Source organism: Tachypleus tridentatus, chromosome 12 (genome assembly GCF_004210375.1).
Source record: "Tachypleus tridentatus isolate NWPU-2018 chromosome 12, ASM421037v1, whole genome shotgun sequence".
Lineage (NCBI taxonomy): Eukaryota > Metazoa > Arthropoda > Merostomata > Xiphosura > Limulidae > Tachypleus > Tachypleus tridentatus.
In genome coordinates, this window is record NC_134836.1 from 54445287 (window position 1) to 54509888 (window position 64602).

Sequence of the window (64602 nt, forward strand, 5' to 3'; positions counted from 1 at the left end):
ATGAGAGTCACGGGTTCGAATCCTAGTTCTCTTAAATATGTTCGCCCTTCAACCTTGGATAGGTAGGTTATAATGTCCGTTCAGACCCACAATTCGTTGGTAGAATAGTTTGGTTTGATTTGAATTTCGCACAAAGCTACATGACGGCTATCTGCGCTAGCCGTCCCTACTTTAGTAATATAAGACTAGAGGGACGGTATCTAGTCATCATCACCCACCATCAACTCTTGGTCTACTCTTTTACCAACGAATTGTGGAATTGACCGTCACATTATGACGCCCTCATGGCTGAACGAGTGAACGTATTTGGTGTGATGGCGATTTGAGTCCGTGCCCGTCAGATTACGAGTCGGACGTCTTGACCTACCTGGCTATGCCGGGCCATGTCAATGTGTTTAATTTGCAGTGTGATATAAACATAAACATATCAAAAGTTGATTTTCAGTATATTTAAGCTCTCTATGGTAACCCATATGAGTCAAACTGAATATGCTCGGCTTGGACAGATGGTTAAGGCACTCGATTCGTAATCCACCGTACCAAAGATGCTTGCCATTTCAGCCGTGAGGTCATTATAATGTTACGGTCAATCTCACTAGCTGCCTTTTCTCTAGTCTTACACTGCTAAATTAGGGACGGCTAGTGCAGGTAGCCCTCGAGTTGCTTTACGTTAAAAAACAAAACAAAACACATTGATTAGTGTCTCGAGAACTAAACCAAAAATCACAGGAATATAAAACCATTATATTCCTGAAAAACCAGATTTAACAGAACTGCGTATCGCTGCAATATTGCAGTTGTAACCAATAGTCGTGTTTCTCATGATAAAAATGACAGCTCGTTACCCAATCAAATGTTGGTGTATTAATTATTTTAAGAAATTCACCTATGGAATCGGAACGTTTCAGAATTACTGTAGTTTAGAATTATAACTAAACTACATACGTTCATACTTATTAATGTCACAATTAATATCAAACAGCTAACTGACATGATAAATTTAGAACACTGTGAATCGTTTAACTTCAGCGGATTCTCATCGGACATTAACATAACAAGAATATTTCGTAACTTCATCGGTGGGAAAAAACGTGTTACAGATGAAGAAAGAATACAGAGCTAGCTAGCTACCTGTTAACTACATTGTATCTACGCAAACTCAAAAATAGTTCGCTCTTTGTGAACCATTGATAAGATATCAAGAAAACTCCGGACCAGATAGAAGAATCAACATTGTTTGCAAGTTTGTAACACGTTTGTTGATGGATCATTATTTGTAAGAACAGTTATTTTGAATTGCGTTATTGTTTGTATGTCGAAGTATATTTGTATTTAAAAGAAAACTGCGTCTATAAAGCTTGTTGACAAGTGTCATAAATTAGATAAATATCAAAGATTTTTTTTAAAATTCTGAATCTAAATTACGATTTTCCTCAGTTTTTGGCTATTTCAAATTGCAATATGTAATATATGCAACTACATTGCACAAGCAATACACAATGATCATTTGTAATGTATGGAGGAAAGTGACCAAATTTTGTAGTGTAACCAATACATCTAAAGTCAATGTTTAAAGACTAGGCTGAGAATCTAAGCAGGTTAAGCATATAAAACAGAAGACGTTTCTGTAAGAAGCTACTGATGAACAGATTATTGATCCAGAAGAGTAAGCGTCACCCAGAATAACACAAGTAGCAGAGATGTGTTTCCTAAAAATCAACTGCTTTACAGATTACTTTAGAAAAACCAGAGGTATTGTCAACACTGAGATAAATCAAACTGTTAAAGGCAGAATCGTTCACCTTTTCAAAGATATAAAGATATAAAGTCCAAAGATATAAACTTTAATGAGTAATACCAACTAGACCTGCAGCATGGAAAGGAATATGGATTTCTTGAGAACAGTTGAGAGTCTGTTCATTTGTAGAATGGTCAGGTTCTAAGAATAATGCTGCGGTGAAACTTGCTTTCTATACTATGAGGGCAAATTATGGAAATATCCACGATTTGCTGATGGGTAGGTACCAAATACAACGAAGGACAAACAGTGAAAACGTATTGATAAAACATCCATATTCAGCAAGGCGAATCATTACTATCACAGGTTGGTGAACAAAGTATGATAATACACAACATCTGGCTCTCTTGTTATCAATTATAGGTATAGAAAGGAGTCTTACAGCATTGCAACAACCTTTGCATACACACTCCCTAATCCTACAGTAGTTAATGGCCTCTAAAATTCAAAAAACGCTTCCAACATTAAATAAGTCACATATTTGGAAACAACAGTAAGCATCTCACACTACACTTAACCTGAAGAGATGCTTTTACTCATGGGTATCTCAGCAAAGAAACAGAGCAGTGGCATAATTACCGCTCCTCTTGTGTAATTTAGTAGCCAAGAGAAATAATTGTGTGTTCTGGAGACATCTCTGGAGAAACAGAGCAGTGGCATAATTACCGCTCCTCTTGTGTAATTTAGTAGCTTAGAGAAATAATTGTGTGTACTAGAGACATCTCTGGAGAAACAGAGCAATGGCATAATTACCGCTCCTCTTGTGTAATTTAGTAGCTTAGAGAAATAATTGTGTGTTCTGGAGACATCTCTGGCAACAGGTTGTAAGGCTCTGATCCAGATACCACTTCTGGACACTGATGGACTCCCTTTCTTAAACTCACCACATTAATCGTTACATTCTTGTGATATTCAATAACTTAATGAAGTCTGCTGAAGCATGTTCACGTTGTATAAAACAATATGTGATAAAATAGATGAACAGTGACCAGCTTGCTTCAGAGGATTAAACAACTCAATCTGAGAGAGAAAAAATTTTCCAAATTGTAAAAGGTATACTTAGTGCACTGAAGATTCATCCTTCGCTTAATCATGCTCAGTCCACTGGTACAACTGAGCAAGAGAAATGAATATACATTAACCATGCATTCTTGAATTTATATCAGAGCAAGCTAACCACTGGGCTATACCCAATGTGCTACTAAAATATGTGTATGTTTACAACATGCACATATATGTGCATATTTGAGTACGGTAAACATTCATAGAAGCTCATAAGTACTAAATACTCAAATAGATTAAAGCTCGTAAACACGAACTTACAGAAAGAAAATGCTACTGAGATATGGTTACATTATTTCAAGTGAACAAATGGAAACTTTTATAATTAAGAAGGTATCTTTTCTGTGCAATAAAGACGTCTTAAAAAATCTGAATATTATGTTATTATTGTGCGCTTCTCAAAACACAAGAACATAATAACTTGTAGTATTTTCTCGTCAGTGTAAGTTTGAAAGTATTTGGATATTTGGCGCTAACTCATTTTACATTCTATCTCTGAGATGTACACACAAGGACCACACTGTTTCTTCTGGTTATTTAGGTAGGTGACTCATCTTTTGAGCCAAAAGAGCCAAGAACATTAAGAGAAGCTGTTTCTATCTATTGACAGCTGGAGATAAAGAAAGAAATTCCTATGCCTTCAGAGATCTGATGATGTGCTGTTTGTTCTTTGGAGGGGTGCCAAAATTGAAGTTACCATAAAAATGAATGTTTGGTCCACCTTTGAAGGACACGTGGCTTAATAAAGAATCTTTAGGCCAAGCTGCCAAGTGAGAAAACCTATAGATAAGGTTTTATTGTGGTTCAGAAAAAAAATTCTCCTCCTCAAAGAAAAACAAATCAACGAATAAAACTATGATTACTAGGTGGAAGTGTGTCCTTACTAATGTAAAGGAAACACAAATCAACGAACAAAACTATGATTACTAGGTGGAAGTATGTCCTTACTAATGTAAAGGAAACACAAATCAACGAACAAAACTATGATTACTAGGTGGAAGTGTGTCCTTACTAATGTAAAGGAAACACAAATCAACGAACAAAACTATGATTACTAGGTGGAAGTATGTCCTTACTAATGTAAAGGAAACACAAATCAACGAACAAAACTATGATTACTATGTGGAAGTGTGTCCTTACTAATGTAAAGGAAACACAAATCAACGAATAAAACTATGATTACTAGGTGAAAGTATCTCCTTACTAATGTAAAGGAAACACAAATCAACGAATAAAACTATGATTACTAGGTGGAAGTATGTCCTTACTAATGTAAAGGAAACACAAATCAACGAATAAAACTATGATTACTAGGTGAAAGTATGTCCTTACTAATGTAAAGGAAACACAAATCAACGAACAAAACTATGATTACTAGGTGGAAGTATCTCCTTACTAATGTAAAGGAAACACAAATCAACGAACAAAACTATGATTACTAGGTGGAAGTGTGTCCTTACTAATGTAAAGGAAACACAAATCAACGAACAAAACTATGATTACTAGGTGGAAGAGTGTCCTTACTAATGTAAAGGAAACACAAATCAACGAATAAAACTATGATTACTAGGTGGAAGTGTGTCCTTACTAATGTAAAGGAAACACAAATCAACGAATAAAACTATGATTACTAGGTGGAAGTGTGTCCTTACTAATGTAAAGGAAACACAAATCAACGAACAAAACTATGATTACTAGGTGGAAGTGTGTCCTTACTAATGTAAAGGAAACACAAATCAACGAACAAAACTATGATTACTAGGTGGAAGTGTGTCCTTACTAATGTAAAGGAAACACAAATCAACGAATAAAACTATGATTACTAGGTGGAAGTGTGTCCTTACTAATGTAAAGGAAACACAAATCAACGAACAAAACTATGATTACTAGGTGGAAGTGTGTCCTTACTAATGTAAAGGAAACACAAATCAACGAACAAAACTATGATTACTAGGTGGAAGTGTGTCCTTACTAATGTAAAGGAAACACAAATCAACGAACAAAACTATGATTACTAGGTGAAAGTATGTCCTTACTAATGTAAAGGAAACACAAATCAACGAACAAAACTATGATTACTAGGTGGAAGTATGTCCTTACTAATGTAAAGGAAACACAAATCAACGAATAAAACTATGATTACTAGGTGGAAGTATGTCCTTACTAATGTAAAGGAAACACAAATCAACGAACAAAACTATGATTACTAGGTGGAAGTGTGTCCTTACTAATGTAAAGGAAACACAAATCAACGAATAAAACTATGATTACTAGGTGGAAGTGTGTCCTTACTAATGTAAAGGAAACACAAATCAACGAATAAAACTATGATTACTAGGTGGAAGTGTGTCCTTACTAATGTAAAGGAAACACAAATCAACGAACAAAACTATGATTACTAGGTGGAAGTGTGTCCTTACTAATGTAAAGGAAACACAAATCAACGAACAAAACTATGATTACTAGGTGGAAGTGTGTCCTTACTAATGTAAAGGAAACACAAATCAACGAACAAAACTATGATTACTAGGTGGAAGTGTGTCCTTACTAATGTAAAGGAAACACAAATCAACGAATAAAACTATGATTACTAGGTGGAAGTGTGTCCTTACTAATGTAAAGGAAACACAAATCAACGAACAAAACTATGATTACTAGGTGGAAGTGTGTCCTTACTAATGTAAAGGAAACACAAATCAACGAATAAAACTATGATTACTAGGTGAAAGTATCTCCTTACTAATGTAAAGGAAACACAAATCAACGAATAAAACTATGATTACTAGGTGGAAGTATGTCCTTACTAATGTAAAGGAAACACAAATCAACGAATAAAACTATGATTACTAGGTGAAAGTATCTCCTTACTAATGTAAAGGAAACACAAATCAACGAATAAAACTATGATTACTAGGTGGAAGTAAGTCCTTACTAATGTAAAGGAAACACAAATCAACGAATAAAACTATGATTACTAGGTGGAAGTGTGTCCTTACTAATGTAATGGAAACACAAATCAACGAACAAAACTATGATTACTAGGTGGAAGTATGTCCTTACTAATGTAAAGGAAACACAAATCAACGAATAAAACTATGATTACTAGGTGAAAGTATCTCCTTACTAATGTAAAGGAAACACAAATCAACGAATAAAACTATGATTACTAGGTGGAAGTATGTCCTTACTAATGTAAAGGAAACACAAATCAACGAATAAAACTATGATTACTAGGTGGAAGTATGTCCTTACTAATGTAAAGGAAACACAAATCAACGAATAAAACTATGATTACTAGGTGGAAGTGTGTCCTTATAATGTAAAGGAAACACAAATCAACGAATAAAACTATGATTACTAGGTGGAAGTGTGTCCTTACTAATGTAATGGAAACACAAATCAACGAACAAAACTATGATTACTAGGTGGAAGTCTGTCCTTACTAATGTAAAGGAAACACAAATCAACGAATAAAACTATGATTACTAGGTGGAAGTGTGTCCTTACTAATGTAAAGGAAACACAAATCAACGAATAAAACTATGATTACTAGGTGGAAGTGTGTCCTTACTAATGTAATGGAAACACAAATCAACGAACAAAACTATGATTACTAGGTGGAAGTATGTCCTTACTAATGTAAAGGAAACACAAATCAACGAATAAAACTATGATTACTAGGTGAAAGTATCTCCTTACTAATGTAAAGGAAACACAAATCAACGAATAAAACTATGATTACTAGGTGGAAGTATGTCCTTACTAATGTAAAGGAAACACAAGTCAACGAATAAAACTATGATTACTAGGTGGAAGTATGTCCTTACTAATGTAAAGGAAACACAAATCAACGAATAAAACTATGATTACTAGGTGGAAGTATGTCCTTACTAATGTAAAGGAAACACAAATCAACGAATAAAACTATGATTACTAGGTGGAAGTGTGTCCTTACTAATGTAATGGAAACACAAATCAACGAACAAAACTATGATTACTAGGTGGAAGTATGTCCTTACTAATGTAAAGGAAACACAAATCAACGAATAAAACTATGATTACTAGGTGAAAGTATGTCCTTACTAATGTAAAGGAAACACAAATCAACGAATAAAACTATGATTACTAGGTGGAAGTATGTCCTTACTAATGTAAAGGAAACACAAATCAACGAATAAAACTATGATTACTAGGTGGAAGTATGTCCTTACTAATGTAAAGGAAACACAAATCAACGAATAAAACTATGATTACTAGGTGGAAGTGTGTCCTTACTAATGTAAAGGAAACACAAATCAACGAATAAAACTATGATTACTAGGTGGAAGTGTGTCCTTACTAATGTAATGGAAACACAAATCAACGAACAAAACTATGATTACTAGGTGGAAGTCTGTCCTTACTAATGTAAAGGAAACACAAATCAACGAATAAAACTATGATTACTAGGTGGAAGTGTGTCCTTACTAATGTAAAGGAAACACAAATCAACGAACAAAACTATGATTACTAGGTGGAAGTATGTCCTTACTAATGTAAAGGAAACACAAATCAACGAACAAAACTATGATTACTAGGTGGAAGTGTGTCCTTACTAATGTAAAGGAAACACAAATCAACGAATAAAACTATGATTACTAGGTGAAAGTATCTCCTTACTAATGTAAAGGAAACACAAATCAACGAATAAAACTATGATTACTAGGTGGAAGTGTGTCCTTACTAATGTAAAGGAAACACAAATCAACGAATAAAACTATGATTACTAGGTGAAAGTATGTCCTTACTAATGTAAAGGAAACACAAATCAACGAACAAAACTATGATTACTAGGTGGAAGTATGTCCTTACTAATGTAAAGGAAACACAAATCAACGAACAAAACTATGATTACTAGGTGGAAGTATCTCCTTACTAATGTAAAGGAAACACAAATCAACGAACAAAACTATGATTACTAGGTGGAAGTGTGTCCTTACTAATGTAAAGGAAACACAAATCAACGAACAAAACTATGATTACTAGGTGGAAGTGTGTCCTTACTAATGTAAAGGAAACACAAATCAACGAATAAAACTATGATTACTAGGTGGAAGTGTGTCCTTACTAATGTAAAGGAAACACAAATCAACGAATAAAACTATGATTACTAGGTGGAAGTGTGTCCTTACTAATGTAAAGGAAACACAAATCAACGAATAAAACTATGATTACTAGGTGGAAGTGTGTCCTTACTAATGTAAAGGAAACACAAATCAACGAACAAAACTATGATTACTAGGTGGAAGTGTGTCCTTACTAATGTAAAGGAAACACAAATCAACGAACAAAACTATGATTACTAGGTGGAAGTGTGTCCTTACTAATGTAAAGGAAACACAAATCAACGAATAAAACTATGATTACTAGGTGGAAGTGTGTCCTTACTAATGTAAAGGAAACACAAATCAACGAACAAAACTATGATTACTAGGTGGAAGTGTGTCCTTACTAATGTAAAGGAAACACAAATCAACGAACAAAACTATGATTACTAGGTGGAAGTGTGTCCTTACTAATGTAAAGGAAACACAAATCAACGAACAAAACTATGATTACTAGGTGAAAGTATCTCCTTACTAATGTAAAGGAAACACAAGTCAACGAACAAAACTATGATTACTAGGTGGAAGTATGTCCTTACTAATGTAAAGGAAACACAAATCAACGAATAAAACTATGATTACTAGGTGGAAGTATGTCCTTACTAATGTAAAGGAAACACAAATCAACGAACAAAATTATGATTACTAGGTGGAAGTGTGTCCTTACTAATGTAAAGGAAACACAAATCAACGAATAAAACTATGATTACTAGGTGGAAGTGTGTCCTTACTAATGTAAAGGAAACACAAATCAACGAATAAAACTATGATTACTAGGTGGAAGTGTGTCCTTACTAATGTAAAGGAAACACAAATCAACGAACAAAACTATGATTACTAGGTGGAAGTGTGTCCTTACTAATGTAAAGGAAACACAAATCAACGAACAAAACTATGATTACTAGGTGGAAGTGTGTCCTTACTAATGTAAAGGAAACACAAATCAACGAACAAAACTATGATTACTAGGTGGAAGTATGTCCTTACTAATGTAAAGGAAACACAAATCAACGAATAAAACTATGATTACTAGGTGGAAGTGTGTCCTTACTAATGTAAAGGAAACACAAATCAACGAACAAAACTATGATTACTAGGTGGAAGTGTGTCCTTACTAATGTAAAGGAAACACAAATCAACGAATAAAACTATGATTACTAGGTGAAAGTATCTCCTTACTAATGTAAAGGAAACACAAGTCAACGAATAAAACTATGATTACTAGGTGAAAGTGTGTCCTTACTAATGTAATGGAAACACAAATCAACGAACAAAACTATGATTACTAGGTGGAAGTCTGTCCTTACTAATGTAAAGGAAACACAAATCAACGAACAAAACTATGATTACTAGGTGGAAGTGTGTCCTTACTAATGTAAAGGAAACACAAATCAACGAATAAAACTATGATTACTAGGTGGAAGTATCTCCTTACTAATGTAAAGGAAACACAAATCAACGAATAAAACTATGATTACTAGGTGGAAGTATGTCCTTACTAATGTAAAGGAAACACAAGTCAACGAATAAAACTATGATTACTAGGTGAAAGTATCTCCTTACTAATGTAAAGGAAACACAAATCAACGAATAAAACTATGATTACTAGGTGGAAGTATGTTTTTACTAATGTAAAGGAAACACAAATCAACGAATAAAACTATGATTACTAGGTGGAAGTGTGTCCTTACTAATGTAATGGAAACACAAATCAACGAACAAAACTATGATTACTAGGTGGAAGTATGTCCTTACTAATGTAAAGGAAACACAAATCAACGAATAAAACTATGATTACTAGGTGAAAGTATCTCCTTACTAATGTAAAGGAAACACAAATCAACGAATAAAACTATGATTACTAGGTGGAAGTGTGTCCTTACTAATGTAAAGGAAACACAAATCAACGAATAAAACTATGATTACTAGGTGGAAGTGTGTCCTTACTAATGTAATGGAAACACAAATCAACGAACAAAACTATGATTACTAGGTGGAAGTCTGTCCTTACTAATGTAAAGGAAACACAAATCAACGAATAAAACTATGATTACTAGGTGGAAGTGTGTCCTTACTAATGTAAAGGAAACACAAATCAACGAATAAAACTATGATTACTAGGTGGAAGTGTGTCCTTACTAATGTAATGGAAACACAAATCAACGAACAAAACTATGATTATTAGGTGGAAGTCTGTCCTTACTAATGTAAAGGAAACACAAATCAACGAATAAAACTATGATTACTAGGTGGAAGTATGTCCTTACTAATGTAAAGGAAACACAAGTCAACGAACAAAACTATGATTACTAGGTGGAAGTATGTCCTTACTAATGTAAAGGAAACACAAGTCAACGAATAAAACTATGATTACTAGGTGGAAGTATGTCCTTACTAATGTAAAGGAAACACAAATCAACGAATAAAACTATGATTACTAGGTGGAAGTATCTCCTTACTAATGTAAAGGAAACACAAATCAACGAACAAAACTATGATTACTAGGTGGAAGTCTGTCCTTACTAATGTAAAGGAAACACAAATCAACGAATAAAACTATGATTACTAGGTGGAAGTGTGTCCTTACTAATGTAAAGGAAACACAAAACAAAGAATAAAACTATGATTACTAGGTGGAAGTGTGTCCTTACTAATGTAAAGGAAACACAAATCAACGAACAAAACTATGATTACTTGGTGGAAGTGTGTCCTTACTAATGTAAAGGAAACACAAATCAACGAACAAAACTATGATTACTAGGTGAAAGTATGTCCTTACTAATGTAAAGGAAACACAAATCAACGAACAAAACTATGATTACTAGGTGGAAGTCTGTCCTTACTAATGTAAAGGAAACACAAATCAACGAATAAAACTATGATTACTAGGTGAAAGTATGTCCTTACTAATGTAAAGGAAACACAAATCAACGAATAAAACTATGATTACTAGGTGAAAGTATGTCCTTACTAATGTAAAGGAAACACAAATCAACGAATAAAACTATGATTACTAGGTGGAAGTGTGTCCTTACTAATGTAAAGGAAACACAAATCAACGAATAAAACTATGATTACTAGGTGGAAGTATGTCCTTACTAGTGTAAAGGAAACACAAATCAACGAATAAAACTATGATTACTAGGTGGAAGTATGTCCTTACTAATGTAAAGGAAACACAAATCAACGAATAAAACTATGATTACTAGGTGGAAGTATGTCCTTACTAATGTAAAGGAAACACAAATCAACGAACAAAACTATGATTACTAGGTGGAAGTGTGTCCTTACTAATGTAAAGGAAACACAAATCAACGAATAAAACTATGATTACTAGGTGGAAGTGTGTCCTTACTAATGTAAAGGAAACACAAATCAACGAATAAAACTATGATTACTAGGTGGAAGTGTGTCCTTACTAATGTAATGGAAACACAAATCAACGAACAAAACTATGATTACTAGGTGGAAGTCTGTCCTTACTAATGTAAAGGAAACACAAATCAACGAATAAAACTATGATTACTAGGTGGAAGTGTGTCCTTACTAATGTAAAGGAAACACAAATCAACGAATAAAACTATGATTACTAGGTGGAAGTGTGTCCTTACTAATGTAATGGAAACACAAATCAACGAACAAAACTATGATTATTAGGTGGAAGTCTGTCCTTACTAATGTAAAGGAAACACAAATCAACGAATAAAACTATGATTACTAGGTGGAAGTATGTCCTTACTAATGTAAAGGAAACACAAGTCAACGAACAAAACTATGATTACTAGGTGGAAGTATGTCCTTACTAATGTAAAGGAAACACAAGTCAACGAATAAAACTATGATTACTAGGTGGAAGTATGTCCTTACTAATGTAAAGGAAACACAAATCAACGAATAAAACTATGATTACTAGGTGGAAGTATCTCCTTACTAATGTAAAGGAAACACAAATCAACGAACAAAACTATGATTACTAGGTGGAAGTCTGTCCTTACTAATGTAAAGGAAACACAAATCAACGAATAAAACTATGATTACTAGGTGGAAGTGTGTCCTTACTAATGTAAAGGAAACACAAAACAAAGAATAAAACTATGATTACTAGGTGGAAGTCTGTCCTTACTAATGTAAAGGAAACACAAATCAACGAATAAAACTATGATTACTAGGTGGAAGTGTGTCCTTACTAATGTAAAGGAAACACAAAACAAAGAATAAAACTATGATTACTAGGTGGAAGTGTGTCCTTACTAATGTAAAGGAAACACAAATCAACGAACAAAACTATGATTACTTGGTGGAAGTGTGTCCTTACTAATGTAAAGGAAACACAAATCAACGAACAAAACTATGATTACTAGGTGAAAGTATGTCCTTACTAATGTAAAGGAAACACAAATCAACGAACAAAACTATGATTACTAGGTGGAAGTCTGTCCTTACTAATGTAAAGGAAACACAAATCAACGAATAAAACTATGATTACTAGGTGAAAGTATGTCCTTACTAATGTAAAGGAAACACAAATCAACGAATAAAACTATGATTACTAGGTGAAAGTATGTCCTTACTAATGTAAAGGAAACACAAATCAACGAACAAAACTATGATTACTAGGTGGAAGTGTGTGATATTAACATGTGACTGTGCTTAAAATTTCTCCAACAGCTTCCACTACTCATCACCTTTGGCTGACCCAATAGCTTCAAACAGAACCCTGACCACAATCATTTTTTTTTAATTATTGTGTTGATTTTGGTTTTTACCTATTCAGCCTTAAATGTTCATAATGTATTTTTTCTTTAATTAAGACTTTACCTTTAATTTATTGTCATTTTTTATTTCTTCTAGTCAATATATTTTCAATTTTATTTCTTTCTAAAATTAACACCTTAGTATCTACCTTACTTTCATATGTTTTCTGTGTATATGATTCCTATATTTCTCACACATCTACTCCCAGCTAGTACAGCGGTAAGTTTACGGATTTACAATGCTAAAATGAGGAGTTCGATTCCCCTCGGTGGGCTCAGCAGATAGTCCGGTGTGGCTTTGCTATAAGAAAACACACACACATCTTTCCTGAGTATGTTCATCTGTTTAAATTCGTATTTAATATCTAATCTAATAAGGACTTTATCTGGCATCATCAACAAGTATTTTATTTCATTGAATATCTTGTGCTATCCACTGAAAGGAACTAATGTAAACTCTATATTGCTGGGTTCGTTTTAATAATTTTGTTTGTATAACTTACTTTCTACGTTTGACGTAACGGATTTCTATTCTCTGAGTTGCACGTTAATGGATTTTTCTTGTATTACTAAATATTGCTTATTTAGTTAGTGACTTATATTGTCGCTAGGCTTTTGTGGTATTCGTGAGTCATATGTATGCAAAGTTCATTCAGTGCTTTATGATTTGTGTTGCCCCCCGCTAGTACAGCGGTATGTCTCCGGATTTACAACGCTAAAATCAGGGGTTCGATTCCCCTCGGTGGGCTGAGCAGATAGCCCTTTGTGGCTTTGCTATATGAAAAACACACACACACACACACATCATTTGTGTTTCCTTTAGAGTGTTTATGTGTTGACGTCCGGTCCAACGGAATGTTGCCATTTTTCTTGGATTGAATTGTAAGTTTTAAATTGGGGGTTTTAAAGATAAGACTAAGATAAGATGATACGATATATAAATTACACACATTTCTAAATCTCCTATAATACATATTTCACATTTATAAAACTCTTATTTTTCTATGTTTTGATTTAAAGGACATCCAGTCCAGTCGATGCTAAGTGCTAACTTCAGTCCTAAGCGTTAATTATCCATAATTTTATGGACTATTTCTGTCGTGTCCTTATATTAATGTCACGCAAACGGACATATTTTGTGATTGATCAGCTACAGATGAAAGGTAATTTATGGATGCAATTTTGGAGTTCCCCTGTGGCAGAGCGATATGTCTGCGGACTCACACCGCTAAATCCCGAGCTTCGATACCAATAGTGGGCAAAGCACCAATAGCCCATTGTGTAGCTTTGGGCTTAATTCTAAACAAACGAACAAGCAGTTTTTACCTACATTTCGTTAAGTGAAGCTACCCTTTAATTACCTTATTCTTTTAAATACGTTTCATTATTTCATGGCCCGGCATGGCCAGGTGGACAAGGCACTCGACTCGTAATCTGAAAAGATTTGAAAAGTCACGGATTGGAATCCCCGTCACATCAAACATGCTCGCCCTTTCAGCCGTGGGGGCGTTATAAAGTAATGGTCAATCCCACTATTCATTGGTAAAAGAGTAGACCAAGAGTTGGCGATGGGTGGTGATAACTAGCTGCCTTCCCTCTAGTCTTACACTGCAAAATTAGGGACGGTTAGCGCAAATAGTTCTCGTGTAGCTTTGCGCAAAATTCAGAACAACCCAAACCATTATTTTTACATAATGTTGTTATCACCAACTGATCAGCTATTTACTCGTTTCGGCCCGGGATGGTCAGGTGGTTAGGGCGCTGGAATCTCCGTCACACCAAACATGCAAGCCTTTAAAGCCGTGGAGTGTAATAATGTGAGAGTCAGTCGCACTAATCGTTGGTAAAAGAGTAGCGCAAGAGTTGGCGGTGGGTGGTGACGACTAGTTGCTTTCCGTTCAGTCTTACACTAATCAATTAGAGATGGTTAGCGAAGATAGCTCTCGTGTAGTGACATTCAAGACCAAACAAATTATCCTGTTTTCTTATCATCAACAAAGTATAGTTTTTATTTAAATGTCACACACCCGTTTTTCCTCTTGTATTTTAGTTACAAAACAAATCTGCGCATGCTTTACCATATAGAAAGTCCTTGAATATCTTGGTGTATTGAGAATTAGGTAAGAACATGCTAGGTTTATTCTTCAATACAGCTGTGGTTTGTAATTTTGCAGATTGCTCTCCTACGAAGATATAATGACAGCTTTAGAACAGTTTCTTATATTTCTCACTTGGATCTTGTAAAAAACAAAATATTTAGTGTTTTCCTCTAAAATTCGACATATTTTATCTTTCTAAACATATTGATACTAATACTTTTACTGGAATCAGGGCAGTCTTTTTACCATATGAAACTAAGGGTACACACGGTAACGATCTTATTGTGAAAAATCTAATTTCCTAAATAGATGTTTGACATTTTTTAATCTAAAAAGCACCTTATGCAAAACATGGACCAAACGATGTTGTCAGAGGTCCTAATGTTTAGCCCCTCGAGGTGTATTCCTATACGTGATGAGGGTACCTTCCAGAGACGGTACAGTAATTTCAAATTACCTCCTCTGGGATCTGAACATCCACCCACATGTTCGCTATGCGTGAAGGAGAGGGTAGAATACTTCTGGTTGAGGGATCCTACCTTAACACACAACACTGACCTTGAATTCCTGTAGATGGACTGCCTTGTAGTGGTACACCTAAGGTCATTCGGTTGTTTCACTTTGGCTAGGATCAACAGTCTGGTGTTGGACGTTCTCAGTAGATGTTGCAAATATTGTGACTGATACTGATGTTTGGGTACAGTGGTCAAAAAACACTGGCATTGCTACTATGCCCTTGTTTGGCATTGCAGTGGTCCCCTCATAGAGATCAATGGTGAGAGGGGACAGTGATCATTGAAATGTATTACCTTTATTATGGATATCACCATCAATTAACAAAAAGTAAAACTGGAAAAATAAAAGAAAATAGATTATATGAAAACGACTGCTCATGGACGACTCTGTTCTAGAGGCACCATTACAATCCGACTCGACATCTCTATTTCTCATTCTGTATTCATTGTAAAATAAATTCTAAGGGAAGATGTTCCCTTTTATCATTCAAAAGGGATTAGACAGGCTTGCTGGCTCACCCAAGCTGGTAAAGAAGCTGTGATAAGGGTACATTTTAGTAAAAACATCTTTACCACTGGGGATATACCCATCGAGGTTACTCTCGATCCAACTTTGAATTCTTACAGAGGAATTACAGTTGAGAGTGATTTAAAGAACATTCCTGATTCGAAGATTTTCGTTGGATTCTCCAGGGAAGGAATTTCTGGGATGTACGTTATCTCCACTGGAAATGCTACATACAAAGGTACTTATTTTGGAGCTTACATCGCCATTTATCAAGTCAATATACATAAATTTGAACGTAAGGCCATATATTTCCAACTCTTTCCGATGTCACCAGTGCAAGCAGTTCGAGTGTGAACTTCACTGTGATAACTGTTGTGGTCCACAGCCCTCGTATCTTGTATCTTGCCCTAAATGGGTGGAAGGAAGAGCTGCAATCTTTAAAAATCTGTAAACAATATTTCGTATCTGGACGTTACTCTTTTCACTCCATTCCGAACATACGCTACTGCACTCTGTTCCACAGTGGAAGTACACACAGATCGTTTTTTTCGTGCCTCCAACAAAGTAGTTCTGTAGGCGTGTCAAGAGCCTTTGTCCGCCATAGTTGACGAGTCAAAGTCTACTCCAATCTCTGAACCCACAAATTCTTCCAGTGACTGTTCGGATCCACTTCGTTCGGTCTCGTGACTGTTCGGATCCACTTCGTTCGGTCTCAGCTTCTGGTGAATACCCGGGCTCATCTTTGGCTCCGAGATGTTAAACGATGATTTGTTAACGACTTCAGTCACTGAACTCTACATTAACTGACAGAAACCTGCCCATTCGATCCATGGTAGAATCCATGAAGGTCAAAAGACCTCCTTTTGATAAAGGAAAACGACGTGGTGGTAAACTGAAAAGTTCTCCACCTAAATAAAAATGGCCACATTCTTGGAGCTAATATTTGACTGTAAACTGAATTTCATTCTTCATGTCAAGCAGCTATGTGTCAAGTGTACAAGGGCAATGAACATCCTTCGTGTCCTTTGTTCCACCTCTTGAGAAGGGGATCAATATTCTGTGCTAGAGATCTATAATGCTCTCATTCGACCAAAACTGAATCGTGGTTCTGCCACGACCAACTGGTCGCATTGGTCACAGTTTTATCTAGGATTGATGCACTAATGCATGGCCTTTGCGATACTCAAGTCATAACAGCTCACGTTTTACTGTTTTACGAATATGAGTGACGACATCACTTTAGATACATTTTTACCACGGATTCACCCTTGACGCTGGACAGTGTCATTGGCGATGGCGACACTGTCCACTTTACGAATGTTTTTAAGTTTTTTAATGGACACTGACCTGTTTAACTATATTTTCGTTTTTTACCAGCTGTTTGAAGGTCGATTAGTTTTACTTTGTTTCATTTTTATATTTCATAACAATTTTACTTCTTTTTTACAGGTTGTTTGGTGCAGATAGCCTAGTTTCTTTGAGCTAACAAACGCCAACAAACCAACCAACCAACCTGTATAAACTTATTCACTTTATAATGATTGCACCAGTAATGTAAATGTCGTACGTATCCTACAAACTAACATGCATTAATGCAACAACTAAAAATTGTAATAAAATAGTTTAAGTAATTTATAATGTAATATAATACACGTTATTGTGACTTTAAAAGACATTATCTTGCTCCCCGCTAGTACAGCGGCATGTCTCCGAATTACAACGCTAAAATCAGGGGTTCGATTCCCCGCGGTGGGCTGAGCAGATAGCCCGATGTGGCTTTGCTATAAGAAAAATACACAAACACAGACTTTAAAAGTGTTTCTAACTGCAGGACGTATTATTCTTTATATCTTAATAATCAAGATAAAAATGAATGAAATTAAAACAAAGGAATTCTCATTCTGTTTTTGAACAAAGCTGCAATCGTTTAAATGTTTCACATAAATAAAAACAGCTCGGCATGGTGCTTCACTCGTAACCTGTGGACCGCGGGGTTCAAATCGTCCTCCCACCAGATATGATCACACTTTCACCGTGGTGCTGTAATAACCTACGATCAATTAGTGGGTAAAAAGGGTATCTCAATGATTCACCGTGACTATTAGCTGCTTTACCTCTACTTTTACACTGCTAAATTAGGGAGGGCTAGCGTAGATAACCCTCTTGTAGCTTTGCGCGAAATTTAAAATACAACAAGCAAACATTAAATAAAACATCTTACTACGTAGTAATTATATGCCCCCGACTGGCTCAGCGGTATGTCTGCGGATTTACAATGCTAGAAACCGGGTTTCGATACCCGTGGTGAGCAGAGTACAGATAGTCCATTGCTTAGCTTTGTACTTAATTCAAAACAACAACAAGTAATTATTCAGACAGACAAACAACAGTAAAGTATTGGGTCCTACAACTTGTCAAGCTGTTGAGAAGGTTAAACTGTCTTTCTGTGAGACCTTTTTCAAGTGAAATGTAACGAACTTACCATTGTACAGAGTGGCCCGTAAGTTCCTACCCACCCATATGTTACATTCAATTACGCATGTATTATAAATTTGTTTCTTTTTTCAGAGAAATATGGCCGATGTAAGCCAATTTACACTTGAAGATCGTATTGTGACAAGTACGTGGGTACATGAACGCAAGAATACTGGTGACTTCACACAGATACAGGGATACATAAGATATATGGATGGGTAGGGACTTACGGGCCACCCTGTATAATTATTTTAATTCCTGTACTTATTTTCATATTGTTTCCTTTCTTGCACGTGACGTGTATTCATGACTGTGTTTTCACAAGTCTCGTCTGCTCTCGAAACTTGTAGAGAATTCTCGAATGTGAGAAGCAACAATATTTGTTTACGGAATCGCGCGAGGCCATTGTTGCCAAGCGAACTTTGATGAAGGGTCTAGAGACTCGCGTGATTTGTACAGGGTGTTCGGAAAGTCACAGTGCACTTTTGTGATCATATGTCTGTTCAGTCTATTTCAAGCCAGCAACTGATAGCGGTGTTTAGAAACAAAATAAGAAGGATCCAGGCCTCTATTAATGCCAACGGGGGTCACTTTCTAACATTATTTATAATTGTCATTCGTATTTACCTCCTGTATTCTATATTGAAACATGTCTGTTAATAAATATATAAGTGCACAGTGACTTTCCGAACACCTTGTATAAATCTAGCGAGCCAAGAAGAGACTATCAGTGGACAGCTACAATCAGTAGGCTTAGTCGCAAAAATTGTGGTTAACGACTGTTCGCCGAAAATTACAGAATTTTACCGGGAACGATAAGAGATTTTAAACATTACCAACTGTTCAACCTCGGACGTTATTATTTCTACGAATACATTAAATATCTTTGCTGGAGGAAGACACCTTGTACCTAATGTGAGGCCAATCAAGAAACGGCGGCTATCTAGCTAAAGTATAGTGCAACATCATCTCAAAATTAATGTACTTTTTGTGGATTTTGATAGTCAGTAAAATATTCAGTTCTAGACCAGATACAAACTTACAGACAATATTGAGTTTTATAAAACTGTTGGTTATAACAACCATCATTTGTGATAACTATTAGTACTAACCGTTATTATAAATTGTATTGTTTTTATGTTTGTATATTAAAATATATTTTTGTTCAAGAAGGAATTTGTGTGTTTCAATACTCTTGGCGAATATAATAAATGTAACATTTAGTTAACTACTAAGCCTAAATTCAAATATCCGGTTATTTGAAATAGTAATACAAAACGTACGTAACATAATAAGACGGAGACTCGTTTGAAATAAAATTGTAATATAACATGAACATACTTCCTGTTTTGTCCCCAAAACAAAGCAAATGCAGGGTACTTCTATATATCGACATTTTACAACGACGTCAAGAAATCACGTGTTCTATGGCTCCTCATATTAGCCTTGAATGTTTAAATCCACTTCAGATAAAAATGTCACATCTGTCTTCTGATGTCGTATTAACCGACACTGTAAATCATCTCAGCAGTGTCTTTTTGTCTGGCCTGAAAAGGTGTATCACGATTAAAAACACACAACAATCAAATGAAGTTTGCTCTGGTTAAGCCTAATATACTTTCTATAATACTTTCTGCGTTATGTTGTTCCGTTGTAAACTTAATTCGATGTCTCTAGTTAGTAAACATGAAGCCGTTTGTATTCGCAAAATTTGTGTAAGATGGGTTAACTTTTTTTTTTTTCTGTTCTCAATTTTCATGGTTCAAATCGTTGACATGACCTCTATCGAAGGTCACCATGTTACACAGAATGTATTCCTATAGGCGGCTGGTATGAGTATTAAACCTTTAATTGAAATAAAGTACAGAAAATTAGGAGATAAAAATGTTTACTTTATTGTATCATTATAAGAATCCCCTCCGCTAGTACAGTGGTAAGTCTGCGAATTTACAACGCTAAAATCTATGGTTCGATTCACCTTTAATGGGCTCAGCAGATAGCCCCATGTGACTTTGCTATAAGAAAAAAACACATTCGAACAAATGCTAGCATTTTGTGAAAAGTATATAAAACCAAGCTCTTCTCTCAAAAGTAAACAATCCAACAAAAGCATGCGATGTTTAAATATTATTTTGAAGCTTCCGTATGGGTCTAGTCTGTTTGAATGAGTTTGTTGGGCCCGGCATCGCCAAGCGTGTTAAGGCGTGCGACTCGTAATCTGAGTGTCGCGGGTTCGAATCCCGGTCGCGCCAAACATGCTCGCTCTTTCAGCCGTGGGGGCGTTATAATGTGACGGTCAATCCCATTATTCGTTGGTAAAAGAGTAGCCCAAGACTTGGCGGTGGGTTGTGATGACTAGCTGCCTTCCATCTAGTCTTGCACTGCTAAATTGGGGACAGCTAGCACAGATAGCCCTCGAGTAGCTTTGTGCGAAATTCCAAAAACGAACATCTCTCAAAAGTAAACAATCCAACAAAAGCATGCGATGTTTTAATATTATTTTGAAGCTTCCGCATGGGTCTAGTCTGTTTGAATGACGTTGTTGCTCCGGATAAAATGGGTTTATCTAGAAGTGACGCCTTGTAAACATATTATACGAATCCGTTGTTTTGTTAACTTTGAAATTACAGGTTAATGTCAATAAAAACTGTATGTGTGTGCGTGTATTTTTATAGCAAAGTCACATCAGGCTATCTGCGGGTCCATCGAGAAGAATCGAACCCTTGATTGTAGCGTTTTAAATACGGAGACATACCGCTGTACTAGCGGGCGGAAGCGTGTAAGAGCTCCACATGTTGAAAATGATCAAAAGCCATTGTTAATAGAATATGTCCATTTATTCTCCAGCAGTTTTGCTAATAACCAAGTGTCATGCTCTATTACACTCGTATTAACAGAGAATGTTTTGGCTTTACGATATGATTACAGAAAGATTTCTTTGTTAATGGGTTATGCAAGACGTCACACCACATGAGTGAGGATTAAGTGTATAATTGTTAATTGGTTCCAACTATGGCTGTTTAGTAAAAAGCACGGACTGTTTTCTTCTTGTTGTTTTTTTATCATGCAGCTGCGTTTCTCCGAGATTGTTTTACAATCATTGGATATTTCAAATTACAAAGAACAATGTAGTTGTACATTAAACAATTATTATATATTATAAATCATTAAAAAATGAAACGAATTCACGACTGACTGTTTCAGACAAGTTTGTTTTTGTCTGTAACTTTAAAAATATGGAATAAATTAAGACTAAAAGAAATTATGGAACTGATTTGGAAGACAATAATTTAATTGGTAAGCGTGGGATTCTGTATGAAAATATTGTTGAAAATTAAATACCACGTTTACAGATTGTATGATGCTCTCAAAATATACAAATAATAATTGTATAGATAGATAGACGTGCCGAAAAAATGATATGAGCCAGCCATACTGGAACCGTGTGTTCATTGTCTCCTAGTGGAGCATCGGAGTATTATGTATATTTTCTTATACGAAAGCTACATCGGGCTATCTGCTGAGCCCATCGAGGGGAAATCGAACCCTTAATTTTAACGTTGTAAATCTGTAGACTTACCGCTGTACTAGCGGGAGGAAGGAGTATAGAGTTTCGATACCGATGGTGGGTAGAGCACAGATAGCTCATTATGTAGCTTTGTGTTTAATTACAAACTAACAAACAAAAGAAATAATTCACACATAGTAGCATATAAAGATTCAGAGCAATTTCTTAACGCCATGTAAAACATTGTATCAATACTATGACAAACAGACAAAACATGCCAAGATGGGTACATATTTTGTACCTGTTTCTCTGATTCTACTACACAGAGTGATTGTGAATCACAATCCTTATTACAGGTAGTATATTGTATGTATATGTATGTATTATGGAATAACAAATAAACCTATTTTACCTTAATATTCTTACATGGGGTTCAAAGGACAGAAATACAGCTTCAATGTTTGTTTATTTGAATTTGGCGCAAAGCTACTCGAGGGCTATCTGCGCTAGCCGTCCCTAATTTAGCAGCGTAAGACTAGAAGGTAGGCAGCTAGTCATCACCACCTCACGCCAACTCTTGGGCTACTCTTTTACCAGCGAATAGTGGGATTGACCGTCACATATATCGCCCGTACGGCTGAAAGGGCGAGCATGCTTGGTGCGACCGGGATTCGACCCGCGACTCTCAGATTATGAGTCGAACGCCTTAACCCACCTAGCCATGCCGGGGCCTCACCTTTACTGTCGCTGAAATTTAGTATTTTTATGAGATGACAATCACACTATATTTATAGAAAGAACAATGAGGAGAAAAGAGTGGGATTTTTTTCTGTTTCGTGTAAATCGTTTTAATAGAGCGTGTGTGTTTTTACTCATAACAAAGTCACATGGGGCTATCTGCTGAGTCCATCGAGAAGAATCGAACTCCTGATTTTAGCTGTACCAGCGAGGGATGTATAAACATAAAACAATATATGTATATACTTTTAATGTAGTATTTACTGCTGATTTTAGAAATATAAATTAAGATATGGAGAAATAGAAAAATATATATATTTTATACATTTTTGTTTTGTGAGAGATTATATCAGATTAAAAAATTAGTAAATTACTAAATATTTTTTAAATAAAATATATTTAAAATGCCTTTTAAAATATAATATTCTTCCCATTTCTTCTCCCTTAAAAAATCACTTCTCCAAATTTTAAGTTCTATTTCTGAAATCTCCAGCAAAATAAAAGTACTTGGAATGTGGTTAAGAGACGTAACAAGCGACATTGTGGAGCCAGCCGTGAACGTAATTGATTCGTATCTTTGTGGGTTCGTTTGGTGTCGTAAGCATGAACATGATTATTTCTTCAAGCAAATATTTAAGACTATTCCCGAATGTTCACATTGTATTTGTTACATAGACACAAGATATGCTTTGCATTGTCCTGATGTCTTGTATTTATTTAAATTCAGGGGTATATATGTAACGCTAGCAGTACATCCTTCGTTTCGTAAGCAAAATTTAAAAAACAGTCACCTCTTCAAATTTTAATTTATATTTCTGAAATTAGCATTAAAATGCAAATACATTTTTTTTGTCTATTTGAATGCCTTGCATGAAACGAAAAAGATACCGCGAATGTTCTTAATAGTTTTGTATGTTATCATAGCTAGTATCAAATTCACAGAACGCTGTTTAGCTTCGTGCTAGTGATTCTATTAAATTAGTTGCCACACGTAAGTACCATATAAACGGAGCTTACACAACCGTGCATAATTAAATGTAAAAGACACAAACAGAGAAGTCCAGTAGGTCATAGTTTCGTTAGGACTATTTTTTTGTACACCCACACATAGTACACAAAGTGGGAGCTCATTCTCAGTGCTGTATAAATAGTACGTATAACGAAAAAAACACCACGAAAAAAAATAACAACCGCAGGTATATGTGGTACACATCTTATCAACTAAAACCGTGTCTTACTTTGTTCGAACAACTACATTTCAACCATAGTTTTATTTAGATTTTAGCAGACTCACTGGACTTGACGTCATATCTGTGCAAGTGGCTTCAACTCCTCCTGATAAGTCGACAGCCTACTGACGTTTACAATGACGTCATACCGTGTTTACCGGCACATGCCAAGATCAGACCAAGGCAGAGAGAAATTAGGTATGAATGTGAAGGGATCACTTGGTTTATGTTTCCTAGTGGTTTTAACGGTTGTAAACAGGTTAAGTTTAGCTTAGACGATACAGTAGAACACGATGGGTAGTGATGAGAAACCGAAAGGTCCAATCCGCGTTGGATTTTATGAAATAGAACGCACCATTGGGAAAGGAAACTTCGCTGTTGTGAAGTTAGCGAAACATCGAATAACGAAGTCTGAAGTAAGCCTAGTGTTTAAGTTAGATATAAGCGACTGTCGCCTAAACAGCGTGGATTCACATGCATAACGTGTTTTAATAAGTAACTCTACAATTTCTCATTTACGTTTTGAATCTTAACTTTCAATAACAATAACAACAAAAGGAACTGATGTGATAGTCCTGTCGTATTGTTGTTGATGATTGTGCGAGTGTGTTTGGAAACAATAACTACAAAAGAAGGCATATATTTTATAATCCATTAATTATATTCCAGTTAACTAAGGTTGCAGTTTGGAATGATACGTAACTTGGCACAAACTTGGTTTAAACATACGGTTTTCGCATGTTAGTTGTTACCCAACATATGTCAAGTTTAATGTAGAGCAAACAAATGAAACTTTAACGTAGCTTCTATCTTATTTGATGTATTAATAAACAAGTGAATCTTCTATACTTAGTTAATAATAGCATAACATTGTTCGTTTGAGAAATGTATGTATATATTTATTTATTTAACTTTGAAAAACAACAACACAGCGACCATACAAAAGCTACAAGGATTATTTTAGAAGATTATAACGAGTGACACAGCCGTACACTTCCGTCTTTAGGGTTATGAAACAAGGTTAACTATAAGAATACCCTTTTGAGTCAGTTCTAACTGCTTCCCGCTAGTACAGCGGTAAGTTTACGGACTTACATCCCTAAAATCAGGGGGGTTCGGTTCCCCTGGATGGGCTCAGCAGATAACCCGATGTGACTTTGCTGTAAGAAAAAACACGCACGCAAACACACACAGTCCTAATGAAAGCGCATTTAAGTATGTTTACTTCGTAATAGTTACGACTGTGACAACCAAGTTAAGGCCTGAGCCTCAGTGCTAAAATTGTATGTGAAATCCACTTTTTGTTGTTTTTTAGAGAGAAAACTTAATTTTCCTTATATTTAGCTTGAAAGGTACAAGTATATTTAAGACACTGTATCATATAGTTTTGTAATTTGGTTTTCAGTATACCAACAACAATGTTATTGAATAATATAACATAATTTGCACGTGTATTCATATAAATAAAATCTGTCATATGAGTGTATGAGCTGATAGTGGAGTTAGTTTATATTCATTAAGTATATCCAGTTCATTGATACCGTCTGTGTCGGGGATATTTTGATTCACAGCTTAGCCTTAGCCGTACTTGTAGTATTGTGACCCTGTATATGTATTGCATACTGTTTCGAAATAAATGCTGAGACCATATGCACGAAGTACAAGTTCTCTTAGAAAACGTAGACCACGCTTAAATCGTTGTGAGAACTCTATGTATTCCTAATTTACATACTATTGCGTTTTAGCTTATATGCAGCGTACGAGTTAAACAGAAATGTTGTGACGGGTTAAAACGAATAAAAATTGTTGATGTGACCTGGTAAAACTACAGCTTCTCTGTGTGTGTGTTTCATATGTATTTCCTTGGTGTATTTTACTCTTAAATTTGTGTTACATAGTGTATTTTTGTTCCTGGATAGTGTGTGTTATTTCTTAATTGCTTATGTTGTAAAAGTACAGAAAATGACCATTATTCCCTTCAAACTTTGCTTTTATAACCTGGCTAATGAAATTTAGAAATTAACATATTTTCTATGTAAAAAATGGGCAAATTTGCACATTTTAATTTGCATAAGGTCTGAATAAAACAATATATGAATCAAGATTTACATGTATTTATACTAAAGCCATACAAAAATGTTTAGAAGTGAGTAGTTTTTCCAGATTTGTGACTGTAATGTAAATCACTTTCACGTATCAGCCCCCCAAATATAGTCTCCCATCATGTGTTCATTATACGCTCCTTGGTAGCGGCGTTCAAAGTCCAGTATATTTTGGTGGAAGCACTCGCCTTGCTTCTCTGAGTATGCTCCCATATTCTCCTTGAATTTATCAAGATGAGCGTCAAGGATATGGATTTTCAGGGACATCCTGCGGCCTACTTTGCGGTAGTTTTGCACCAAAGCCTCAACCACTTCCACATAATTTTCGGTCTTGTGATTGCCCAAGAAGTCCTGAACCACTGCGACAAAGCTGTCCCAAGCTTTATTTTTCCTTTTCTACTGAGCTTCTTGGGGAATTCTGTGAACTCCAGGATCTTCTTTATTTGTAGTCAAACTAAGACACCAGTTTTGACCTTTGCCTCAGACAGCTTAGACGCCTTAGAGAAAAAAATCTCGTAAGTACTTGAAGGTTGCAGACTCCTTATCAAAAGCTGTGACAAATTGTTTCATAACACCCAATTTTATGTGCAGTGGTGGGAAAAACACCTTCTGGAGGTACATTAGTGGCTTACACTTGACATTGTGCAACCCCACAGATGATTTTGCCCGTTGTGGTCAGTGCTTCCTGTTGTAGTGCGCTACGGTGTCCCTGCTGTCCCAAAGATAAAGATAACAGGGAAACTTGGTAAAGTCTTCTTGGAGACCCATCAGGAATGCCACCATTTTGAAGTCTCTGATAACCTCCCAGCCATAGTCATCATACTTCAAGGCTTCTGGCAAGGTCTTGACGTTGTTGTATTCCTCTTTGAGGTGCACCGAATGAGCCAGGGAAAGAGACAGATACTTATTCTAGTTATGGAGAAGCACAGCTTTGAGGCTTCTAGATGAGCTATTAATGAATAGGCGCCACTCGTTTGGGTTACAAGCAATTCCAGTTGCCTCGCACTGACCGGATACATTGTAGCAGAAGCAGAGCCCTTCTTGACGAGTGAAGAAGCTTGAAAATGTCGATGACGTTTCCTCTGACTTGTGACTTGCACACCTTCATCTAACAAATCCCACTCCTTGAGACTAGATGTCAAAAGCTCGGCATTTGACTTTGTAACACCAAGATCTCTAACCAAGACACTGAGGTCTCTGTGGTTGGCGTAGTATGGTTTTCTCTCACCAGGTGCACCTCTGAAACTAATCTGGATCTTCAACGTCTAACTCCTCTTCTGTTTTGTTGTTCTCTTCTGTGGATGGCTACTTTCTCTCTGGAGTTGATACAGAGAGCTCAGAGCAGTGTGGCACTGGGGTGATGGATGATGGTAGGTCCGGATACATCATAGTAGATGCATTTTTTAAATTCTCAAACAGCCTTTTATTAATATTTGTCTTTAAAAGTTAGGAAAACGTATGAAAAATATTAGTTTGTTCTGCGCAAAGCAACTAGGCTGTCTGCGCTAACATAATCATTGGGCTGAAAGTATTTGCAACTGTTTACAAACGAGGAAGATTGTACAGTCAGGTTGCTAAAGGTGTAGAAAGACAAAACAATTATATGACGGTAGCCCTCAACAGAAGTAGAAGGACTGGTACAACACAGAGTTCAGGATAGAAATACAACTTTGAAGCTACGCCCCAGGGCAGCCCAGAACAATGACGTCACAGTCTACAGAGTGAAAGTTATGATTACGATGGTGAAGACGTCTCTGATACACAACATAACAGCTGTATTAAAGTTACACACATCTTCTGGTACCATGATTTGAAACCTAGAAGGTTTATAAGTCAAGCGCTCAGAGACTTCCTGGGAAATTTCGAATTCAAAGGCTTTTTTCATAAGAAAATCGAATCATCTCAAGCTCATCCGTCTAAGTGCCTTTCAACCCCGGTACAACCAAATACACTATTCTGCCTGCATAAACATGAGTTTGAAAGATAACGTTCGCTATTCTTGGAATAGCGTAAAGAGTAAAATAAAATTATTATGAATAAATTTATTTTATCTACAACTAATGTGTAAGAGGTTCATGCAAAATATTTTATGTGATATTTTATTTACTATTGGAAATTAAAAAATAAATTAAAAGATATTTAAATTTTAAAAGGTCTAAAATTTGTATAATACAAAATCTTACTATTCAATCAAGCAAAAATTGTCCGTCTTACCTTCTATAGTTCATTTGCAGGTAAAATGATGTGTCCAAGGTTTGTATTGATCCATGACAGACATACCAAAATATACCTTGTAGGCTTCACACATTTTATCAGATGCTGTCACAGAGTACTTTTCGCTCTCGTCTTGATAAATTGGCCACATACATAGCAGAATGCGTGTGGAGAATTCTTGCAGCTTCTTGATGCCATCTCTGATAAAATCAGATCGGTCTATATGTTCACATAGGCAGCTAGAACCAAACGGAAGTTGTGAGTAGTGAGTCCCTGTATATATATATATATATATATTACTACGGAAAGTTGTAGAAAATTCTAAAAGTTTCTTGAAAATTTTCATAAGTTCTTAAATTCTTGTAAGTTCGAGAAAATTCTCTATCAGCTACTCAGCACTGAATCTACCTGAAATGTTCTGGAAAATTGATAAATTTGAAAATTTCATTACCCAGGTCACAAAAGCAAAGTTCGAAGAGAAAAATAGGTCTTTTTTTATTTACTTTAGGCATAAGCAATTGGGAAATAACACTTTTTGCTCAGGAACAAGAAAAAGTAAAAAAAATTTGTTACATAGGGTAAATTCATCACACACCCCACCAAACCCCGTAGATTTGAAGGTTTTTTCTTTATATATATGTATACATACATACAAGGAGAAAGATTAAGGGTCATCGGTGAAAGTCCACGATTTTCAACAATCAAGCTTCGTTTTGCTTTATAATCTTACAAAATAACGAGTTCGTTTTACAACAGAAGTTTAGTTAAATTTTTAATAGCTTTACATGTTTTACTACATCACTCAGGCATGGCTACTGTCATTATTTCTGTGGTCTCTCAACCAGCATTCGAACTCAACTTTGGTGTGCTTTAGATTTATGTGCAAGTACGTATATTTTTTGCTGCTATTGCCGTGCGTGTTCAGTTGGATCAGGATCGAGTTGTGATTGGTCAGTTTGTGGATTTTTATTTCCCAAACTCTACCACTATTAATACTTCTTACTCAGCACATTTTGGAACATTATTGTGTGGCAGTTTATAGACAGAACCATTCAGGCGTCATCTAGTGGGTATTTCAGGATCAACCGTGATGTAGTGGTATTTCTCTTGTTTGTTTCTTTTTTGAATTTCGCACAAAGCTACTCGAGGGCTATCTGTGCTAGCCGTCCATAATTTAGTAGTGTAAGACTAGAGGGAAGGCAGCTAGTCATCACCAACCACCGCCAACTTTTGGGCTACTCTTTTACCAACGAATAGTGGGATTGACCGTCACATTATAACGCCTTCACGAATGGGAGGGCGAGCATGTTTGGCGCGACGGGGATGCGAAGTTTACAAGTTCTTCTAATTGTTAGTCCAGTTTTGTGATCCCCTTAAGGCTTATGTTTGACCACGTGAAACGTTATGCTCTTATGCTTCATTTGATTTGTTTTGAACAGTTCTGATTCCTTGAATGTTCTCCATATTTGTATGAGGATGCTTTAAACAGGTTTGTTATTTTAGTCATTCTTTCAATTACATCTTCCTCATTTCAAAATGTTTTTTTCTTGAAGAACTCTTTTCGTAGTAAACCTTAAACCAGTTGTTTCACCCAAACTTTCTAATGCGCTTTTCAACCCTCAACCTTTGAAACTCTTGTTCTTGAACAATATTTGGCAGTTCCTCACTTCTTAATTCTTTTTTTTTTTTGTGTGTTCGTTGTAGCTGTGTTGAAACTTAGTGTTTAAGTTCATTACTGAGATTGAAACCATGGTTTTGCTGATTTGAAACACGGACGACAAAACAAATGTATCGTTGTTAAAACAAGTCAATTCACTTCAGTAGTTGGTGTACATTGAATTATGTTGTGGTATTGTTTATATTGTGAATAATTGTTGTTTTGTAATATTAATATACTATAGATCAGATTTGATCATGATGAATCCAAGTTTAGACATGTGGTGATAAGAAAATCTTCCAGATGTGTTCTCGATTTGTTACAAGAAAGTGAATGTTTTGTCATTAATGGTTGGTACTTTTGCGAGATGTTATAGCAAAGTTCTGTTGTTTGTTCTGGGTATGTGGTCTGTAGTGTACTTGTTTGTTTATATTCATAAAAATATTTTTATAATAAATTACGCAACTCACGCAATAACCTGTTGTTAACCTGAGACATATAAATATAGTAACAACGTTCAAAACTACCTTCCTTATTAAGTAATAAGTATTGATGGAATGGTAGAATTCCTTGTTAAGTGGCTAAAATGTACGGTGTAATGTTATAGCATAGAAGTTTCTTAAAGCCATTAGATAGTTGTCGAAGTACGTTCCTAAACACTTGGCCACGTCTGTCTTTCAAAAATATTAATATGAAAATGTCAGGAAATGCGTAAAAATAGATCTTTTTAAATAAGCGAAATTATTGTTTGTATTGTGTTTATAGTTGCGTTAAAACGTTAGAAATCATCTTGTCAATGCAGGACGAAAATAATTTGTCTTAGTTTAGGTATCAGTTTTGTTTCAATCGCAGTACTTTATATTCTTTAGAATTCATTTGTTGAACACAATTTATAAATTACTGCTAATGTTTACGCATCATTTATAAGCGCGATTTTTCATGTCTCGTGCTGTTACTGCTCTTTTCATTCGTCAAAAATCTGTATATTATGTGCCAACCTTGCAACTAGTTCCTCAGTCGTCAAAAACGTTTTAGATTCTGTGGTAACCTTGAAAGTGGTTCCTCCGTTGTCAGTAGCTGTGGTTTGGCGAAGGACTGCCATGTCGCTTTCAGGTCATGCATCTCGAAAATTTTCCACCGACAGCGAACGTTATTTTTCAAACTCATGTTTAAGCAGGCAGAACAGTGTATTAGGTTGTACGGGGGTTGAAAGACACTTAGGCGGACGAGCTTGAGATGATTCGATTTTCTTATGAAAAAAGCCTTTGAATTTGAAATTTCCCAGGAAGCCTCTGACCGCTTGACTTATAAACCTTCTAGGTTTCAATTCATGGTACCAGAAGATATGCGTAACTTTAATACAGCTGTTTTGTTGTGTATCAGAGACGTCTACACTATCGTAATCGTAACTTTCACTCTGTAGACCGTGACGTCATTGCTCTGGACTGCCCTAGGGCGTGGTTTTAAAGTTGTATTTCTTTGCTGAACTCCGTGTCGTACCAGTTCTTCTACTTCTGTTGAGGGCTGCCGTCATCTAATTGTTTTGTCTTTCTACACCTTTAGCAACCTGACTGTACAATCTTCCTCGTTTGTAAACAGTTGCAAATACTTTCAGCCCAATGAATATGTTAGCGCAGACAGCCTAGTTACTTTGCGCAGAACAAACAAATATTTTTCATACGTTTCCCTAACTTTTAAAGACAAATATTAAAAGGCTGTTTAAAAGTTAAAATAATGTTTTATGGCTAATACCTGGCACACATTTTTCTGATATCAAAACATGGAATAAAGTGGAAAAAGGGGTAACCACAAAACAATGTGAGGTTCTGATCTTAGTTTCAGAATCGAAAGTCGTTGTGGGCTACACTTACCAACGAATAATGCGATTGACCGTCCCAGTATAACACTCATCCGACTGAAATGGTGAGCATGGTTAGAACCTGCGACCCTCGAATTGCGAGCCGAACAGCTTAACCATGTGACCATGCCGGGCTTTCTCAGATCGAATTGGAGGTAATCTTTGTGTCAGTACCATTTGGGTTTTGTTTACACAGGTAGAGACATTGTCAATCTACTTTTTTGTTTGTTTGATAAAACAGTATCACAAGAGTTGATGGTGGGTGGTGATGACTGGCTCTCTTTCCTTTAGTTTTACATTAGGGACGGCTGGTGCAGATAGCTCTCGTATAATTGGAAAACAAACAAAACTTTTTCCGAATTTTTTGTCGTGCAATTGTTTAAAGTTGATTGGCTGCGGAAGCACTAGGGAAACATTATTTTAAGGATCCCTACAACACTAGTAACTATAAATTTCATCCTAGTATCATTTCTTAACACCGCATAAGGTCAAGTAGAGTTTTATCGCGACTGCACACTTACTACTGATGAGATAACAAACGCAGCTGTAAGTAACATAATGGTTGTTTCAAAAGGTTAAGGTTCAATTGTAATTTTTGTTGTTTCTACATTCGTTGGTATGTACCAAGTAAGGAGACTTTAGTATTACATTCTCATCTTTGACTATGTGAGTGTAACACTGATGCATTATAAATGTATTTATTGTAAGCGACTAAATGCGAAGCTAATCACAGCATCTCCTAAATTTCTTGGACTCAAGTTTTGTTTGTCGTCCGATATTTTAGTAGTTTCTGAGCTTCTGATGTTTAGTCTGAATCGCCTTGTCTTCTGTTGTTGTATTTGTTTTAATAAGTAAAGATAAATTTTTATTTTTGTGTACGTATGATAAGAATACAAAATTAAAACGTGCGTCTTAGGTACACACACTCTCAAATAAAATCCACATTAGGCTTGTTTGTAAGTGTTCTGATGTTCGTATGTGTAATCGGATGAAGACTTCTCATGTTCAAATACCAAGCAAAAATAATGAAACCCGCATTATGATACCCGTTTCTGTTTTTGAAGAAATATAATCTTTCACTTTAGACCTTTTAGACAATTACTAGGTTTCATCAGATGAACCTAAACCTATTTCAGACTCTCATTTATTAGTGTTAAAAATTGCCTTTCCCCTTAATATTTCAATTAGTTATGACTTTAATTACATATTTATTGATTTGACAGACATGTCTTCATCCTACAAAGGGTGAAGTAAAAAAGAAATATCGTAATATAAATGAGATCACTGAGTGATGACCCTTGACCTTTTTAGCTGGGTGACGACCGTTGACCTTTTAGTCCAGTATCATCAACTGTTAAAAAAATGTCTAGGAGAAGCAACGCACCTTCAAATTGGATTTGGGCACTTTGTTCACCGTGTACAAATGTCAGCTTCGACAATGAAAAACAGATTAATATACTTTATGTTAAGGAAAATCTTTAAAGGGAACTAAACAAATATCACAAGCAGAAAATTTGAAATGTGATTCCATGTAGTCCTCAAACCGAGTTTGTTACCACCTATAAAGGTTAAACACTAATCATGCCTTGCTTCCACTATAATTATTGACTGTATCAGAATTAGACTTAAACGTTCCTGAGAATGACTGTGCTACCTAATAGAATTCTGTTACCAAACATTATTTCCATACTGCGACGTCGAACCACGGTACTTCCTAATAATTCAGAAATATGTGTGTATTAATAAACTTGTAGATTATCATCGGTAGACCAAAAATAACGTGTAGTTCGTAGGTTACACATAGGTCGTAAGCAGCAAACTGTTTTACTATTCTCTCTCGCCCTTTCAGCCGTGGGGGCGTTCTAAAGTTCGGTTAATCCCACTATTCGTTGGTAAAAGAGTAGCCCAAGAGTTGGCGGTGGGTGGTGATGACTAGCTGCGTGCCTTCTTATCTTACACAACTAAATCAGGGACGACTAGCGCAGATAGCCCTCGTGTAGCTTTGCGCGAAAAGAAAACAAACTATTCTTTACCACGTAGAAGCCGCATAGGTCGAGAAGTGGGCAATGTAGTTGAATTTTTGCTTCGCTGTTTTTTCTTACGACTTATGATTTACCAGTTTTAGTTACATCGTAACGGTCGCTTATTTCAAGTAGGGGATAACAGACATCACTTTTAACTGTTCACTAAATAACACAGAAGACTGTTTGAGGGTTAATATTTTACTGTCAAGTAACAACATTCGTTACTGCTAAGTGTTTTACTATAATTCTTTGTCTAGTAATTCATCTGCGTTAAGACTGATTGGTATAGTTTGTATAAATATGTACACTTTTTTTACTTTAGGTTCCATAATTATGAAACTTAGCACTTTTAGTTATGTAAGCATTAAATAATAGTTTAAGTCTAAATATTATTTTAGAATTAAAGTTTGAAATGATTGTTGGGCCCGGCATGGTCAAGTACTTAAGGCACTCGTCTCTTAATCCGAGGGTCGCGGATTCGAATACCTGTCGCACCAAACATGCTCGCTTTTTCAGCCGTGGGGGCGTGTCATAATCTGACACTCAATCCCACTATTCGTTGGTAAAAGAGTAGCCCAAGAGTTGACGGTGGGTGGTGATGACTAGCTACCTTCCCTTTAGTCTCACACTGAGAAATTACGGACAGCTAACGCAGATAGCCCTCGTGTAGCTTTGAGTGAAATTCAAACCAAACAAATAAATGGTTGTTACGAATTTTCGATTTATTATATTACGTACGTTACCTTTTACGATTTCAACTATCCATAAATTTTAATTTAGAAGTTAATTAAATGTTAATATAATAATTAACAACAAGATTGATCACACAATTTTCTTTCTTAACACAAATATATTTTGATAGACAAACAACAATGCAATTCATAATAACGGTTATTACAAATAATAATTTAAATAAAAAAATAGAAAATCGCAAATAGTATTACGTCTTCTATCTCGTCTGTTAATAAATATACTCTTCAAAAAAAGAAACGCAAAAGGCAAAATATTAGACAAATTGTTAACAAGTTCATTCCGGGTAGTTCTGTATGACACGTGTGAAACTTTGCACATTCACTGCTGAATATGCAAAGTCTGCAAAGGCAAAGTCCACGCTCACTAGTTGAAGTTTAACGTCACTCAACGTCAATAACAAGTATGCCCCCCTTGAGCATCAATAACTGTTTGGCATCTCCTGCCCATGGAAGCGATGAGATGACGAATCACATCCTGGGGAATGGCTGTCTACTCAGCCTGCAAAGCTTCTGCAAGCTGAGGTAGAGTCTGCGGTTGAGGTTGTCGCCGTCGCAGATGTCGGGCCAACTCATCCCAAAGATGTTCGATGGGGTTAAAATCTGGTGATCTGGAGGGCCAGGGAAGAACGTTGATGTTGTGGTGTCTCAAGAAGACAGTGGTGAGTCGGGCTGTGTGAGGATGGGCGTTGTCATGTTGAAAAATGTCGTTGACGTTCACCATGATGGGTTGCACATGGGGCCTAAGAATCTCGTCGACGGTTGCGTACGGTCTGATCGGAAATCCTACGCAGCCCTGGTATGGTTGAGGCAGTAGACGTTGCAGTGGTGGTCCTATCCCGAAGGTGACGTAACTAGATGTGACGATCTTGTGCGGGCGTGGTCACACGAGGTCTGCCAGATCGTGGACGGTTACAAGTTGATCCATGTTGTTGGTGACGATTCCATAGCCTTGTGATGGTGCTTGGGTGGACATTCACAGCTCTGGCAACATCTGATCGAGATTCGCCAACTTCCACTCTACCAATGGCGTTGTTGCGTTATGCTTCAGTCAGTCTTGGCGTAACTGTATTGCGTGTCGGTGGCTTAACACTGAGCTATGGAAACCGAGAACCCGTCACTTTTATAGGGATTTTGCACATGTTGCACTTGCAGAACATGCAGACCTCTCAAACAAATTTATTGGACACGAATGCGTTTTGGCGATGTTTTCCTCCGCTTTCAAAGTGCACAACTTTTATTGTAATTTTGGTCTGACAATCAGTGCCTTAACACGTGTAACATCACATACTCTGAGCTTGTAACGTTATTACATATATTTCTCTTTAAAATAACAAAAATATCCCTTTTGCGTTTCTTTTTTTGAAGAGTATATTTTATCGATGGCCCACGACAAGTGAATTAATTCTGAGCTCATGTTATTTCACTTTGCTTAAGCTAGCTAGCTGTTTATCCTTAGCTATCTTCACGTCGCTTATAAGCTCAATTTTTACCGACGAAGATATTTAATGTCCTCGTAGAAATACTAATGTCTGAAGTTATTCAGTGAAATTGAATTGTTTGTAAAATTCGAAATATATAAACATTCCCGGTTAAATATCTGCACATTTCCGATTAATAAGCGTTTATCACAATTATAACTACTCAGGTTTATAGTATACTGATTATAGCGATAAATGATATTTTATATACATCTCCCCGCGTACATACTGCGAGGCTACCTTTTATATTCATTAGTCCAGATTCTCGAAATTCAATTGGCAATAATACTGTCCAATGACGTACACACCTGGTACATTATTGATTCGTACTTTCGAGAATCTTCTACAAATTTCGAGAATAGGCAGGACTTTAGCAATACACAATTAATGATATGCGTTACATTCACTTCTAAATGTGTATATTAAACTTAAGCATAGATATTAAAATAATATTAAATCCTTTACATGGTATATTTGAAACTGACCTTGATGTTTTAGTAGAAACTACTCTTCGTATGACTTATTAGTTGTTCTTTTTTACACATAAAACTACACAATCATCTATGTATTTTGTTCTGTTACTATCACAGTTTTCGAAACACGGTTTATAGCTTTACAAGCCTTTAGACTGCGACCAAGGGGGAAGTCTTCGTATGAGCTATGAAACTTATAATACGTTTGAGGGGATAACCGTAACCATCATTGTACGTTTTAATATTTTATTTTATAGCTCTGCTGTGGCCTTTTTCTTTATTATGGGCTGATCAGGGTAAGTTAAAAAAAAAGAAAAACATAAAAATGAAGGGAACATATATGTCTACCAATTTTTGTTATTTTTCTAAATATCGTACGACCTATATAATCCCAGTCAGTAATTTGGTTAGTTGATCCCTTCGGTTAATATTAACTCTTTACATTTTGAGACCAGTTGTGCGGGTTATTATCTGATAAAGATGCTACAATTCCGTAAAAAGTTGGTAGTTACTTCGGAGAAATGAGAAATTAATATATTAATAGCTGCACCTTGCAGTATGAAAATTAGCTGAATAAATATAAACAAGAGAATTATCAAACGTCTTATCTTGCATCTTTCTTGTATTGTATAATATTATTACGTAATAGGGGCCCTGTATGGTCACGTGGGGTGAGGCGTGCGACTCGTAATCTGAGGGTCGCGGGTTCACATCCCCGTCGCATCAAACATGATCACCTTTTCAGCCGGGGAGGGATGTTATAATGTTACGGTCAATCCGACTATTCATTGGTAAAAAGTAACCCAAGGGTTGGCGATGGGTGATGATGACTAGCTGTCTTCCCTCTAGTCTTACACTGCTAAATTATGGACGGCTAGCGTAGATAGCCCTCGAGTAGCTCTGCGCAAAATTCACAAACAAACACATAATAGGTGAAGCGTTGCCTTAATTAATCTCTTATGTGCTACTGTTTCTTTTCACTAAAACCTTGTCTATTTCGTATTAAATGATTCATTATTTACAACGAGGGTCGGTGTCAAATAAAAGGCATTGATATTAGTTGTTTAACACAATAAAACTCCGTTTGTTTGAACTGTTCTATTTAATAGAAACAGTTCTCATTGTGGAGATACAGTTGCAATGTATCTTTGTGCAAATATAAAAAGTGATATAAAGATTGTGTCTAAGGTAAGCACACACACACACACACACACACACACACACACACACACAAATAAGTGTAGCTGGATGAAAAATGTTTCGTTCTCGAATACGCATGAACATAAGTAAAACAAATTCAATAACATATTTCTGCTTGTTACCTTCTAGAAATATTCAATTTTTTGAAAAAAAATGTTATATTTATGGAAATGTATATGCAGTATTTTTTATGGCATAAATAAATCAAGCGAGTAAAATAAATCCAGGTATTTACTGGATATAGAAGGAACGTATAGCTGAATAGTTGTATTTGCATAAGGGGAAAACAGCTGACAAATTTGTAGTTTACAGGTTCATAAGGGACGGAAAACGAACTGCTAAAGTAGTTTTTGTAATATTTTCTTAGGATATGAAATTGGTCTACAGTTGGTTTCTTATTCATACAGGAACCATCCTTTTCTTTCCTTTGTTTACCCAAAACCTTCCATGTTAAGCCCAAAGTATTTACAGATCCCTTAATCTGACTTGCAAATAAACAAAAAATAAATAAACATAGACAGGTTTGTATCCCTGTTTAACGTGTCAAAACTTCTTTTAATTTGAAATAATCAATGAATTATCAGTGTACTTACTACCCGGTTGTGGATAAGTTTTGTTTCTACATGATCAATACAAATCTAAGTAACTTATCAAACTCGAAACGCCCTCTGCTAATTTTATTTAATGTAGTTATGGCGTAAACTAAGGGTCGCCGGTTCGAATCCCTGTCACACGAAACATGTTCGCCCTTTCAGCTGTAGGGGCGTTATAATGTTACGGTCAATTTCACTATTCGTTAGTAAAGGGTAGACCAAGAGTTGGCGGTGGGTGATGATCACTGGCGGCCTTCCCTCTAGTCTTACACTGCTAAATTAGGGATAGCTAGCATAGATATCCCTTGTATAGCTTTGCCCGAAACTTAAAACGATGAAACAAAAACATTCATCGAGCAGCGTCATTAAAGACTTAGTAGGAGAAACTTGAATAAAGCTTGATGACAAACATAATTGATTGTAAAATGAATAAATAGTCAAACATGTAATTAACAACATTATACACTATAACAAGTAAGTGAAACGATGAATTATCTCTCTCAGTTAAAACATATTTTTATAAGGATATAAACCTGGGGGTAAGTAAAATAAAATATATATGTAAAAACGGCTCGTTTGGGTTGAAAATTTTTTTACGTAGAGGAGTGAACAACGTTTCGACCTTCTTCGGTCATCGTCAGGTTCACAAAGAAAGAGAGAGGTAACTGACCGGAAGCTGACCACATGTTTGTGAGGGGTTGTGTAACTGAGTTTTCTCAACACAAAACGAGCCGTTTTTACACACATATTTCTCTACAAGTGGGTTTTCTCGACATCACTGGGGGGTAAGTAAACTTGAGGTGTACATCGTATCAACAACCAATATGGACCACAAAAACCTGTGGAGTACATTGGCCAAACTTCAAAAATGAAAGCTTTTATTTTAAGAGAGTGGTACTTCTATCCGAAAATCCTGTATCAGTTTAACTTTGTTTGCTCATTGTTAGTTGGATCAACCTTGACAAACGAACCTCTAGCGGCCCGGCGGTATTCCTTTATCTATATGGCGTAGCCTACTAACACTACGGGGAAGGGGGAGGCTAACCCAGATAACCACTCAGGCGTGTTGGGGGATCTAGAAATAGGTTTTCTCGATAGCTGTATTTCTGGCTCCTTCAGGATTCCAGGACACCATGTTCTAAGTTGTATCCATACCCAACACTCACAATTAGTAGACCAAACTTGGCACAGATATCATGTGTGGGTGTTTTATTTGTTGTTGTTTTTTTCGGGTAAAAACCCGACTAGGGATAGCTATAGAAGTAATCTGGATAACGGAGGAGCTTGATTGGAACTCTGCGCCCTTGAATACTGCAGTGAATTAAAAAAAAAAAAATCTTAAATCATTTCATTTGATTTCCGGACAAAACAGAGTGAAACATTGGAATTCGAACAACAACATTCGATATTTAAATTTGGCATTCTAAACAAAATAAAATACTAGGTATATTGGAATTGAACCAGAACTAGTCCCAAGAATAGCAGATGTAAGAACTTGAGTAATATAACTAAAATGAGACTATTGGATCTCAACCAAATAAGCTGCTAAAAAACGTCCAAGCCTGTGTGAACCTTCATAGAAGGAACCAATTTTATTGAATGCAGAAACAGAAAGCATATACTTCAGGCTCGCCATAGCCAGGTGGTTAGATTGCTCGGCTCGCAATCTGTGAGTCGCGGGTTCGAAGCCCTGTAAAATATGCTCGTCCTTTCAGCTGTGGGGGCGTTATAATGTGACGGTCAATCCCACTATTCGTTAGTAAAAGAGTAGCCCAAGAGTTGGCGGTGGGTGGTGGTTACTAGATGCCTTCCCTCTAGTCTTGCACTTCTAAGTTAAAGACAGCTAACGCAGATAGCCCTCGTTTAGCTTTGCGCGCAATTCAAAACAAAGAAACATTCGCATACTTCCCTGATAACTTTTTATCATGTTATATGTTTTCGTACGACTAAGAAATGTTGAGGTTATGCGAGAAATAAACACAATAACATAATTCATATAACTCGTATAAAGTCTGTTTATTTGGAAAAAAAGAACATTTCTGAAATTTAAGGCTGACGGAACTGAAAGGTACAAATGCCTGCAGAATTTAAAGCTGAAATATTTCTGTAGTTAACCCGACTCGCAATCTGAGGGTCGCAGGTTCGAATCCTTCACACCAGACATGCAGTTCCTTTCAGCCGTGGGGTGTTATAATGCTACGGTGAATCCCACCATTGATTGGTAAAAGAGTAGCCCAAGAATTGGTGTATTTTTTACACTGCTAAATTAGGGCTGGATAGTGCAGATATCCCTCGTGTAGCTTTGCACGAAACTTAAAACAAACGAACAAAAGACTTAGTGAACCATAAAATAGAATACGTAAAGGTTTCCATAACATGTTAGATTGTTAAAACTATTGTTTTTCTTTCATATGTTTGTCATCCTGCTTTAAAAAAGTGACATGATAACACTGATGTGACGCACCATACCTCATTTTAATTATTTGAAAACGTATAAGCTTTATATTAATGCATTATTCGCTGTTTACTGCACGAAGAAGCTGATGGTAAAATTACGTTTAATCATTCGAGTATATACTTCCACAATAGAATTATTATCGTTGTGTGGATATCCTTGGGGTGGATACCTGGATGTGGTTAGGGGACCTCGCAGAGAGTTCTTCGATAGTACAGCCGGAAGTCTACAGATAAACTACCATAAAATCAGGGACTCGATTCCCCTAGGCGGACTCAACGGACAGCCCGATGTAGCTTTGCTATAAGAAAACGCACATCTCCCAAAGAACTTTCTGTATTTTCAGTTCACCTCCTCTGGGATCTGAACATCCACTCACGTGTTTGCCATGTATGGCGCCATGAGAAGGGAAGGAAAGGATTCTGATGGTAAAGGGGTCCAACAATTTCACACCAATTTGGTCTTGAATTCCTTCAGACGAGCGGCCTTCGGATGGTCCTCCAGGGTCTAAAGGCTATTCCACATGAGCTAGAGTCAGGACAGTATGAGTGTTGGACGTTCTCAGCAGGTGTTATGGACATCGCCTGATGCTGGAGTTTGGGTATAGTGCACACGAAACCCTAGCGTTCGTGATGACGAGAAACCCACCTGAACTAAAAATGTATCTCAGGTTAACCTGAAGATGACCTAAGAAGGTCAAAACGTTGTTCTTTGCTTTATTTTGGTAAAAGTATTAATACCCATACCAGCTGCCCTGAGATATAAACCCTGATGTTGCTGCAGTATCCTTCTATGGCATTGCAGTGTGTTCCCTCATAGGGCTAATGGTACCTGGCATCCAATGGGTACTAAAATGTACTTATTTTCTTGTGGGTACCCCCCATCCATGTAAAATATAAGTAAAACTCCAAATTAAAAGAACAACAGATAGTGTTGGAAAACGACCATGTATAGACCACTTTGTTGTACTGTTACCATCACAATGGGACTCAACCCCTTGATTTCTCATTTTATATTAATTGCGTGACAAATCCTTCGGGCAAATGTCTCGCTTTTTCATCCAGAAGAGATTAGAGGGGCTTGCTGGCTCCCCCAAATCAGTAAGGAAGCCTTGCCCAGGAAATATTTTAATGAAAACATCTTCACCACAACATCTCACACTCTTCTTTAAGACGGAGATCATGGGGGATGTACACGTCAAGGTTATTCCCCATTCAGTTTGGAGTTATTCCAATAGGAATGCAGACAGATCTCTCCGTGTCTACAGCAGAGTCGTTTTCCAACCTTGTGAAGAGTCTTTTAACCTCCATGGTTAAGTCAGTTAATGTGTACTCCCATCTTTGTCCCCACCACTCCTTCCAGTGCCTACCTGGTTTCACTTCCTTTGACTCTGGGTTCTGGTATTCTCTTGGATTCATCTTCTCTGGCCTCGTAATGGAGTCTCTTAAATGTTCGTCCACTGAGAGACCTGCCCACTTGATCCAGGGTGGGATCCATGAAGGTCTATAGACCTCCTTCCAATAAAGAAAAAAACGTGGTTTTAAACAGAAACGCTCTCTGCCCAATTCTCCTCCACCTATGTAAAAACGGTCACTTTGATACAGTGAAATTGTCGAGGATTTCGTTGAAATGTAGATAACATTAAGGATTTCATTGAATCTTATCATCCTATGAGGAGTGACACACACTCACAGAAATGATAGGTTGTGTGGTGCTGTTAATCTATCAGCATGCAACCCCCTGTCTTTGCCACGTGATATACCCTTGGAGACTACAGTTATCTGTGTTTCCTTGGGTTCTACTATCACTGTTTGTTCTCTCTACCTGTGTCCTGGATAAACCTATGATCAATCGAACCTTGATGTTCTCATTGAACAGATGCCATCTCTCTTTTTAATCCTGGGAGATTTAAATGGACATAATCCCCTTTGGGGTAGTACTGATGTTGATCGGAGAGGTCATTCCATAGAATCCATAGAATGTATGCTCTCGGATCACAATTTTTCTCTCTTCAGCATTGGTTTTCATACTTATTTTTCATGCAACTAGCTAATCTTTTACTGCTATTGATCACTTTACCTGCTCCCCTTCACTTTTCTCTCATTTTTCTTGGGGGGTTGATAATGACCCACGGGGTAGTGATTACTTTCCTATCATTGTAATGGAAACTGGCCTTGGTCTGTGTCACCCGGACCAGGCCAATTGACCCTCTTCAACTCCTCTCTTGGAATTTGATACTGCCATCTTCTGCAAGTTATTGATAGACCACTGTATGGCAGCAGTGACTGACTGTATTGTCCAAGCAGTTGCTCATTGTATTCCTATTTTTCACATTTTCCACAGTATTATTGTCCGTGGTGGAATTCTGCTTGCTACGTGGCAAAGAAGGCTCAAAAATGGACCTGGGATACCTTTTGTAAGTATCCCACCCTTTAAATCTGCATTGCCTTTCAGCAGGCCCGTACATATGCTCGTTAGATTAGACATTAAAGCCAGATGAAATCTTAGATTAAGTTCACAACTAGCATCTCTTCTACCACCACTTCCAAAATCATTTGGGACAAGACTCGGAAGGTCAGTGGGCAGTATATTTCTGCCAGATTTTCGATCTTTCTCTCAACTGACCAGCAGGTTGCTGATGTCCAGAGCTTTTCTCGTGCATCTAGCACTTCTGCTCATCCATCCCTCACTTTTTAACCATCAAAACTATAGCAGAGTGATCACCTCTTTCTTACTGGGCTTATCGTCTCTGTGACTATAATGAAACTCAAACGTGCTCTTCATTGGTCTGGCAGTACATCATTCAGACCTGATAATATTTACTATGAGATGCTAAGCCATCCCCTTCTTGTCTCTATTGCTGTTCTTATGGTTGTCTTTAACCGGACCTAGCAGGATAATGCTTTTCCTGATGCTTGGCGCTAACTATTGTCCTTCCTTTTTTCTAAGCTTGAAAAGGATCCCAACACTACTTCAAAGTATGATCCAATTGGTTTGGCAAGCTGTTTTTGTTGGACCTTAGAGTGTATGGTCAATGCTCGTTTTGGCTCCTCGAATCAAAGAACTTCCTCTCGCCCACCCAGTGTGGGTTCTGATGACAGAGCTCCACTGTAGACCTCCTGATTCTACTTCAAACGTCAGTCAAAGAAGCATTTCTCAAATGACATCTTGTTTCTGTATTTTGTTACTTTGAGAAAGGTTGTGACTACGTGAAAGTATGGCATTCTGTGAGATCTCCAATCATGTGGGTTGCATAGCCATTTCTTAATATTTATTAAACATTTCTTTAACGGATAAACAATTCCAAGTCCATGTGGGTTTGACACTTACCTGTTCTTTCTCAGGGGAACTTGGAGGTTTTTTAGGGCTGTATGTTGAATGTCAAAATTTTCACTGTAAAGATGAATGTCATCACTGGACAAATTCCCTCTACAACTCTACGTCGACGACTTCCAAATATTGTGTCTGTTATTGAGCATGAGGTTTATTGAGCGACAACTATAGACTGCCTTCAGTCCTTTACTGAGGTGGATCACAGCAAACGCTTTTACCTTCTCTCTCTAAAACCTTTTGCATGCATTTCTGCCATCAATGGGGTATTCACATCATTCCAAAGCTCTATCTTGGTGAATTTATGCTTCCTGTGGTCCCTGAGGCAAAGTTCTTAGGGCTTACATTCGATAATACACTAACTTTCATTTCACACATCAAACAGTTATGCATCAAGTGTGCAAGGGCACTTATCGTCTTCTGTGTCCTCTCTTCTAACTATTGGGGAGTGTAATGATGTACTATGCTAAAGATCTATCGTGCTCTAATTCTATCAAAACAGGACTATGGGTCTGTGGTTTGTCTCTGTCATTATATCGTCTTTAAAAAATGTTGGACCCCGTTCACTATCAGGGGCTTCTTTTCTGCACGAGGACGTTCTGTATTTTGCAGTCCAGAGTTTTTGCACTGAGTCTCATAAATCCCCCCTTACTCCTCCATGCGTTTGCTGCCTTTATTGTACACTTCATAACTTCAATCCTTACCACAGCATCCCACTTGGGTTGTGTTTCTTTCCTGAGTGGTCCATGCTTTTTCAGAATAGATTTTCTACCATTGTCCCTTTTAGTCTTCGTATCTAGATGTAACTTGCTGAATTGTATTTGACCTCGAACGATGTTGGTGTCTTCACTTTTCAGCCAATTCCACTATGGTTATTATCATCCTCAAGTGTGACCTTTCTTTGATTCATCTTAAGAAAATGGATACTCCCTATTGGAAGTACTGTATTCTGTTTGCCAACGTCTTTCAAACCATCCTTCTGTTCCCATTTATATGGATGGTTCGAAATAGGGTAATACTGTGGGCTCTGCCCTTTTCTGTTATAGTTCAGTGGTTGCACACATGATCCCGTATACAGTTTCTCTCTTTACTACTGAATTACACACTATTTTTCTTGCCATGGATCACGTAGAAGCAATACAGTGCATGAATTGTACAATTTATACCGACTCTGTTAGTTCTCTACTGGTCCAGGAATTGCGTCATGTTAGTTCTTATTCTGTTCTTGTCGATATTCAAAACCAACTGTCATATTTCTCTTTACCATCCATTTCTATCCAGTTTTTCTGAATATAAGGCTACGAAGGCTGTTGTGACTTGAGTGTCACAAAGGCCACACATTGATGCATCATTCCCATATAAAAGAATATGGTAAGTTAAAAAATTGTCACAATATGTAGCCTAGCCAGAACAGCTTTCTCCTACTTATCCGTATGGAAACAATACAGCCAAAGAGCAACAGAAGGTTTGATCTGGAAAAGTTTGTTATCACGTTGCCAAATTCAAGTCGACTGCCAACTGAACAGATGGACTTAGTTGTGGTATTAGTGAACTACTTCCAATAAGCTTTTCTGTATGCGTGTAACTTGTATTATTAAATGTGCATTTGCACCAGTATTGTCAGTTTTCTAAATTTGAAGATTCTCATTTGTAAGTTGATTAATTGTTTGGCGTTTATTAGCATAAATCAACTAGGCTATCTGCACCAAACAACTGGTAAAAAACATAAAACTAAAATCCTTGTAAAATTTAAAAGCAAATCAAGATAAAACTAAATAAACTTCAGCTCGCAGGCATAAAACTTAAATAGAATTAAAATGGCCAATGGCCCAAAAAAAAAAGTTAACACAAATGACGTAAGCCCATGGTCAAAACACGATTACACTGGTGTCGTGGTTTACGGTCTAACGAAGGGTAGGCTATTGTGATTTGAGTGTCACAAAGAGCACATATTGCTGCATCAGTCCCACATAAAAGAAAACGATGAGTTAAAACACTGTAATCAATATGTAGCCTAGTCAGGACAATTTTCTCCTTCTGATCCTTATAGAAGGAAGAGGAGCCAAGGAGCAACGAAAGGTTTTATCTCGAAAAGCGTGTTATCACATTTCTCATTCCAAGTCGACTGCCAGCTGGTGAGAAACCGATCCTTAAATACAGTACCATATTCCATGCATGGAATAGACATGACAATGTTAGCACCAGAGCAGACAGACTTAGATTCATTGTAGGCCAGCTTGTTCCCACGAATACTAATGTGGCCTGGTATCAAGAACTGTATAGAAGTGAATGATAAAGATAAATGATCCAGTCTGATTTAGAGCTAAGTGAGTCAGTATAAATACAATTCGTGTACTGCATAGCTTCTCCGTGATCCAAGGCAAGAGAAATGGCTACGTTTCGGCACTGAACAATCCATGACACAGCTTACAGAGTCATCTGATTTCGAACCATCTGTAGAAATGGTAGAATGGTTTGAAATATTTTGGAAAATATAAGACAGTATTTTCAATCAGGAGTATCCACATTCCTCAGGTGACTCAAAGAAAGGTTAGAGGTGGAGATGGTAACAAGCCATGGTAGAATAAGTTAATCAGTGGAGACAACGACGTCATTCATAGGACAGGCCCAATCCAGCAAGCTGAACCTTGATATAAAAGCCAAAAGGAAGAATAGCAGACTATTCTGAAAAAAAGCATGGCCCACTGAAGAAGAAAGACGCAACCTCAAATAGAATGTTGTGGTAAGGATCGAATGATCAGGAGGAATTTGTGTAATCGTTCCACCTAAATGTCTCCAGAATGCAACTTTCTTACTGATTTGTGGGAGCTAGCAAGGGAGACATCTGCCCTGAGGATTTCCCAAATAAGGAATGTATAACGAGAAATTGAAATATGGAGCCCGAGTGTGATGGTGACTGTGCAACAAAGTCGTCCAGTTGGGATCGTTTACCAATAATCTGTTTTATTTATTTATTTATTTGTTATGGATGGAAGTATCTGTAATAAATAGGAATACAGTTCAGTGCCCAACTTCCCCACCCACCATGAAGCCCTTCGAGGGGTCGGACTACAATGCCAAACAAGGACTCTGCAGCAATTCCAGGGTTTCATTAATACTATATCCAAACACCAGCATCACAACACTTGTTGAAAAATTCAAACACTGGTACTCGGTTGACCATTGTCCAAATGAACCAGCCGATTGACCTGGGGCTCACTCCAAGATCAATGTTCTGCCGTAATTCAAGGTCAAAGTGGCATGTAGGGAATGTACCCCTCAACCACTAGGATCCTCTCCTCCCCTTCACGACAAGCTGAAAGTACAGAACTTCACCACCTACAAGAATCCACCTGGAGGGGTTACAGTTGGTATACTACAAGTCTTGGAAGCTGTATTTGTGATGAATGCTTATTAATAAGGAAAACTACAGATGTTTGACCAGGAACATTTATAGATTTCATACATTACAAACCACATTACATTGGTACACTAACCTCGAACATTTGAGCAGCGAGAGATAACTTATCGGTTAAGTGAACTGTACCGATGTCAACATAGAATTAATTCGTTAGTCGTGAACCGTCGATAAAATATTCAATTCCAGACCAGATAAACGAATTAGTATTGTTTGTAATATTTTGTTTATAAGTCATTATTTGTAGTAAATAAGAGTAACTCTTATTATAAATTGTGTTGGTGGTGGTGTGCTTGTATTAATAAAGAATATTCTGTGTATCGGTCTTATTGGCAAATATCAAATTTAATACATACGGACATTTAATTAACTTCTAAAATATAATTTAAAATTTCAGGTTATTTGAAATCCTAATACGTAAAATAATAAATTATAATAGGTAACAAGATACATTTCTTTCTAAATAAAGACAAGTCTAATCCGGATCTTTTCTTTTGTTACATAGTTAGTACAGTATCAGTAAATAAGTTCTGATGGTGACAATTTTAAATACTTCCTAGCTTTTGTCAGTGATTTTATTATAAAATTGATTGTCACGTCATATACTATATATGTGTATATGTAGTAAACATCTTGCATATTTTATATTCTTGTGTTTACATTTACATGAATTTGTAGTAAGCTACCAGTAGAAGGGCGTTAATATTTATATTTTTGATTGATCAAAATTTCGTATCAATCACATATATATAATTGGTAAATTAAAACTAGCTTATTAGGGTGACTTTCGAAAGCCATTACATTTAGTAAACCCCATATTCTTTCTAATTTTTTAGGATAATTTAATATATGATTTTAACTAACAGATGTATTATGAAAGGAATGCAAGCATGTGGATGTTCTACACGTTTACGTATTGGTAGTGATTGGCTTTGTTAATATTTTATGAGAAAACGGATATTGTAAGTCCTTACATTTGTCGTATCTCCATACACTCAATCCTATGAGTTAAACTGCTTTACAAATTATAATTTTAAATACTACTTGAATAAACTGTTGCAAAAAAGTATTCATAACATTTCTAAACGATACGTTGTTTATGGTGATTTGTATGTCACTTCCAACTGCTTTTGGATCAGTAGGAATATTCCTTGGATAAACTAAAGTAACTTGGGAAAACTGACAGAAGATAATCGATTTTCTGAATACTTGTTATATAACCAGAAACTGATAAGACGTTGTTAGCCACTAATACACAATTAGTAGCTTACATTTCTCTTGTGGAAACATAAGTTTTTTTGTTTCTTTTTTAATCTTTCCAAAATAAATACTGTACGAAATGATAGTAAGTAGTACACACGAAATAAATATTAACCGTTAATGTATTTTTCGTCTTCGAATCTGGTACTTGAAAAGCAATAATGATCAAGGAAATCTGTTACATTCATAAACGTTCTTAACAGTAATACCTCTGATACCTTTCCGGAAATAACATTCGCTGTGGTTTTCTTCCGACCCATACCCGTATTAATTAATTCAAGCTGAAATAATATGAAATATCTCTTATGGAGTATTTATATTACGATTTTAGAAACCTAAGCTTACAACCCACACAAAATCTCCTTATGTAGTTCAGTCAGTCTTATTGGCTGATAAAGTACTCGTAAATCTGACGTACAGATTTCTGATGATTCAGAGTTTTGTATACATCACCTACACGTTTATAAGAATGCTTATCGAAATGCGTTGTCAGTGTTAAAGCCACATTTTAAGTGTAGTGTTCTGGAATAAGCTTAGGTATTTGTAATATTTTTATCTTTATTGTTTCTGTATAATTTCCACTTGATCTGTTGCTGTTAGCTGGAAAGTGAAATTATTCATTGAAGTTAATTCATAACGTAAATAATTTGCGTAAGCATTTTGTACATTTAGACAAAAATTAATTAAAATTAATTAATTGAAATCTTGCTTCTTTTGAAAACGAACTTGTATTTGGAATGTTATTTCCGTTCACGAGTTTTGTAACTCGAATAACTAAGGGTTCGGTATGGCGAGGTGCTTAGGGACTAGTTCTCTGAGGGTTACGGGTTCGAATCCCTGTGACGTCAGACATGTTCGCTTCTTCAACCGTGAGTGCGTTATAACGTTACGGTCAATCCTGTTATACGCTGGTAGAATAGTAGCCCAAGAGTTGGTGGTGGGTGGTGATGACTAGCTGTCTTCCTTCTACTCTTACACTGCTAAATTAAGAACGACAAGCGCAGATGGCTCTCGTATAGCTTTGTGTGAAATAAAAAAAAAACAAACAAATAACCAATTATCTCGATTCTAAAGATTAAGAAATTTTAGGCTGACATTCATTGTAAACATTTCAAGCTTGGATGGGATTAATTAACTCTATAGGATTTTGTCCACATAAAGTTTTTCTACCAAACGTTTTGTCTACTGTATAAAATCAGAAATAGGAAAACAATAGGATCCGTTGAATACTGTAAGTAAAGGTTAACAAAGTAGTTCAATGTAAGGATCAAAAGGTAACTGATACCAGTTGTAGCAAATGGTCATATGTAATTATAGTTTTACATTCATTTTAACTGTTTTGTGTAAGTACAATGGCGTTAAATAATTTATCAGTTCAGAGCAGGATATAGTGAGAATTTATACCATAAAAATAGCTGTCATCGAGTTTGTGACATTTGGTTATAACTATAAAGCATATCGAAGAGTTGTGTTGACAAGATGGGTGTCCCTGTAGTCTGTCGCTGCTAAGTTAGGGATGGCTAGTGCAGGTAGTCTTCACGAGTCTTTAAGTGAACTTTATAAATAAAAGGAAAAAAACAAAACAACAACAATCAAAATAAACAAAATGGCGGACTTTTAAATTTCGGTCGGAGAGAGTTCTGTTGCATGTCAAATGTTCATCGGTGGGGCAGTGATAAATTTACGAACTCGCAAAGCTAAAATCCGAGTTCGATTCCCCCAGTGAACACAGCGGATAGCCCAGTGTGGTTTTGTTGTAGTACATACAAGAAATACACAAAATATATTTTTATATATCTAAAATGATGATTTTAAAAATTATAGTACGTTTGAATGATATTTAACAATATAATTTGATATATATTATAATTCATCTGAATATTTTTACATTTTAAGTATTATTTCTGAAATATATTTATCCACAACTGCAAAAACGAAACTTCGAAATTTTGTCTTCTTTCATAGGAATAAAATCCACGGTTTGGATTGTCAAGCTTGTTTTTAACGTTATATTTATGTAGGTTTCTTAAGCCTTGTATTTTACCCCCCTCTTAAGTGGAATTATGGTAATTATTTTAATTTATTTCATTAAACATTTTTTTCTTACAAGTGCATTACATTGTTTTGTTTTCTGTTTAAGAAGTATTTCCATTAAAACCGAAAATAATCAGCCATACATTAGATTAATTTATACTTAGAATGGAATTTTGAAATTTAATTTTACTCAGTGATCTAGCCGGAACTCCTTTGATTAAATAATTAAAAAAAAAGATTCAACGTTTTTAAAGCTAAATCACTGTCCAGATTCTCCAACTTTGCGTCGTTAAAACTTGAAATACATTTTTTTTTTAGAATACGCGAATTGAAAAAAAACGAACAATTTAAATCGATAAATTTTCAGGTATTTGAAAAAAAAAGTTTTAAACTGCGAGCCCTTAATTTGAAATTGATTGGTTGTTGTTACTTTCCAACCAAGTATATAAACACAACAGTCACAGCATAGCAATAGTGAAGTTAAGAGTAAGCGTTAAAATCGCGAGCTAAGTAAATAACATATACAAAAGTTATTTTGTTGCTAATTCTACAAAGAACTCGCATGTGTCTCCTGTAAGTAGTAATTAGTTAAGAAATTGTTTTTAATCATTTCACTTCTACTAAACATACCGAAAAATTGTGAAAATAAACAATAATACCAGATATAACGTTAATAAACTGTACTTAAATGCATTTGATAAAAGTACAAGAAAACAAAGTTTTTAACACCTACTCACGAGTCAGGCCGGCATCTTGACTTGGACCACACACGTGACGTGATGCGAAACCGTGAGAACCAACATGGAAAAGTGTAACAAATTTACTGTTATATATTTATTTTAATATCTGTTTGTTTCCGTTTACTGTATAATTAGATATGCATGTAAGTTGTATTATTAAATGTGTATTGTGCATGTGTCGTCTCTTTTCTAAATTAGAAGATTCTCAAGCGTGAGTTGGTTGGTTGTTCGGCATTCATTAGCGCAAAGCAACTGGTAAAAAAAAAACGTCCTAAAACTAAGATACTTGTAAAATGTAAGTGAAGATAAAACTAAAGAAATTTCAACTATCAGGTATAAAGCTTAAATAGAATTAACATGGCTAATGGCCCATAAAAAATTAAAAACGCAAATGACATAAGCCCATGGTAAATACGTGTTTACAATGATTCTGTGGTTCACGGTCTCGTGAAGTGTAGGTTAATGTGACTTGAGTTTCACCCAAATCACACATTGGTGCAACTGTCCCACATAAAAACAATAACAAAACGATTAGTTAAAATAACTGTAACCAATGTGTATCCTAACCAGGACAACTTGATCCTTATGGAAACAATATAAGGTTTGATGTGGAAAATCTTGTTATCACGTTGCTTACTCCGAGTCAACTGTCAACTGGCGTGAAGCGGAGTCCTGAATACAGGACCGTAGTTCATGTATAGAATAGACACAGCAGTGATAGCACCAAACAGACAGACTTAGTTATGGTGTTGGCGAGCTCGTTCCAATAAGCTTTTTTCCGAAAGTTTGGGACCCCATTCTATGCATATAGTTGTAGGTTGTTATTTTAATTATCTTTTTTCAGAACTGTACTACAAATATTTTCCTCTTACTCATTACTTTTCAGTATATAGGTATTGTCTTCCGTTTCTTCTTATTTTATCTATGTTCTGTTTAGTTTTTTATTTTGAAACTATTTAAAGAGTTTTTTGTAATTTAACTCATTTGTGATCACGTTTTGCTTATTTGTTTTATGTATTAATCCTAACTTGAGTTATGTTTTGATTTGATTTTACATGTACAGTTTTAAATTTTTTATATCTGAATTATGATATTATCTTAGATGTTTTGAGTCATTATTTGTTTAGTGAATTAATTTGAAGTTTAGTTCTTTATGATCACTTCCAGTAATTTAAAATTCATTTATGCCGATTTTATTGTAAAGTTATAGTTATTAGATTTGCTACCTCGTGTATATTTTTGTTTTATGGTACATTAAGCTGTATTCTATCTAGTGTAATAGCTTTGTTGAATTATTTAAATAAAGCTTCTTTCGTTTTTGATAGGCAGTTAATGAATTAGCCACGAGAAGGGTAACTAGACGTGTAAAGCTTCTTTCGTTTTCCGTAAGCAGATAATGAATTAACCACGAGAGGGTAACTAGACGTAAAGCTTCTTTCGTTTTCCGTAAGCAGTTAATGAATTAACCACGAGAAGGGTAACTAGACGTGTAAAGCTTCTTTCGTTTTCATAAGCAGATAATGAATTAACCACGAGAAGGGTAACTAGACGTGTAAAGCTTCTTTCGTTTTCCGTAAGCAGTTAATGAATTAACCACGAGAAGGGTAACTAGACGTGTAAAGCTTCTTTCGTTTTTCATAAGCAGATAATAAATTAACCACGAGAAGGGTAACTAGACGTGTAAAGCTTCTTTCGTTTTTGATAGACAGTTAATGAAGTAACCACGAGTTGACTTACTAGACTTATAATTTGATGTATGGGGTTATTTCTTTAAGATTCTGGCTTATGAAGGCGCAGGAATATGAAAGAATGAAGAGTAGCAGTCAGTAACTGCCAGTTTACCATTATGTAACTAGAGAATAATATGTCGTTAAGAAGGTATATTCAAGAATATTTTCCAAATTATTTCCTGCGTGATGTCGCTAATAGAGCATATATGCGTATGAATATTACTTAATCCTTGTCTGAGGCTCGGGTTGCATGATACAAGATTATACCATGGAGGTTATCTTTTCATGGTCTAGCTGCTGTATCATCTGTTTTTGAGGTTTAGGTCGGGTGTACATCCGCGTAAAGTAGTGCCAAGTTGTTAAATGACCTTATACTTAACTAAAAATAGTTATTAGAAATTATACACGTATTAGAAATTTTAAGTAAAATTGAAATGTTGGTGAATAGGTTTGTACGAGTTAGTATCAGTTGGGATCTAATCTCCCTGGAACGTTGTATAAGAATAATAATTACTTTGAGAGAAAAACAAATTAAACTGGTAATGGGAATAGTTTATAGAATATATTTTTCTTACTTATAAAGACTGGAGTACATTATTCAATCAGTTGAGTACCCTCGCCCTAAACGTTTTCGATCAGGTTTGTTCTCTTGTTTTTTGAATTTCGCCCGAAGCTACACAAGGGGTATCTGCACAAGCCGTCCCTAATTTAGTAGTGTAAGACTAGAGGGAAGGAATCTAGTCATCACCACCCACCGCCAACTCTTGGACAACTCCTTTACCAACGAATAGTGAGATTGACTATCGCGTTATAACTCCCGCACGGTTGAAAGGGCTAGCATGTTTTGCGTGACGGGGATAACAACGGAAGCTAACGAGTCGAGCGCCTTAACCACCTGGCCTTTCGGCAAGGATTCTATGTGCTTTGTTGCGTTTTCGAAGTATGGTATAGAATAAATTCAGCTGTCTTTAGTTCAGGAAGTTGAATTTTCTCCCACCTGCTTCGACATTCAGAAAGTACAGTTGTCTTAACCTGGCCAGTTAAAACAGTAAGACCAAGGGATTTCCCAGTTTTATAGTGTATATTCAATAAATATTTTAATATTGTTTTTTGTCTTACACTTATGTAACATTGCCCTCTTGAATCCGTTTTGCTGCAGAAAACCAATGATATTCGGTAACAAGTTAAAATTAAAATGATATCTGATATTAACATCTGCTTATTAATTGATTGTCCCATCAGTAGGTAGGTTCATGATATTAGTTATGTATAGAACTTTGGAAGTTTGCCAACTAAGTTAACAAAGCAAATCACGTGGTCGCTAACCGAAAGGAATAGAATACTGGGTTAGATGAAATAACTAAGCCTAGTAAAACATTATATACAACCGATCGCGAAACCTTTAATAGGAATAACATTAACGTGTATAATAAATAATTACTTTTATAATTATCTTTGATTTTATACCGTTTTAAGGTTTAAAGGTAGTAAACTAGTTCTGGCAGTTAGTGTTGGAGATGTATTGGAACATATCTTTTTATATTATTCGGTAGGTCAACAGTACGTCTTTCCACTCACATCGCCAAAATGTGGGGTTCGATTCCTTGCTGTTAACATAACCCAAATAACCCATTGTGTAGTTTTTCGCTGAGAAAACCAACGACAAAGATTTTTTTTCGACTATTGAAGGAAGTTGACTATTCTCAAAGTAAAACTAATGTTAGGTCATTGTTTTGTTAGACACCAAATAAATATTTTATGTAATGTAAGGTTACGACAGTGTCATCTTCCACAAATTTCCCCCCCCCCTACCCCAGTCAATCACAATTTAATGCAACCTGTCTTTTTTCAGATAATCTGTTTGGAGTAATCTTTGTTTTAGCGTACACAAATTCTCGAAAAATTCTAAAAGACCAACAGACTTGGCTGAACTTCTATGTTTGGCGGAACGACTCCCGTGAATTGTGCGATCAGGACAATTTGAGTAGTAACACAATTTTGAACTAAGAAGCACCAGCGCATTATTCCATGATAATGTTTGGGGAGTTTGACGATATAATCACCATATAACCTTACTAACGTTATGGTGTTTTTATTTTCACTGTTTATATTATTAGCATAAGCACAGAATCTCTATACTGTGCCCTTATTAATTCTAAGCTCCTGTTATGATTTTGTGTTATAACGATATCAACCTACGTGTGCTAATTTAATGTATGCTGTTTATTCATATTACTGATAATATAACGTAAAACTGATCCATTATTACGATAAACAAAAAGCAATACAGTTGGTGTATATCGTTCCTGCGTATTGTAGTTTAGGAGGTGTACGTGTACTCGGGATATTTATTTTACTGGAGTGATTTATATATATGTAAATCGCAACCTTTTACACTTGGAAATAGCTTTAGCTGTATTTTAGAAATTAAAATTGACTGCGATATTTGTACTTAAATGGTTTCTCATCACCGGCACACACACAAACATGCGCATAATAAGCTTGGTATGTTCACGAAAATTAAATATATTCGTGTATGTGATAAGGGTTGTCTGTATATCTGTAGCGAGAATGTAGATTTAACTCCTAAAATATTTGGTACTTCGGACTATAAGCATTGAAATAGGTTGTTAATACTAAATATACATATAATATTTTCATGCGTGTCCTAAACGTATGTCCTGTTTCGTCGATTTGCAATTTACGCATGTTCGAAAACCATGTACCATTCCGTCAGTTTGCCACGCGTGCAAATCCTTAGGTTGAATGTAGAAATTTCCTGAACAACAGGGTGTTCCTTAAATTCCATTTAAGTATGCTTAAGCACAAACCATATTAACATATATTTTGAAATGTAAGAGTTATCTGTTCCCAAAATGGAGTTAATATTTTATACACTTAAACACCAAAATGTTATTTTTGGAATGTACCAAATAGCAAACCTTATTTATATTTTTGTCATTGTAGTTGTATTTGCTTCATGTTTATATTTGTCTGTCTCATGAGTGTTAATTTTTATGTAATTTGTTTTTCGTGTTTTGCTTGATTAGGTGGCTATTAAGATTATAGACAAAACTCAGTTGGATGAAGTAAACTTGGAGAAGGTTTATCGTGAGGTTCAAATTATGAAGGAACTTTCACATCCTAATATTATCAAACTTTATCAGGTGAGATACGACTATTTACTCTAGAATGCACTTAAAACTGGAAGAAAGCGATTGTTTGGTAAACATATTTTACTTAGAAGCGTGTTTTTTATTTGTTTTCGAATTTCGCACAAAGCTACACGAGGGCTATCTGTGCTAGTCGTCCCCCATTTAGTAGTGTAAGACTAGACAGAAGGCAGCTAGTCATCACCACCCACCGCCAACTCTTAGGTTACTCTTTACCAACGAATAGTGGGATTGAGCGTCACATTATAACGCTCCCACGGCTGAAAGGGCGAGCATTTTTGGCGCGACAGGGATTCGACTCCGCGAGTTGCACGCCTTAACACGCTTGGCCGTGCTGGGCCCTGTGTTTATGAACAGCCAAAATTAATATTAATCTATTATCATTCTAATCTGTTTTAATTTAAAAAACGCGATAATTTTAATCCACTTTCATTATTTGCACGTATCAACCAATTGTACAATGGAGAATAACTGAATCATATAACACAAATACACAAACAGTGTATAGTCTCGATATACTGATGGTTGATAGTCTAAATACAATTTCGTAGTATTTGAACGGCCAGGTGGGTTTAGGCGTTCGACTCGTAATCTTAGGGTCGCGGGTTCGAATCTCGGTCGCACCAAAACATTCTCGCCCTTTCAGCCGGGGCGATATAATGTGACGGTCAATCCCTCTGTTCGTTGATAAAAGAGTAGCCCAAAAGTTGGCGGTGGGTGGTGATGATTAGCTGCCTTCCCTCTAGTCTTACACTGCAAAATTAGGGACGGTTAGCGCAGATATAACCCTCGAGTAGCTTTGCGCGAAATCTAAAACTAACAAACATTATTTGAATATATGAATATTTTTCAACATTTTAAATCGTGTTTTGTATCTTTTTTTTTTAAATAAAATCTATTAAGTCATGTACATGTTGAATTAAAGATTTAAGTCATCATATTCGTGATAAATTAATTCCAGTGTTGGTTTAACAAGTTAACTTATTTCGATTGCATCATTTAAGTTGAGCTTATGGTATAAACTATGGGTAATATTGATTTTCACTGACATTTACAGCCATACAACTGTGTTATATAATAGTATGACTTCAAAAAAGGATAATTTGAAACTTTCTAAAGGTATGGTAAGTAATAATGACGTAAGATATAGTATTGAATTACGGATTACTCCATCAACTCTGATATTTTTATTTATCGTATTTTTAGCGCTTGAATCAATAATATCAAATGTTCTCGCTGTGAGACATTGTAAACTTCAAGTAACAACTCTGCCGTATTGACAGTCACTGTTACATATTGGAAACATAATAAATACAGAACTTGTTTACGTGACCAAGATATGGCAAGACAATAAAGCTCCTGTTCTCGGCAAGAAATTTAACATCCCAAGAGTTACGTCTGTAACGTCTTGATGACGTCAATCATTCCACCTCTCTGGTGCTCAGTGAACAAGACAATTTCAAAGAAATTAACTTTTTTCGTACCATTTCCGACGAAAGAAAACTTTGTTATGGATAATGTGCTATAGAAGTCAGACTTTTTACTTATAACAAACACCTGTCTTTAGTGTAATTGTAGAATAAATCGTATAATAGTGTGCTTCTGTCTCCTGCTTGAAATGCCCCCCAGTGACAGTGTTGTGTGTTTGGACTCACGCTGTTAAAATCGGGGTTTCGATACCCTTAGTGGGCAGAGCACAGACAGCCCATTGTGTAGCTTCGTGCTTAATTCTAAATAATCAAGCCGTCAACCGGTTGAACGAAATTGCTGATATACGTATACATGTCAAAATATATTCATAGATAAAATCGTGTGCCACATAAGAATACGTCAGTATTAGTTATTATAATTTTTACTTTTATTCTTTGAGAGAGACATGAAAGACATATAATCCTACTTATACGGGCATGGTTATTTGTCTAACTTGCAACCATCGTTCTATAGTATTGAATATAACAAGCTATTTGTCTAACTTGCAGCCATCGTTCTATAGTATTGAATATAACAAGTATTTTCACGAAATGTGGGAAGCTGCCTTTTTTTAAAATACTGTGTATTTTGTAGGCAGTAAAAAAATAAACTTTTGTCTTTGATTTTACGTGTAAGATGACTTTCATGTTAAAATTAAATATGCATTGTTTTCTCTTATTGTTTTCATATTAATTTGCATAACGTTCTAAATGAGTATCAGATTTCAGTGAAACTATATTTGTTATTTTGTGTGATAGGTTAGAAACAATTTTATACGTAACATATTTTTTATTTAAAACAACTTGATATTTGTATCAAATTTAGTAGTTTTTTTTTCTATTTTTTAGACGAAGGTGAATTTCGCTATTTTTTGTTTCAAGACCAAAATGTTGAACGTAAAATAAATTTTTTGTATGTATAGGATAAAACTATTAAGAAATAATGGAAAAGCTCATAAACAATGAAAATTGAAGCTTCAGTTTATGTTAATCAGTATCTTATGCAATAAATTTGGTAAACTAAAATACCTTTCCATTAAACATGCATGGTCTGAAAATGGAGATTTTGGTCGCTTAATGTCTCGAACAGGGTTAGTGGAGTTGTTTCGATAAACTTACTTTGTAACGCAGAAATGTATTTACTGTATTACTACTCTGCTAAAAAATAAGTTTAATTTTTTAAAGTAAAACAAAAAATCTTTATTATAATTGTTGTTTATATATTGTATAGAGAGAAGCTGATAAAAACAATAGTCGTTTTGTCCTTGATAATTTCATAGAAGGTTCAGATTGTTTCAAGATGATGTTTGAAATAAGTGTTTTTCACGTTTTTATTGCTACGTAATGAGTTTTAGTGTAAAATTGGAGGTTGTAGTTTGATAAAAAAAAAAAAATGCTAACCAAGAATTGGAGACGTGTGGAGAACTGTCAGTCATTAGTAATTTACACGGTATTTTGATCCAACAGCCATCATAAAACGTACTCAAACAGTTCAGGGGAAGTTCACGTATTTGATTCAGCATCAAAAATACGTGTTTATAATATATTTACTGGTGTGGCTCTCACGTCCTGTGTTAATATATTATATACATATACTTGTGTTATTAGTGAGAAAAAGGTGTTGGATAAATCATATTAAGACTGGTTAATTAAGTTCATTTAGCACTTCTTATGTGCCACTCCAAATGTGTTAACGTGAAATTGTACGATTTTGTGTCTAAAGTGGATGAGATATTTTGTGGCGTACATTTAAACAAAAAGTACACAAATGCTAGTGATGACTCAGAGATGGGTACAACTGTTCGCCAACTTTACAGGTGCTTCTACTTGTTAGGTAATTACAAGTCTGACTCATCCACCAGTTATCCACTCGGACCAGATTTTGTTACAGTTTTGCTGGTAACGAAAGATAGATTTTACTGTTATAAAAGTAATCTTTAACTGGTGTTGGTTTACGAATCGTGTGTTTATATATTTCATCATTGACTTTGGTTGTTTTTTTTTTTTTTTTTTAAATCGAAATTTCTATTTTAGAGGTAAAGTCCTCATAATTACTGTTGAGCCACTTAGGGTGGGAGAAAATAAAAAAAATAGTGGTATACCTAGTTAAAATAAATAAATACGTGTTTTACAAATGAAACGTGTTAAACATGTCTTATATTTTAAAGCTATTTCCTTAGCCGAAAACACATTCGATTAATTTTCTTTGAATAATCACTCCAGCAGCACAGCGATAATTCTTCAGAATTACAACGTTAAAATCGGAGTTCGATACCCGTGTGTAGCTCTGTGCTTAACCAACCAACCAATCAACTTTGAACAGGTAATCGTGAAACTGAATTTTTTCACTAAACACCAGTAAGAATGAAGATGTTGAGGTAACGTAACGATTCGTTTGTGATGTAACAGAAAATTTTCTTCGACCTTACGATTTACATTCACAGAGATATTGGCAGGCCCGGCATGGCCAAGCGTGTTAGGGCGTGCGACTCGTAATCTGAGGGTCGCGGGTTCGCATCCCCGTCGCGCCAAACATGCTCGCCCTCCCAGCCGTGGGGGCGTTATAAAGTGACGGTCAATCCCATTATTCGTTGGTAAAAGAGTAGCCCAAGAGCTGGCAGTGGGTGGTGATGACTAGCTGCCTTCTCTCTGGTCTTACACTGCTAAATTAGGGACGGCTAGCACAGATAGCTCTCGAGTAGCTTTGTGCGAAATTCAAAAACAAAACAAAAAAAAAAAAACAACAAGAGGTATTGGCTACATTTGATACTCAAGTATGGCGAACTTTCGATTATTTACTGAAAAAATAGACAATCTGAAACTTGAAAAGCAGGCTCGAGATACAGACAAGTTATCACCTGTTTCTCACTTGAAATCAAATAACTTTTAGGCTACAGGAAACGCTGATAATTAGATTGGTTATGCTTTACAACTGACCCTTTCAGTTGCGTCTTGTTAAATTTTCTCAGTTTGAGCTCATATGTAGAATATAATAAAACGATTCCTTACCATAGTACGTATTGCATCATATATATATTAAGAAAATCGATTTTGTATATATATATATATATATCATTAAATGGTAAAATAATACTGCGAAACAACTATGAAATAAGAGTTTGCTTTGTTTCGGAAATTCATACAAACTACTTACAGGTTCTATTTGTGCAAGACGCCCATAATATCGAAGCGGTAAATTAGAGGAAATGAAACTGGTCATTAGCACCGACCGCTAACATTTGTGGTGTTGTAATCAAATAATAGAATTCAGATAGATGCCCCTGTTATATCGCATCTATAGTTATCAACAGTTCAAGGTGTGGAGCGCGAGTTTTGTTGGAATTAGACGTGAACCTCGGACCTTCGGATCCATAGCCCAGTACGGTAGCCACTATAGATACTTCAGGATACTTGTTTTTCTGCTCTATAACGAACGTATTTTTGATAATTTTGGCTTTAATGTACTGCTTATGACTGCTTCTACAACGAGGTGACTTTCGGCTTTCATATTGAAGATTTACGTGTAATCGACCAGGATAATCCGAGGAACAGCTAGAAAGAGTCAATTTAAATGACAAACCTACCATGTCGATATTACTAAAAATATCCTTGAAGTTATGTGGTTTTGAGATTTTTAAGTATGCTCAATACAGTCATGATTTATATTACAAACATCTTGTATACGTGTACACACACACATTATAAAACAACTGTTTTATATTACATTAATAATACATATACTGACGAACAGATAGATATTTAGTTGTTTATCTTTTACACTTTAATGAGTACCAGATAAAATGTTAGAAAACTTACCAATCCCTCCATGTATTTTATTTTATGTACAGGTGATGGAAACGAATAGTATGGTGTATTTGGTTTCAGAATACGCCAGCAATGGAGAAATATTTGGTAAGTTAATTTTTATTATTCTTTGTATAACATCAGTGTGATTTTGCTCATTGAAATATGTACGTTTTCAGAAGGAAGAAACCGAAGCAATAACTGCCACGTGGGTAAAGACTTGTAGATAACAGAAAGTGCTCGTAGTTTGTATTACGTGTATACGTAACACATAAACACAGGGTTTACTATGAAACAAAATTTTTGTTAAATGATACATTATAAGAAATAAGAAAGGAATCTTATAGATACAATTAATCTAGCTTATGATAAGACTTGCATTTAGAATTCTGTACACGTTTAAGTTACAAGTTGGTTATCAAAATTTGGTCGAAATTTCTTATCTCTAGTTATAAGATTATAGGACGATACAAGACTTGAGGCAACTATGTTACATTCATTCATTCACCAGGCTGCCTTTATCAATACTCGACAAAACGCCCTCTGGTTTTGTATTATAAATAGTGCTAAAAGAGAATAATAACATTAAAAAAACGTGATTCCAACACGTTACGTTATATATATTTTGTACAACGTCTGGATGGTGTAAAGGCTTAAGGTCACTTTACTTATATTTCCCATTTATTTATTCTTCACAGCGAAATGTGTAACGAACACGATATTTTGATTTTGATTCAGTGCATTGATCCAGAAAACCTGAAATGCGACACACACTTATATATATATATATATATATATATATGTCAGATTTTTGGTTTGTGTCCTACTCTAATCCAAAAAAATCTGTTCTTATGATCCTTCCCTATCTCCGATCAAGCCTATTATTCTATGGAAGTTAGAGAGTAGATGGATCGTTTGTCATATGTGATAGCCTGACAGTTACCTGGACAGTTTTTATTCTATTTGTATTTTGTGCAATTGCGGACACGGAGCATGTTCTGTGTCCTAGCGTCGCATCACTGTCGCTACGCAACTGCAGTTGTAAAAATATATTTGAAATTAATTAAGTCACGTAAGATATGAGTGAAAGTATCATTTCATTTCGTCTTCCTTAATGTATATATATATATTTAGGGCGTGCTAGGAATCTTTTTTTTTCTTTTATGAACTCAGACAACAAAAAACAACAACAAAATCTCACAGCAAGTTGTTATGTAGAGTTCCGGGTTTAATTGTCTTTCAGTTCTCTTGTATTATTTAAACGCTGTTGTGAAACATATCTGTCAGTAGAGAGCTCGGGGACTTGAAATTATTGATTTCACTCTTGCTTACGTCATTCGAGAAGAACCTGAGTTGCAAACAGTTATTGACGAAAGAGGTATTAATGTTCTTACCACAGAATACTGATGACGTAGGTTGCATGAGTTGCCCGTGTATAACAACAATATTGTTGTCGTCATTAGTTCGGTGAAGAGATTTGTGAACGTATTATTTTCAAAATTCGCTAATACTAACCAGCAACTAAAGTATACCTTAAAAACTTTGTCTATAAACGTGTTCGTAAATAAAAACAAATACCCCCTAGTAAAACGTGAAATACAAGAAATAATAGTGTTGAAGTTTCTGATACAAACCTCGTAAATACCAAACATTAATATTTTAAATTATGACAAAAACAAACGAACATTATTTCCACACAACACATTCGTCTTTTGTTATATAATTAACAGAGGTAACGAGCTGAAAATCTAGAATGTTGAGGCAAAGATATTCCAGTGAACAACATTTTGTAAGTACTGCGAAGGCGATCAGTGAATACAGCATGTTAGCATAACACTCGGAAAGATTAATCACTCGACAAATTAATTAAAAATAATTTATTCACGGCATTTCGACAAATAGCTTTTAATATTCCCCGAAAATGTAACACAAGAAATTTGTTTTACCAGAAAACTTGAGTATTTTCTTAAAGAATGTAACGCTTACTGACGAGAGAAAAATATCCTCAAAAAATAAAAACAGTAAGAGAAATAACTCGACGATTATTAAACTTTATTCACATACTTAAGAGCTCACTGGACCGGCATGGCCAGGTGGTTAAGGCGGTCGACTCGTAATCCGAGGGTCGCGAGTTCGAATCCACGTCACACAAAACATGCTCACCCTTTCAGCCGTGGGGGCGTTATAATGTTACGTTCAATCCCACTATTCGTTGGTGAAGGAGTAGCCCAAGAGTTGGCGGGAGGTGGTGATGACTAGCTGCCTCCCCTTTAGTCTTACACTCCTAAATTAGGGACGGCTAGCGCAGATAGCCCTCGAGTAGCTTTGCGAGAATGTAAAAAACAAACAGCTTATTTTAAGTAAAGAAATTTAAAATTGAAGTGCGGAACAAGAACAGATTTTAAATTAAAAATTCTGCTCGACACCAGGACGTTTTGCGGGTGGTTATCAAGGTGGAATATCACACGTTTGTTACAACATCATTATAAACTTCCTAAGTTACAAAATACGTTGCACAGCCTACTAGAAATATATTTGCCACAATATTTATTATTTGAAAATTGGAGTATTTCCAAGTTTGGTACCTCATTGTAGATAAAGAATTTTGTGAAATATGCGCAGTTTATTCCATGGATGGTAACTGTTATTTGTTGGTAATTTAGTTTGGATATTCTAACGTTTATTATTTTCGAAAAAAATAAACCTACATATATAATGCAAGTATTTTATTCGTAAGTTCAATATCTAAAAGTATTAAAACCTAAAAACTAAGGGAACAGATATTATACATAACTTCCATTTGTTCGCTGCAGATACAGCTATGTCACCTATAACTCTGAAACGGAGAAACCTTTATGATAAATCACTTTGTGAATAAGGTTTGAAATAATGAAAATTTCATGTAAATGTTTTATTTGTAATTATTTAACACTACTTTCGCATAGTTGGTGAATAGTTAACTTTTAACAACATTATGAAACCGATCGCATATTCTACCAAAAGTCACC

General features: G+C 35.7%; 1 protein-coding gene across 1 annotated transcript; it reads left to right on the top strand.

Moving 5' to 3' along the window:
- Window positions 1-23992: 23992 nt before the first annotated feature.
- Window positions 23993-58552, top strand: LOC143235118 (serine/threonine-protein kinase SIK1-like). The gene is made up of 3 exons (XM_076472950.1): window positions 23993-24246; window positions 56199-56315; window positions 57528-58552. The coding sequence occupies exons 1-3, from the start codon at window positions 24124-24126 to the stop codon at window positions 57540-57542; spliced, it is 255 nt and encodes an 84-aa protein (XP_076329065.1). The 5' UTR covers window positions 23993-24123; the 3' UTR covers window positions 57543-58552.
- Window positions 58553-64602: the final 6050 nt, after the last annotated feature.

What these genes read in the sequence shown, in the direction of transcription:
- LOC143235118 (XM_076472950.1), top strand. Translation starts at nt 24,124, where the DNA reads ATGGGTAGTGATGAGAAACCGAAAGGTCCAATCCGCGTTGGATTTTAT. An exon ending in ATCGAATAACGAAGTCTGAA is followed by an intron (nt 24,247 to 56,198) that starts GTAAGCCTAGTG and finishes TTGCTTGATTAG; the next exon opens with GTGGCTATTAAGATTATAGA.